At 37.7% G+C, this 72,089-nt stretch overlaps 1 protein-coding gene across 2 annotated transcripts; it reads left to right on the top strand.

Annotated features, from left to right (window-relative positions):
• Positions 1-18,795: 18,795 nt before the first annotated feature.
• TBC1d7 (TBC1 domain family member 7) lies at positions 18,796-66,580 on the top strand. Of its 2 annotated transcripts, none has more exons than XM_083117683.1 (6): positions 18,796-19,057; positions 39,765-39,949; positions 50,345-50,535; positions 53,575-53,670; positions 59,311-59,440; positions 65,773-66,580. In XM_083117683.1, exons 1-6 carry the CDS (start codon positions 18,868-18,870, stop codon positions 65,905-65,907), a joined length of 927 nt encoding a protein of 308 aa, XP_082973809.1. In that variant the 5' UTR covers positions 18,796-18,867; the 3' UTR covers positions 65,908-66,580. The 2 variants fall into 2 exon arrangements, with proteins under 2 accessions (XP_082973809.1, XP_082973807.1); XM_083117681.1 differs by having other exon boundaries at positions 18,796-19,063.
• The last annotated feature ends 5,509 nt before the right edge of the window (positions 66,581-72,089 follow it).

Below are 72,089 nucleotides of genomic sequence, written 5' to 3'. Positions count from 1 at the left end.
GTGCATAGGCACTCGAAAGTGGAATTCCTGAAGGTGTGTGTTGCAAGGAATTTTGCCATTGACAATTTTGTATAGATATTTGATGTCATTCTGCAAATGGTGCTGATAGGGAGTCTCTAAGTTTAAACACAAGAAGAGACGCAGTGTTGAAAGATTGTGTAATGAGGGAACCCTGTAACGAACTATAGCTACATAAAAGTGAATCAGTTCAAAAGGTTGTGATTACTTCCATAAGACTTTTTTTTCCACTACTACTCGGTAGAACATGATGCTGAGATGTTAACGTATCATCATTACATATTTGTAGGAAGATGCCTGACATGATCGTCATTGCACATGAAGCAAAGGTGTAACAAAAATTATTCATTCTAAGAGCACTGTTCAATGTGCTTGTCCATATATGAACAAATTAGTTTGCTTAAAAACCCTCTACAAGTAATTACAAAGTATTAATACAAAAACTCTTCCACATATGTTTGTTTTAAAACACATTTTCTTTTTTAAATTTTGTCTTCTATGAAGTGTACAAGCCCTATCATGATTAATTATTATTGATATTCTGATTTGGATATTGAACAATAATATCTCAGTGGATAGATATTTCATTACTTGATATTTGGGCAGGCTATGTTGGAAACCATAATTATTTTTGTTTACATCTTAAAACAACTGATAACATGAAATAAATAATGTTTGTGTTTGCAAACATATTATGCTATGTCATACTTAGGACAAATAATAGATATGTGTGGCCACCCCGATGGCGCAGTTGTAGCGTCGTCGCCTTGTAATCAAGGGGTCCCAGGTTCGATACCCGGTGGAGGCACAAGTGGTTCGGATCCCTCTTTAAACTGTAGGTCCAGTCCCGATTAGCCTTACTGTGCATAAAGTGGAATTCACTAAATAAACTTCATTAAATTTTATGAACATTTTTATACAAGGTTTCTATAAATATTTTGAAGTCGCCGATTTTTAAAAATGTACCATCTCACGATTTACATTGAAACTTGTAATCAATTGATTTCATTTATATTGCAGGTGTCTTGGCATGGGAATTGCAACATATTCAAATTTGCCAGAAGCAGGCATTATTCCAGTAATTTACAGTACTACTCATTGATAAAATATTCCAAGTATATTTATGTTGCTTTCTCGCAGATAGAAAAATGAAACGCAAATCAAAGGATGTACAAGAATTATTTTGCTTACAAAGCTTCACTAAGTTGGAATATTTAAAGATACATTTTACGATTTAAATGAATGGATTTTATTTTCTACTAGCTACAGTTACCTAACGTACCATCAGAATAAAAATACGCACTTTCATTAAATTTTTAGAAAATAGTGTACATTTTACAATTCTCATTAAGCTACATTTTCAACAAATACATCGTGTGGCTGCAGAATACGTGTCTTCCTTTCAAAATACCAGCAGAAGACAAGTGTTAGGTCACTTCCGCCAATTCGACCAATCAGAAGCAAGAATTGTTCCTCCTATGCTGAACTGAGTGGGATCCGCGAATATGCCAGCTGTCAGGCCCACCAGTCACACCCCCGGAAATTCATTATATACCAGGTAACCAAGAAAGTTCATGCGATTTTTACAACTGCCCGTAGTTTTCGTGGGGTAGTATGCAGTTCAGCCGCCAGGGGTACATGTATGTGTGATTGGCGGAAAGCTCATTCCTTGGCACGTCGGCAAACGTAGATAACAGGTTGCAGTCGATAGTTCGGGAGCAAGTATTCGCAGTGAACCATGGCTGTGTCGAATGCAATAATCAGGGCGTGTTTACTGTAGGAGTACAAGTTGGGCACAAAAGGAGCGGAAGCAGCAAGAAAAATATGTGCAGCGTTTGGAGAAGGTACAATTAGTGAACGGACAGCGCAAAAGTGGTTTCAGACCTTCTCGAGTGGCGATGAGACACTGGCAGACAAACCTCGATCGGGCAGACCGAAATCTCTCGATGTGGACCAACTGAAGGCAGCAATTGAAGAGGATTCAAGTCAAACGTGTCAAGAACTCGCTCAACGATTTGCGGTAAGTGCTGAAACAATTCGTGTGCACTTGCATGAGCTTGGCAAATCATGGAAACTGAGTAAGTGGGTCCCGCACGAGCTGACTGCTGCGAACCGTCTCCAACGACTGAACATTTGCGCTTCCTTGCTCACTAGGAACAACAACTGTCCAATTTTGGACCGCATTTTGACGTGTGATGAAAAGTGGGTAATGTACGATAACAAGAAACGCTCATACCATTGGCTATCGTCAAATGACACCATACCTTTAACTGCAAAACCTGCTCTTCATCAGCGGAAGGTGCTGCTGTGTGTCTGGTGGACTACGGCTGGGATCGTGCATTATGAGTTCTTGGAAAGTGGTAAAACCATCAACAAAGAGGTGCACTCCACGCAATTGCAAAGAGTGGCCGAACAGCTTGCAAAAAAAAAAACAACCAGCATTAGTGAATAGGAAGCGTGTTCTTTTCCACCAAGACAACGCTAAACCGCATACAGCAAAGATGACCCTGGAGGTGATTTCTTCTCTCGGTTGGGAACTTCTGCCACATCACCCGACATCGCTCCATCAGACTACCATCTTTTTTTGTCTATGGACAACCATATGCGCAATCGACATTTCCAAACTTGCGAGGGGGTTGACAACGCGGTGGTGCAGTTTTTTGCGGCCCTACACAAAGACTTTTTCAAACATGGCATCTACAGGCTTGTACAAAGATGGGAGAAGGTTGTAGAAGCGGATGGTGGATATTTTGCAGAATAAATATAAGGTAAACACATTTGTTTTGGACCTTTTCTTCTTTGTACTAAAACCGCATGAACTTTCTTGGTTGCCTGGTAGATAGAGGACCACATCATTCCTATCGGGAACGATGGCCCACGGCGAATTTTATTTACACCGATGGATCCAAGAGCGGAAATGAAGTGGGCTGCGCTTACTATGCAGTGGAGACGGATGACGTCCATCAATATCGATTGCCATCCGATACGTCCATATTTTCGGCGGAAAGTTATGCCATATTTCGCGCCTTGATTTACGCCCACACCAAGAGATACCCACACACTCTTATTCTGACGGACGCACTCAGCGTCCTCCAAACTCTAGCACGTACGGGAGCAGCGTCTTTCCGAATGACTGTCTTCATTTTCTTAATACTACAACAAGTCTCAAAAATCTGTTCCCAGGGCCGCAGGGTGACGTTTACATTTATCAAAGGACATAGCGACCTAAACGTCCTCCAAGAACGAGTAGACGCCTACGCGAAAAGGGCTCGAGAGGCAGAGCAAGTAATACAACTGCGATTGCCATACACCGACCTACTCCCACGCGTACGAAAAAAATCCAATCAAATTGGAATGCTTGGTCTGTTCAAGAACTAGCCCAAACCACCACCTACAAAGGGGTAGCACAACTCGGCACCAGGAACCCCTGGTTCCGTTCTCTGAACTTGCCCAGAGAAGTAATAACACTTGCACTTCGCCTACGCACAGGCCATGTACAAACTCGACAACACCTGGCGAGATTACAGTTAGCACCCAATCCTTCGTGCGGCTGCGGCGCCGATATCCAAACTATCAATCATATCTTTTTCCAGTGCCCGTTACGCGAGCAAGCACGAACCACACTTTATCAGTGCCTGGCTAGAATAGGAACACCATTCCCTTTGTCCATTTCGACTTGACTACATAACCCCAGCCCTGCAGTCCTGTGGTTTCTATACGGATTCCTACGTAAATACAACACCAGGTTGTAAACACGCATTTATTGATCAACATTGCCTACCCTCAAGGCCGAGTGAACATCGAAAAGCAAGCAGACCTCCGGAGCGTGTCCGCCGGGAGCGAATGGATACGGATCTTGGAATAAGCAGATGAGGGACTTGGAACAGATCTCTTAGTGCGGGTTGTCAGCATGGTCTGTCCAACCCTTCAGTACCGTCAAAAACCTAATCTTATTCTCTTTGAGTACCGTTGTCCAAGATCGCCCCAGTTCGCATATATGCCAATCCCACTCAGTTCAGCATAGGCGATTTGATTCTCCTCTCCGATTGGCTGATTTTGCGGATGTGACGTCACACCAACACAAAAACAATTGAATGGATAATGCGAATTGATAAACAACAAACATGCGTGTGTGCATTAAAAATATATATATTAATGTAACAACGGTGGAAATTGTGTGTAGTGTGTACAAAAAAAATCCACTTTCGTACTGTAAACAGGAGATATAACAAACTATAGTGCTATTTGAGTTAAGAGCAAATCAAAGCAAGAAGGATATCTGTATGTATTTTTAACATAATAGTTTACAATAATGACGAAAGGTGTTTGTCGATTGTTTGGAAAAATTGCAGCATATATCAGTTTAAAAAAAAATCAATACAAGCGAAAACGTAGACATTTGAAGTGAACCATGAAATTCTTTATCACCTGCTAAATTTTAGTTTCATACAGCAGAGAAATATTGTAACGGTGTAATGTGCAGAAAATAAAAACACGTTAAGTACGAAGCAGTATTCTTGATAACTTTAATTTTATCCTTTAAATATTTCTTTCTTGCTATTTTTACACTAAAATGCGTCCAAGTTTTGACTGTGTAATCATTTTAACAATTTGTATAGAAGGGTGGAAAATGCATTTAGATAGGTCGCGACTATTTTCACCAGGTGGTGAGAATAGTATATCAGGCTACTGTCACCAGGTTGTGAGGATGGCATGTGGAGCTATTTTCACCAGTTTCTGAGAATAACATATGGGACAGTGGAAAGTGCTGAATACCACAAATCACATTATGATTATGAGGTATTGGAAGTATTTACAGAAGTATTTTTAACGTTAATAACTCTAAACCTGACCTGTCTAACCTAACAACAAAAGCATTTGGGAATGTGTTAAGTACACGTTCGTACCTACGTCAAGTGACATATTAGCAGTAGCAGTGAATGTCGGAACACCTTTTGGTAATTTTTCCAAACCCATGGTGTGCAGAAGTAGAAGTACTTGTGACCCAAACGAAAATAAATGCAAACTGACGTAAGCTTGATACATGCTAACAACTAGAGAGTGCACGTATGCATATAACAGGCCAGGTTAGGTAGATTATGCACATGTGGAGTTTAGAAACCTGGTCACTTCATTTAGAATATTGGAAATGTGTGCAGAAGTAAGCTTCAAGTTTGGAAAAAGAAATTTGCTAATTTGTACAGTATATGCCTGTTTAACTGATAGGCGGTTTTGGTAAAATCTGATATTCCCCGGACACCTATAACTTCTTCGTTTTGTCAATTTTTGACATTTGTACTTACCTATCTGCTTCGCAGAACATTCTTTAAAGTGTATTAAAATTTTTCGTCCCGGAATCGGTGGGAAATTTAAACTAAAAAAAATATTTTTGTTTGAATTTTTTGAGTTCAAATTTCCCACCGATTCTGGGCTCCGCCCCTGGGGTAGTTGACCTACCGCAGCCCCGCCTCCGCTCCGGCTCCCCAGCTTTATCTAGAGTCCCTGTTAAAGGCATGTTAGACATTGGCCGGAGTCTGATTGATTGATTTAGTTTATTATACTTCGCGTTTTGTGCCTCTTGGCTAATTTGTGAAGATGGGGATGAGTGATGAAATTGATGAATGGACATTCACAAACAACCAAGCCCGACCGGGATTCGAACCCGGGACCCTTGGCGTCGCAGCGCGATGTGCTAACCACTCGGCCACAACCATTGGCCAGAGTCACCTGCCCCCAAATAAGCCCCAAAACTTTTAAATTTGAAGAAATCCGTTACATCACACAAAACACCTTCCAGATGTTAGACAATGCTACAGGAACTTATTATCATAAGTAGTTTCTTGTGTAAAAATGAAGAAATCTGTCCGGGGAATATCAGATTAGTACCGTGGTTTTAGCTTCAGTTCATGCATGCGTGTGGGGAGCTTTGTTATTTAATTCTAAGTAAAAAAAAATAAACATCAAATTTGTGTTTTGATGTGAAAAAATTGTACATGGAAAGTTCTTCTGATACACAGTGGAGCACACTATGTAGAAGTGCAATGGCTAGCCATGTGTGTGTGTTTATCTAATTTTGATGTAAGCTTGAAAATGTTCTGGGAAACCAGACGAAACATTGCAGGAAAAATAAAAACCACTAAAAAATTTCATTCTAAGTAAAAAAAAATAAAAATAAACATCACTGTTGTGTTTTGATGTGAAAACATTGTACATGGAAAGTTCTTCTGATACACAGTGTAGCACACTATGTAGAAGTGTAGAATGGCTAGCCATGTGTGTGTGTTTGTTTAATTTTTATGTAAGCTTGAAAATGTTCTGGGAAACCAGACGAAACATTGCAGGAAAAATGAAAAACCACTAAAAAATGTTGTTATATTATTATGCATAGACAATGCCTATTCATGTTGTGTGCATGTCTACAATATGAAACACCATGAAATGGTGCAAAATAAGAGTTTTAAGTTTAATGGTGCACTACCAAATCCCATTAGGAGAGTTGTTTCTTCCACTGTGGGCTGTGAAGCCAGGAATTCTTCCTTACAATTCTCAACAAATATAAGACATGATTGTTTCTTAATGTGTGTTCATTGCGTATTTCAGTATTTAACATTTATTGGTCACAGTCACAATACAGATAGGGAACATAAATGCATTGTAGTTTTATTTTTCTCATTTGATAATGATTTTCTTTCGCTTTTGGCTAATAGTGGTGATGAAGATGAAATGGTGATCACATGAAATAGATTAAGGAATACAAAGTAACTTCCATCTGCAGGCTAGATCTCGAGCAAGGGAAGTTTGGTAGCGAGGCTGTGATTTGACTGCTCACCATGCATAGCTACCTAGGTGGTAGGAAATATAAAGTACAAAGGAAAAAAAAAAGGATGAAGGTTTAAACAGCATTCCATTCATGTTACCATAGCCATTGCCAGATAAACTGCCGCAAAGGATATATTTATTAGACACATACCAGTTCTATTCGTTATCTGTTTTAACAGTGTGATATTCAGGTATTCAAGTCTGGTTTCAATTTCTAAATTAGGCATGCTCTTAATTTTGAATATTATGGTTAAATATATCATACCAAACTAACATTAGAACAAGAATGGTATTTTGTTTACAAACAATGTCATAAATTGCGCAAATAAAAAAGCAGTCATACAATTTATTTTTAGCTAGTTAAAAGATTATTATTGCCATTGGAAAAACTAATCTATTTCCAAATATATATATAAAAGAACTACATTTGACAGATCTCATTAAATCCAGTCAATATTTTTAAATTAACAAAGACAAGAACTTTGATTTTCAATAAACTTCTGATTTAAACAGCAGTGGTGAACACTCCATATACCCAGGGTTAGTGTATGATATCCTGGTGTAATGGTTTGGTGTTTAACACATTGAGTGTGAAAACAATGATAATGTGTCATGAGATGAATAGGCTTGCTCCCGGAACAGCTGGGAGTCTCTCCTGGTCTCCTTGACAAAATTTGTTATCTCTTAAAATGAGGAGATGTAGTATTTTATTTTTTATTATATATTCATTATCATCTTTTTAATTTCATTTGGTATGCATTTGTCGAGTGAAGAAATTTGCTATTGCAAACCAAACAATTACACTTCAGAATATGTGATAACAGATGTGTGTTTCCAGGAGTTTGTTTGTGTGTCATCCATATGTGTTTGTGATGATCCCTTTATCGCTTTATCTCCACCTTTGTGATTAGTCAAAGTTGCAGATAAAAGTGACGTAAAATAAACAAAGTGAAACCAAATCAAGAAATAAAGATAAACTACAGGGGGTCATGTATGCGAAGTCCAATAAACCAATTAAAGGGTTCTGTCTCATGTTCTTTGGGTGTGTTAATTAGGATGGTCATTTCTCAAGGGTAGATAAAATGTTAACATTTCAGCTGCTTTGGTGATTGTGTCTATGTGTGTTAGAATTTTAGTATAAGTGTATATCTAACTTAAAATGCTAATTTTTGTCACCTTGAAATGTCTTACGTTCGCACGTTGATAAATATAACCCAATAAAATAATTAATTCCCCATACCCCTATTACTGTAGACTGTGGCCACGGTGGCTCAGTCGGTAACGCGTCTGACTAGCATGATAAAGGTCCCGGGTTTGATCTCCGGCCGGTTCAAATCCGGGAACTTTTCTAACGATGGAAGCGGCCCCGGCGCCCACCCAGCGTCGAATAACATGGGTACCTGGGGGAAACCCTGGGGGTAAAGGCGGTCAGGGGCATGATGCTGATCACATCACCCCCACTCACGACCAGATCAAGAAAGTGTGAGGCATTACCCCCTATACGCCTTCATGGCATGGTGCTATGCACAGGGGAGCACTTTACATTTTTACCCATACCCCTATTCCAATTCACACTACTAACAAAAATAAAAAACAACCAAAAATAAGTGCAACCTGAACTTATGCATAAAATGTACATCCACATCCAGATGTCTGTCCTGATGCCTCCAATCACCCGTATGATTTCCACCTTCAGTTCCAAAAGGGTTTGGGGTTTGTTGGCGTACACCTGTGATTTCACAAACCCCCATAAGAAGAAATCACAGGATGTAAGATCACATGAAATTGCCGGCCATTCCTGGTCACCGTGCAAAGAGATCACTTGTTGCGGGAATTTTTCATGAAGTTCCATATCGTAACCACAACAAACGAGTCAAAACAATTGAGGCTACATTAATCTGCATAACAACAGATACCAACATTGGTAAGAACTGGTCAGCCAACCTCAAAACAAAACAATAGCACTCGATTTAAATTCGGCATCCTATACGGAACACCCTTTGTTACCTTCAAATTATTGTTGTATTGTTATTTAATTTCTCTTGTTGTGTCATTTTGGCTAATCATGATGAGGATAAGTGATTATTGGATGAAATTGATGAAGACACACCCACGAAGAACATCTATGAACAGGTTGGGACTCAAACCTGGGAATTTCAGTGACTCTTTTGAAATGTGATCACCTAATATATTCAGCAATCGAATCTACTATAAATTGCCGTTCATTCCCATTCATAATAATTGTAATCATAGAAACAAAGATTGATGGAAAATAAGATAGAAAATATCTTGCCACTAGTGGTCCTCCTGAGTCTCCCTATCATCAGTGCTTGAAGTGGAAATAGCTGGGCTGGTGGAATGCTTGGGGATAGGAGGGTGCTTGTATGAACCAACATGGAAACAATGCAATAGGTGGAAAGATGCCTGTGCAAATTATCCAAACTGAGGGATATGGAAATTTTTCCATGTTACCCGCCACTTTGAGCACTTGTAATAATTATAGACACAAGTGATCCTGGATTAAATACACCCATGCAACAGTCTTGTTAGGTTGTAAATGAAAATAGTGCAAATGCTCCTCTTTTGTATTGAGTTACAGAAACATGTGTTTTTCTTACTTAAGCATAATGCTTCAAATTTGAAACCAATGATGGATGCATACAAATCTAGAAAGTCCTTTACAATGCCGTGTCATGAACAGGGCTTAAAGTGAGCTGGAACTCTGTTCTGGTAAATCACTTTTGTGCCAGAACTCAGTTCCTGCCGGTCATCCATTTTATTTATTTACTACACTACAAAAGTCTGTCTATTGTTACATTATATTTTGCAAACAATAGATGAAGAGAAAGTTCTTGTACTAAATTTGTCTCTCGTCAGTAAGCAGTGTGGAAATTTTGGAAAAAATATTATAAATAGCAAGTGCTGTCTTTTATAATCCAAATGACAACTTAAATTTTCTGAAATAACAGATGTGATAGTTTGTGTTTATATTTACTTTGTATGCAATAATAATAACAATACAAATCACCATTATTATTGTCATCATTAGTAGTAGTACTCATGTTGATTCATTTGTGGTTGACATTCTGGCTATTGACTGAAACCACTTAAAGCACTGGTCATGAAGGTATGTCTACAAGCAGCACTAGAAATCAGTGCATTAAAAGAGTAAGCAATTAAACAATACATAGGTTTGTAATACCAGCAAATTGTATTTGGCATGCTGTTTCTTCTATTCTGCACTGTGAAACCAGGGATGCTGACTTTCAATCCTGGACAAGGCATGCATGTTTCTTCTGGTTTGCAGGAGATGTACAAAATAAATATAGATACTAACTTTCTGTGTGTGTGTGTGTCAACCTTGCAGGCGAGAATATTCACGACTGGGAGATGTGCTTTGAGATGGGCACTATGGGCTTTTAGGTTACTGACCTGTGGAAAAGGGCATTCAGGATGGCAAGGCATTGTTTCTTGTGATGGAAGCTACGGACGGGTATGGGGAATTTATTTCAAAAAGGTTGTACATCACATATTAACACCATAAAAACAACCAAGAGAAAGTTGGTTGGGACTTTGCATTGCTTGTTTTTTTAGGGATATTTTTTACACTGAAGCAACATGTGTCAATTGAGGATGAGACAATTCAATGGTGGCTTGTGCAGTGGATCAGTGTGAATTGTTGCTATTCATTCCAAGTGAAACATCATTTTAGTGTGAAGTCTCTCTTTAGTTTCCATATGTACCAATGTTTCAGAAACTGGTTCTGCTCCCGTTTTCTGGGTAGTGTACTGTATTTGCTTCCATCTTGTCCCATGTAAGAGTGAGACAGAACCAGTCTCTGAAACATAGGCACATACCAACACTAAAGTCAGTGGTTACATGTAGAAACAATTCAACATGCCACTCCTGACCACTTGACTGGAACGTTTGGTGGTGAGATCATGAGTCAATTTAACTTTGCTTCATGAAGAGGCTAAATTAAGTCATATGTAAATATATGAAGAATGTATAATGAAGTTTATTGGTCTGTAGAGTTTGTTATCTTTTGTTATCTCTTTTAAACTTTAGGTGGGAGTTTTTCAGTTAATGAACAAGTGTAAAAAATAAAATATAGTGAAGACAGCAGAACCACTTAAAGTATCACATTAAACTCAATTATTTTTATCCAAGATAAGAATCATTTCTAAGTTCAAATCGATGAAGCAGGATATTTGAATATTAACATTCGTTACCTTTAGCATGCTTCTTTCCATGGTATTATTTGTTCACCAAATAGATTCTGTATAAGACTCCAGATCAGTTTTTTTATTCGCAAACAAAAATTTATGAAATGCGAAGGTAATAAACCTCCAGTACTTGTGGACATTCTGAAATTATGTAGTTGCAGTTGCAAAATAGAAATCAACAGTGGCATGTCAGACACTCTGGAGAAACCATTCTCAAATCTTGGTATGCAAGGTAATGGTCACTGGTATGTTGAACAAGTAATAAAAATAAATAATTAACAAGCTATAACATGGATACATTTACAGGGTGGCTACTCTAGGAACATGATAAAATTCAATTCTAATTGCCAGTTTTCAAGACAAACTTTCAAAAAATTCAGGGGTATACAAGAAGATGTTTTCTCTATTTCAACGTTACGTATTACCGCCTCTCACCATCCACACAAATATATTAACAATACAAAGAGTCCATATGATTCAAACTTATCCAAAAAGTCTAATTCAATTAAATGGTTTATATACATTTAAAATAATTTACATTTACTATTTCACATACTCAGACTTGAAATACATCTACAAACACAAGTCACAAATGTTACAAGATATAGTAACCTACCAGAAATTGTTAGTTGTATGAGAATTTCAAACTCGAATTACCTAATAAACTTAAAGATATCTTGCAATAATCTTTCGTCTGTCACATAGGTCATTCTGCAAAGGACACTAACAAAGTAAATGGATTGAGAGAATTCTGTTCTATTTGCCATGCATATTTTTTCCCCCTTCCTCGATAAAGATAAATGGTGAAACTTGCCTCAGGGCATTTATAAATGAGTATAAATTGAATGGGATTTGGATTAATACAAATTACAATTTTTCACGTCTGCGGTGAAAAATTCAAGCAGAATTCATGCATAATTCCCGGAGAGTAGCCACCCTGATTTAATACATAAAGTGAGCTTATGTATATATATATCAAGTTCTGTCTGTAACCTCTACCACTTCTTGAACTTGCAATTTTACATATGCATAAATATATAAAGAAAAATTGAACTGTACTTTTATACCGGGACATGGTCTACTTTTAAAGGAAAAGCAGACTGAGTCCTCACATAACAATATTCAACCTAAAGAGGCAGAGATAATATTCAAGTTGTTGAAATATGACTGTTCTGTTTTAATCTATGATTTTGTGTTTTAAGTCCATTTATGCACAGTACAGCTAATTTGTACTGGACCTACAGTTTAAAGTGGGATCCGAACCACTATGTACCTCCATCAGGTATCAAACCAAGGATCCTTTGATTACAAGGCAACGACGCTACCACTGTGCCATTGTGGAGGCCCTGTTTTAATCTAGTTCAAATGTTAAATTTGTTTACAATTATGTGGGAAATGCTATTTAATACATATTTATTTATTTACTGAGAAAATTTTCGATACAGCATGGATAGCTATTTTACACTGAAATTGTCAACAATTTAAAGAGCAAAATTAAGAATATCACAAAAATGATTGACAAATTATCAAAAAATAAGTAACACTACTTGATTATTTACAAGCATGTCATGTGATGGAAGACTGAAAGGTATACCTAGTGTAGGTTTTTCTGTGTAAAATATATTTGTGATACGTCGTATGTGCATAGGCACTCGAAAGTGGAATTCCTGAAGGTGTGTGTTGCAAGGAATTTTGCCATTGACAATTTTGTATAGATATTTGATGTCATTCTGCAAATGGTGCTGATAGGGAGTCTCTAAGTTTAAACACAAGAAGAGACGCAGTGTTGAAAGATTGTGTAATGAGGGAACCCTGTAACGAACTATAGCTACATAAAAGTGAATCAGTTCAAAAGGTTGTGATTACTTCCATAAGACTTTTTTTTCCACTACTACTCGGTAGAACATGATGCTGAGATGTTAACGTATCATCATTACATATTTGTAGGAAGATGCCTGACATGATCGTCATTGCACATGAAGCAAAGGTGTAACAAAAATTATTCATTCTAAGAGCACTGTTCAATGTGCTTGTCCATATATGAACAAATTAGTTTGCTTAAAAACCCTCTACAAGTAATTACAAAGTATTAATACAAAAACTCTTCCACATATGTTTGTTTTAAAACACATTTTCTTTTTTAAATTTTGTCTTCTATGAAGTGTACAAGCCCTATCATGATTAATTATTATTGATATTCTGATTTGGATATTGAACAATAATATCTCAGTGGATAGATATTTCATTACTTGATATTTGGGCAGGCTATGTTGGAAACCATAATTATTTTTGTTTACATCTTAAAACAACTGATAACATGAAATAAATAATGTTTGTGTTTGCAAACATATTATGCTATGTCATACTTAGGACAAATAATAGATATGTGTGGCCACCCCGATGGCGCAGTTGTAGCGTCGTCGCCTTGTAATCAAGGGGTCCCAGGTTCGATACCCGGTGGAGGCACAAGTGGTTCGGATCCCTCTTTAAACTGTAGGTCCAGTCCCGATTAGCCTTACTGTGCATAAAGTGGAATTCACTAAATAAACTTCATTAAATTTTATGAACATTTTTATACAAGGTTTCTATAAATATTTTGAAGTCGCCGATTTTTAAAAATGTACCATCTCACGATTTACATTGAAACTTGTAATCAATTGATTTCATTTATATTGCAGGTGTCTTGGCATGGGAATTGCAACATATTCAAATTTGCCAGAAGCAGGCATTATTCCAGTAATTTACAGTACTACTCATTGATAAAATATTCCAAGTATATTTATGTTGCTTTCTCGCAGATAGAAAAATGAAACGCAAATCAAAGGATGTACAAGAATTATTTTGCTTACAAAGCTTCACTAAGTTGGAATATTTAAAGATACATTTTACGATTTAAATGAATGGATTTTATTTTCTACTAGCTACAGTTACCTAACGTACCATCAGAATAAAAATACGCACTTTCATTAAATTTTTAGAAAATAGTGTACATTTTACAATTCTCATTAAGCTACATTTTCAACAAATACATCGTGTGGCTGCAGAATACGTGTCTTCCTTTCAAAATACCAGCAGAAGACAAGTGTTAGGTCACTTCCGCCAATTCGACCAATCAGAAGCAAGAATTGTTCCTCCTATGCTGAACTGAGTGGGATCCGCGAATATGCCCCCAGCATAGGTGATAAGGGACATAACCAAGAAGAAGAAGAGACTGGGAAAGACGCGCGGCTTCTTGAGCCCAATGTTGCCACCCACACATACGAACAAGTATTCAGTTTTATGGTAATGTTTATTGCAAATGCTAGATACAGGTTCAGGTTTTTAACTCTGATAAAAAAGGGAGTCCACATTACGAATGCAGCCAAAGGTTATGGTTACAAAAGCTCTTAGTAAACTGTCGATTGTTTGATTTGGTTTATGTTACTTCGCATTTCTGCCACTTTTGGCTAATCGCGAGACGAGGATGAGTGATGATATGATGAAATTGATGAAGGGACAACCATACCCAGGCCGAGATTCGATCCTGAGATGGGATCCCTGATGTCATAGTGCTGTGCTAACCACTCAGCCACGGAGTTCGGTTTAGTAAACTGCTGTTGCAGACTTATACTACAGTTATACGTCGCAGTTTTATCATCTCTTAACTTAGAAATAATAGTTCAGGTTTTTATAGCATTGTTTTTTTTAAGCTATTTCTGAGCCCTTTATACTCAATCAAAACTGTGGCGGTAGAAACTCTCTTTCCCGTTTTTTATACCAGGTAATCCTCGAATGCAAAAAGCTGATTTAATTAACATTTACGTGTCTGGAGTGACTGGGGAAAAAAGTTGAAGAAAAAACCTGTGACTTGTACGATACTGGGTCTCGGGTTCGAATACCGGACTGGGCATGGGTGCTCTTTGTGAGTATCCGTTCATCAATTTAACATCTCTACGATTAGACAAATGTGGCAGTTGCGAAGTAAAATAAACCAAATCAATCAATCAATCAATCTGTCTAATACTGGTTGGTTACCTTCCGTGATTGAAAGAAAAGTTTTAATTCAAGGATATTTCGGGGATTTAGGCATGATAGCCCTTCTCCATTACCAGGAACGTAGCTAGGTTGATCAGTTTGGAGAGGGGGAGCCCAAACGTAAGATTTTTTCTATCAAACTATTATGAATTAACAAACTATTTATACACCATATAGGCCTATACTGTATACATACATTATATATGTATGTGTATATATACATACATTAACACACACACAAACACACACACACACACACACACACACACACACACACACACACACACACATATATATATATATATATATATATATATAATCAAGGGGTCCCTGGTTCGATACCCGGTGGATGCTCATAGTGGTTCGGATCCCACTTTACACTGTAGATCCAGTCCCGATTAGTAATACTGTGTATAAAGTGGACTTAAAAAACCAACTCAATCAATCAATAATTTGGAAAGGAACATCATTTTCTTCTGTAGCCCCCAACAGTCTACGGATATACTCTCGCGAAATCCACAGCCATTATTCGGGAAACTAAATGCAGAATGAACTCATTAGCTTAATGACTGATACACCAAGAACAATGTTATTAGTCTTTAGATTTGTAAATTTGCTGGAAGAGAAGTAGATAAAACCCTTTTCCGTGGTTTTAGATATAAATTGTTGGAACCAGGTTTACAAGTATTGACAACAGTGCAAATATGAAGTGTGTGCGTAATGAGTTCAAGCTAGGCATCTCGTGTATACAGTTCATACCGGAATCGAATCTGGTATCTCTTAGTTCAAGGCGATCGCGTTAAGTACTATTCTATAGGGCGGGCTCGAGTCTTCTATGGCATCTGATTGTTCACTTGGGAAATGATGACGATAAGAAATTATATGCACACGTCTAATTTCTTAAAAGTAATTTTATTTGTGTGTGGAAAACTGAATATATGATGGCACTGGATAAAACAAAGTTCCCACACGCTCAAATGATTACGCTCTCGTCTTTGGTTCGGCAGGTTCAACAAACTGCTTGGGTTCGATTCCAGATGGAGGCACATAGTTGTTCGGATCTCACTTTAAACTGTAGGTCCAGTCCCTATTAGCCTTACTGTGCATAAAGTGGAAGTTCAATTAATCAATCAATCGAAAGGTTCAAAGTTCGATCCCTGGTGGTCAGGCCGGTAGATAGAATTTGATTTTGGAAGGGGCTTATCCCTAATCAGCAGCCGCCATCTAAAGACGAAAAGGTTGGGAGAGGAGTAAATGCGCTGAAGATGAATTTCTTGGTATATTGCAACTTACCATATACAAGATGTTTAATCCTATTGATGAAGTAAATTTAATTACTACTACACATTATTAAAATCAGATATTTGTAGGATTTCGAGAAAGGACTGCAGCTCCCGAGCCCCTTCCCTGGGTATGTGCCTGCGTGTATTAGTTCCAAAATTTCTGTGCTGTTCCAACATCGTGAGGACTCGCCACACATTCACATGGGAGGTGTTTCGTTCCTGGGCTAGTGCGCGCGTACTGCTGCCTGGATGATCCATTACTGCAGTTAGCACATCTTCCACAAACCGTCGTGTTCGCACACTTCGCGGTCGTCCAAGTTCTCGACGAGGTGGCAACTCTGATCCTGTTTCCCGAAGTCGAGTGTCTACAGTTTGAAATAAGGTGTGCGATGGTAACACCCTATTTGGAAAACGTGCCCCATACAGACGCCTTGCAGCACGACTATTACCTCCAGCCTCCCCATAAATCAGATGCATGTCCGCCAGCTCTTGGGACGTGTGTGCAGCCATCCCTTAAGCCCCTATCACACGGAACTGGATTTCTAGTACGAATGCACTAGTTGGCGCTGAACTAACTTTCTAGGTAGCAATCATGGCCGCCTGGCTGACTGCTTGACTGGTTTGGAGGAATAGGATATGTTCTAATTGCTACTTGCTTTCCTCGACTGGATTCTGTGGAACAGCCAATCAGAGCAAAAGTTCGCCATGTGAAGATAATCTGTGAGTGTGCAAAGGAGCGCTTTTGTCTGTGGTTTCCTAGTGTAACTCCAGCAATGTATAACGTATACAGCATGACAGGTGCGTTGCCATCTATGCTGAGTGCACGGTGTTTACAATTGAAACAACTAAAATATTCTTCCATACGTGTACAGTAAACGTTGTAAAGTATGTATTTAAGCAGCGCCATTGTTTTTACCTAATAACGTTTTATACGAAACGTTAGTCCTCTCGGTTGAATAGTTATCGGCTTTTAAAAATGTGAAGTGATACATTGTTTACATCTCACGCGGCCGCCATTACAACTTCCCTCTTATGGGAACAAAAGTCTATCGACAAGTACGCTGATAAGTATCGTGTGAGGCGAAAACTAGCAAATTGGTAGCCAGTCCAGCGCCAAATAGGGCATACCTACTTGATATCCAGTTCCGTGTGATGCGGGCTTTACACCGGGCTACAAGTGTTTATGGCCGTTAACACTAGTACACTTCACAGAACACGATGGGCTGTGGCTAAGAATTAACACGTAATACTGCTAGGTCCAAATGTTTGCCCAACACTACTGTCCAAGAACCTCACGTCTTTCCATTCAACCGTGAATGTTTAACAACCTGCTGCTGGCACAGCACCTGAAGCACGAATGGTACAGACACGTGCGCTCCTTCATGAGGAAACCTACACTGTTGGCGCCCCTAGCGGGAAATGTGGTACTTAACGTCAGATCACACGGACACCTATCTGCCCTTCAGGGTATGCAACCTATGACAGTTCATTTTTTTTTTTTTCGTTTTTACGTCATGGTGCCCTTCGCTCAGGAAATTTTCTTTGTTTTTTGGTGCCATTAAACACATGCCAATTTTCGTCGATACCAGCTCACGCAGAACGCACACGCACCCCACTCCCGTCAACATCTTCGTTCGCGTCCTTTGGGGAATCCCTTGCGCCGACATTGAACAACATTGCCGCGTGATTTTTTGACAAGAGCGTACCCAATTTCTTAGTGGACCGCCCAACACCGACGACTTCTCTCCACCTGTTTTGCCATTATTCACTTCGGAAAATCATTTTCCCATGTTTTCAAACGTCAATAACTCGGCAACAAAGCCGTTTCCGGAATTTCGTTACATGAACTTTCCCCGTTATTTTCACTCGTACAATCACCTCCCAAGCGTTGTAAACGAACGTACGAGACACCCTGTATATCCACGCACAGTCACAACCATTTATTTTAGAATATTTGTGAATTTGTGAGATGAACAGAAAATCGAGGTCGGTTTTTTCCCAGTAATGCCACTGCTTTTTGAAATGTGTAGGTGCAGTACCGGCGATTAGGGGGGCAATCCTTGCACCTCCTCAGTTTTGCCCTCCACCCCCCGATTGTCGCCACTGGTTGGGAGAAACTGTTCCTGTACCTTATGTGGATTAAGGGGATGGGGTTATCGTAACCCTTGAAGTGCAACTTCATAATAAAATTTGTATTAACATAACAGTAATATTTATCTTTTGACATCTGAAATTAATAATTAATGTTCAATAATGATAGTGGAAAGCTTTTCCCACTCCACATCCCCCCCAGAACGTTGAAAATCCGCCATTATTAGTTCTTCTGATTTTTTAAGCATCTCTTCTGATTTTTCAGGGCACGATCTCCCAATTTTTAAAAATCTGACCTGGCAACGCTGGACTAGTAGACTGAAAAGAAAATTCTGCCAGGAAGGAGACCGGCTTTTAATCTGTGTGCACCACACATTTCTGTTCCTTGGTTTTTTGTGCAAAACTCACAGGAGAAGATGTCAGCAGACGAACGAAATTTTCGATCTTCATATTATGAAAAAGTTGGCTTTCGTAGTGTGGAAGAAAAGAAATCTTTGGAAATCCTGCTAAAAGATAAACCTCTTGACCGAGTAAAATTAATGCAGTTTTGTTTGAGGTTTACTGTGCCAGGAATGTATAGAAGTCTTGTTTGGAAAGTGCTGCTGGGTATGTGTAGGTATTTCCAGTGCTCCTATAATACATTAGTGTTTGTTACTTTGAAAAATTAATGTGTCGGAATGTACCTTCCACACTGAAATAAGTACAAGGTCTACCCGATTGTGTTAACACGGCCCAAGTTCCGATTGTTTAATTCCGAACTAATGATGTTACATGCGCATATTTTTTATTACCTATTTCCTAAGCCCCGAACACATCTCACTCGTTCATTTCGTCACTTTTTACATTGGTACTTACCTATTATGCATTGCGAAACATTCTTTTAGGTGTTATTTTGAGTAACATAGTATAAGGGAAACGGATTTCTTCAAATTTACAGGAGAAAGTACTTACGGATACTTTACTATACCGGAGACACCTATCAATGATTTATTTCGCAATTTTTTACATTGATAATATACTATTCTGCGTTGCAGAACATTTCTTTAGGTGAATGTCTATTTCTTACATACGATAGCCCCACGAATCACCACGGGGACGAGGTATGCCTACTAGGTTAGGTTAGGCCTGTTAGGTTCCATTAGCACTAGTTTCGTTCAATTTAGCATATACGGACAACATCGGAATTACAAATTCCATGGCATCTTCCACACCCGGCAACAACTTCACGACGCATCCTCGACACATCATGTTGTAGCAGCAGCAATAGCGCGTATTGTGCTCTCTGGCAGAAAGCAAATGGCGGCAACAGCAATAGCACGTCGGAAATAGATTTTCGTAGAAAACCACATGCATTCGCATTAAAATGGATCAAAACTATTGTACGGACGCAATAAGAAGCGGCGTGCAATCAGAACGGTAGAACGTGACCAAATTCTGTCTCCTCGTTGGCTGCCATGTGGCTGGGGGGTTTCTACGTTGCCACGTTCGCACAAACACATGGACAGGCTAGTCAGCTGTTGGCAAGCTCGGGAAAAAAGCGTCACACGAAATTAAGCATGTATGTATCAGTATGCTAATATATGTTATTTCCGTTGTAAAATGATAATTTAACGAATCTAGAAGTTTGAATCTGAAGTTTCCTTTGTTGTGTTTTTATTATGGTACATTGCAAGCATCAGCTACCGGCATCTTTTTACTTATGTTGTATCGTATCACAATTACCAACAAAAGAAAATGCATCCTGTGTAATGAACAACACTGTGGCAAATCATTCTCCTTTGATTTCATTCCGCCTCTGTTTGCCTTCTTTATCACGCCACGATTGTTGAAGCTTCAGAATGTACAAATGAAATGTATTTCTTGAAAATTAGGCAAATTACATATAAACAAATTACGCACAACTTCGTTTCGTTAACACGTTTTTAAATTATATTTTGAGGAATCTACAAAAATTCACCTCTAAAACAGAATTTTACACAACTGAGTTACTGTATTACGGAGAAGAATTTATCAAGAACAAATCAAATGTGTGTGAATTGATTGATTGAGTTGGTGTTTTAAAGTCCACTTTATGCACACTATGGCTAATCTGGAATGATAATTTAACGAATCTAGAAGTTTGAATCTGAAGTTTCCTTTGTTGTGTTTTTATTATGGTACATTGCAAGCATCAGCTACCGGCATCTTTTTACTTATGTTGTATCGTATCACAATTACCAACAAAAGAAAATGCATCCTGTGTAATGAACAACACTGTGGCAAATCATTCTCCTTTGATTTCATTCCGCCTCTGTTTGCCTTCTTTATCACGCCACGATTGTTGAAGCTTCAGAATGTACAAATGAAATGTATTTCTTGAAAATTAGGCAAATTACATATAAACAAATTACGCACAACTTCGTTTCGTTAACACGTTTTTAAATTATATTTTGAGGAATCTACAAAAATTCACCTCTAAAACAGAATTTTACACAACTGAGTTACTGTATTACGGAGAAGAATTTATCAAGAACAAATCAAATGTGTGTGAATTGATTGATTGAGTTGGTGTTTTAAAGTCCACTTTATGCACACTATGGCTAATCTGGAATGGGCCTACAGTTGGAAGTGGGATCCGAACCACTATGTGCCTCGACAGGGTATCAAACCCAGGACTACTTGATTACAAGGCGACAACACTTACCCTACCACTGTGCCATCGGGGAGGCACATGTGGGTGTGTGAAGTGAGATAATTCGGGAGCTATATGAGAATACAGGCTCTGGAAATACAGAGTTCAATAAATTACAACGAAACGCTTGGCAATTGCTCGATTTCCTTAACATTAATGATACATTTGGTACATGTGTTATTAATGCTTTGAGCTACCTGTATGTAAAAACATAAAAAATGAATGAAAGAAGAGAAGTAGTAGTTAAAGAATCATTTGTTTTTATTTACCGGCTACCATTGCAGTGGCGCTATCCCAAGATCATCTTCATTGTTGGTTGGTAAAGGAACATTTTCATCTGAGCTACTACTGTCACTGTTGTCTTCATGCCCAAGTGAAATTACAAAATCCTCCTTTTCCCATGCTTCGGAAATAATCTTCCTTGTGTGTTCTATAGCCGAACGCCACCTATCTGCTGTCACATCCCCGCTTGCTAGCGCGTCCCGACTGTACATTCCCGAACATCAACAACGCTACAGAAAATGATTTGCGTAAGTACTTTCTCCTGTAAATTTGAATAAATCCGTCTCCGGTATTGTAAAGTGTTACCCTTTACTATACCGGAGACACCTATCAATGATTTATTTCGCAATTTTTTACATTGCTAATGTACTATTCTGCATTGCGGAACATTTCTTTAGGTGAAATAATGAATTTCTAACGAAAATAATGTCTATTTCCTTCAATAACGAGTACTTACTGTTGTTCCTTATTTCCCACAAACCTTCCATGGGCAGCCCCAAATACCATTGACATTAGCCCAAAAGTTCACGATAGCCCCACAAACCATCATAGGTACGAGGTATGCCTACTAGGTTAGGTTAGGCCTGTTAGGTTAGGTTCCATTAGCACTCCTTTTGTTCAATTTAGCATATACGGACAATACGGGAGCGTATTGTGCTCTCGTGCAGAAAGCAAATGGCGGCAGCAGCAATAGCATGTCGGAAATAGATTTTCGTAGAAAACCACATGCTTTCGCATTAAAATGGATCAAAACTACATTCCCGAACATCAACAACGCTACAGAAAATGATTTGCGTAAGTACTTTCTCCTGTAAATTTGAAGAAATTCGTCACCGGTAAAGTGTTACCATCATTTTCTGTAGCGTTGTGGACGTTCGTGAATCTAGTTTTGATCCATTTTAATGCGAAAACATGTCATTTTCTGCTAAAATCTCTGTCCGACATGCTGTTTCTGCAGCCGCCATTTGCTTTCTGCACGAGAGTAGAATTTTCCGTGTGTTAAGATGACGCAACCCCACAGTCAGTGTTTCAGCCTCGCCTTGTTTTCACTAGAACATGACGTGTCGAGTGTTTTTAAATTTTATTTTTATTTTTTTTAACTGTGCTTGCCTAACCTAACCTAACCTTACGGAAAATGGTTTTTTGGGCTAACGTCGGTAAGGCTCTAGTTTACGTCCTTTTCCTAAGGAATATGTGTCATATATCGTTGGAGAGCTTACTTTATAAGGAATTCAGCAACGTAAATCCCAAAGAGAGGAAAAATTTCCTGGAGGGGTAAATTGAGAAAAACCGATGTTGTCCGGATATGCGTAATTGAACGTAGAGGAATTTTTTCGATGATGAAGCACATATTTAGGGGTGAAATGGGTACTAATTTAACCTAACCTAACCTCGTAGGCATACCTCGTGCCAGTGAATGGTTAGTGGGGCTATCGTGAACAGAAAGTGTAAAAAAGAAAAAGGTACTTACCCAAAGAGATCCCGGCTGCCACACCAGGAACGCGCACCGTATTGGCATAATTTCAAATCCGGGCATGAAAGTTCTGGTGAACGAGGTTGCAACACTGCATAAATCGACAAAACACTCGCACAACGTGCCCTGAACCAGTACGCTATCGCCCGCCATAATGTGTTACAGAATCGAAATAACAAGTAACTGTAAGTAAATGTAAGAAATAGACATTAACGTAGTTAGAAATGCATTATTTGACCTTAGGAAATGTTCCGCATTCTAAATAGTAAGTTAGCAATGTAAAAAATATGATTGATAGGTGTTTCCCTTATACTATAATAGTACCGCAGATAATATTGTTCTTCGTTTTTTCGCTTCCGTAACACCATATGGTCGCGCATTTGTGGACATTTGTACATACCTATCTGCTTCGCGGAACATTCTTTAACGTGTATTCACGTTTTTGTGATCAAAGTAATTGCATTTTATTTTTAAAAAAGTGTTTTTGTAACTGAAGAACGTATGTTTCCGCAAGTGGTTTGTGGGGCTATGTGTCAATGGTTCATGGGGCTATGCGAGAATGGTGTGTGGGCTATGCATATTTTTTTCGAAACCAATTTTTAACTATTGTAACCTATATGTGACCCTACCTAACCTAACCTAACCTTACCAGAAATGGTTCGTGGGGCTATGTGTCAATGGTTGAATTTCTGCTATGAAACCTTCCCACATCACACAAAACACCTTTCAGATGTTAGACAATGCTACAGGAACTTATTACCGTAAGTAGTTTCTTCTGTAAAAATGAAGAAATCTGTCCGGGGAATATCAGATTAGTACCTTTTTTTTCGAGTCCAAACAGTGCTCATTACTTTAAGGAAGGTTTAAGTTTCGTCTGACAATGATTTCCAAAATTTGTGCTAGGAGAAATCATAAAACAATCGGAACAGTTACTGGTTAGGTTAGGCAAACATAGTTAAAATTTGGGGTTATAACCGGAAAATACCCCACATGCCATTCACGAATAGCCCCAAACATCATTCCCGCATAGGCCCCCCAAACCATTTAGGGTTAGGTTTGGTTCGGTTAGGCATACATAGTTAAAAAAAAAAGGGACGTTTTTTTCTTGTAAAACAACGGCGTGGTTGGAAACAGTGACAGGAGATTACTTCATTAAACGTATGCAACATCCAGTTCTTTTAGAGAAAGCAAATGGAAGCACGGTATGACTGAAGATAACCGGAACCCTCTCCGATTTTCTTCATATTTGACATACTTACTAATTGAGGCCTGCTAATGACGAATCTGAAGTTAAAATTTGTAGGAAACGTCTAGGAATTGCAAAATAATTGCAAACCATTGACGTGTGGTTAGGTTAGGCAAACATAGTTAAAATTTGGTTGTCGTGGTAGTATCAGGAATATATATATTTGCTTGTGAAACAAAAAAGTTTGCGAAAATCGACTGTTCCCATTCCGAAAACTAACACCTTATTTTAGCTTATTTTGCAATTTCTAGACGTTTCCCGTGACTTTTAACTTCAGATTCATGATTAGGAGGTCTCATTTAGTGAGTATGCCAAATATGAAGAAAATCTGAGAGGGGTCCGGTCAGTCGTTCCGGGAGCACTGGCGATTTGGCGTCGGAGAGGTATTTCTGTTCAAAAATACATGAATTCTCGATCAAAAAGATTCAACGATGAAATAAAACACCTCCACGAACCTTCAAAATGCTACAGAAACTCATTTCGGTAAGTAGTTTCTTCTGTAAAAATGAAGAAATCCGTTCGGCGGATACAAAATAGTACCCTACCTTCTGAAACATTTTTCTGCACATAAAATGTTCTACACATATGCAGTGCAGTTGTTGAGTTTCCTGTCCGCACCCCTCATGATTGTTCGAACAACCCGGAGGTTCTTCCAATGGGTACGCCGGAACTTTGTGCAACAATGTCATGCCTGCAGCGAAGCTGGAGGGTGCCACTTTGAACAACTGTTGTGAATGTGGCAGCTCATGAAACTTGTGCAGGTAATAAAAGTATTACATCTTCATACACCGATTTTAACTTATAACTTTCGACTAAGTCGTTTCCAGACCAGGGTTCCTTATCTCAAATTGATACATGTGCCCTTCTCCATCATCCCTGAAAGTTTGTATCATCAGCCCGGAAACATCCCTAAAAACCCACTGAAATTTGAAGATAACATTTGGGAAAAACTATCCATTCAAAAAAGCAGTAATATTTGCAAACTGTTTTGTCTAGCTATGAATTCCATAGGTATCGAAAGTTGTATTTGAAATTTAGATATGTGCATTTTTTTACAGTAGAGAGATAAATTAAAGCTGTGAAACGGTAAATGCAACCAAGTAAAGTAATGTATTTTCATTACCGTGGAAAAAAATCTCATTTTTTTTCCCCAAGAAAGCAGTTTTTTTCCCGACCACTTCCAACTGTAATTAGTATGCCATATGAAGCTAACTGAACCTAACCTAACCTTCATACCTAATTAGTTAAGTTAGGTTCCTATGGCATACTAATTAGATATGAAGGCTAGGTTAGGTAAATATAGCATACTAATTGGAGGTAGTTCATATAATACTAAAGCACTGTTGGGTTTCATTGAATACTGGGTCATTCCATGCCAAACCATCCAATGGTGGTTGCATGACCATTTTAGAAAAAATTCATTTTTAGTACATACGTTTGTACATGTTTCTAGATATCAAAACCAATGTTCAAAAAAATTATTGTCTTTAGTTCTCCTGGGGCAGCCATTTTTCCAACATGGCGCATGGCTTTTTTTGCTCATGTAGCAGTATACAGAAACCTTAATATCTCAAAAACCATTAAAGCTACAGACCTGAAACAAAATTCATTTTGTAGCTAATGAAGTATACTTCCTATGATATTCAGGTGTGTTTTGCTTGAAATTGCATCGTAAGTACGAAAATTATGCTGCAAAATGAGGTAACAATAGTTAAAAAATTTCATTTTTAAGCCCGATTTTTTTAATGAAGGGGTTTAGTCTAAGGCTTGATTTTTTTTCATGTGTAGACCTACCTGCAGGGTGTCTGTGAATAAAATATCAGTGCTTAGGAATGCACCCCATTTTTACAGCATGGGATCAAACATGGCCATTCATTGAATTTTGACAGTTTTCGGGGTTAAATATCTCAGATGGGTCCCCTTTAAAAATTCTGAAATTTGGCACATAGGAAGCCTTTCATGAACCTAACTCACAGTAAAAATCTCAACTTTTATATTCAACTCCTTTTGGTCAATATGAGGTAATGTATGCCACCTAATTTATGACATTGCAAAGTAAGGTTAAACTACATTCCATACTTACAATAATGAAGTCTTTTCTTTCTCTTCTTTAAATTTGGGTTAAATAAACCCTCAGAAAATATAGTAGCATAAGGTTTTAATACTTGACTTACCAGAAATTGAAATTACAAGGTATGACAATTGAAAATCTGCGAAATTTCATTGCAAAAGGTTTGATTTATTAGGTCGTGAGTGTAGTGTGTTAAAATCGGTCAGCAATGCCACGTCGTCGAATACGGCAGCGATTCCAGCAGGTTTCCCAGTTCGATCGCGGCCGAATTGTTGCATACCGTGAATGCGGATTATCCTACCATGAGATCGGTGCCCGTGTAGGACGGAATGCATCCACAGTGATCCATGTATCGCTGTAGAGCGACGTAGAGGTTCACAATGTCCGCGTCGGATGACGGAACGAGAGGACAGACGTCTGATACGCATGGCCCTTACAGACAGAACGGCCACGTCAACGAGCATTGCGCATAAATTACGGGATGTTTTACAACGTCCATTGTCCCCACGAGAACCGTGCTTCGTCGTTTGGCGAACCGGGGAAATTTTTCCCGGCGCCCACTGTTGCGGATTCCTCTGACGCTAGAGCATAGGCGTTTGCGTCTGTGATGGTGCCAAGGCCGTCGTGCATGGATGGCGGAGTGGAATGCTGTAGTGTTCTCGGATGAATCCCACTTCTGTATACGACATCATGATGGACGTACACGCGTGTGGCCGCACCGTGGCACTAGGCTTCATGACGCCTGCATCATGCATCATCACACAGGGCCTTCATTAGGTATCATGGTATGGGGTGCCATCGCCATTGGTGTTCGTACGCATTCACACAGGTTCTCACCCCTGTTGCTGTCCCATTAATCCATGCACTGCATAATGCCACTTTTCAACAGGATAACGCGCGCCCCCATGTTGCAAGGAATGTCCTCGCATTTATGGAAGCTAACCACGTGCCCCTGCTTCCTTGGCCAGCACGTTCGCCGGATATGTCGCCAATTGAACATGTCTGGTCCATGGTGGGTCGCCGGCTGGCCTAACTCAGGTTTCCGGCACGTAATGTTGAAGACCTCTGGGACCGTGTGGAAGCCGCTTGGGACGCCATACTGCAAGCAGACATCGATAGACTCATTCTGTCCATGCCTCGCCCTGTTGCAGCAGTTATTGCTGCCCGTGGAGGCTGTACACACTACTAGCTCCTTGGGGTTATGCAACCATGTTCTACGTGTCACATGTCACACCACCGAGCTCTAACTGTAATCATTTTCTTATCTTATTATGAACTACATATTTGCCAAGTTTCGTGTTTCTATCTCATTTCCTGCTGGGGGTTGCAATTTTAATGGCGAGCAGTGTAGTATGCATAACTTAAAAACTACATTCATCCTAAAAATAATCATGATAATAAATTACTGTTACTAATTATCAATAATAATAATTCATTTTATTATTATTTAGATCCTAGCACAATTCATCAACATTTTGCATAATTTCACAGATTAAACAGCTTTTTTCTTTCGGGAGGTTGGCTTTTCTATAGAATGACTGTAAATAAATCTCTATTCCTAATGTAACTTCCTCTCTTTTATTTTATCTATTCTAATTTGATCAGTTTTTCACGAGAAATGAATGTGAATAAAATAGTCAATAATATTGAATATCTCGAAGCACGAGGCCCTGTGCAGTGGCACACGTCACACACACCTAACAGCGGCCCTGCCTTGTAGTTTTAAGTTATGCATCAATTTTTCAAGATGAGTTCAACATTGAAGCTGGACAAAGTTTGAGATGATTCATTAGTCGACTGCAAAGTGGAACATTTCTTTTATTTGTGCCCCACAACTTTCTGCCGATTCTTGCCATGAAATGTTCCTCGCGACGCGATGTAAACGGGAGAATGAATTAAAGATGAAGAGGAAAGGGTATGGTTGGTACAGCATGTAGCTAGACTGGAAATAAGATCTATATGTCATTTTATTTTTAATACTCAAAATATCGTTCTTTGAAGCTAATTTATCCCTCCCAGAGGAGCAAGTTTTATTTATATATTTAAGTTTGGGGGACCGACAGGTATTTAGCTGCCCAATTATAGGTCTCCGCTAATCACATTTGCAAGTTACAGCTACAAATATACATGTCACACACATACAAGTAAATTTGTGGTTGATTACATTATCAGAATTCGACATGCTAATCTAGAAAATGCTCAGTAGAAAAAATCACATTATATAAAAGTAGAGCAGAGAATTATTGGTATGTACAAAGAAAAGGAATGAAATAGAAATTTGCAAATTGTTAGATTTTCCCATTATGCAATCACAGACGGCTAGGTTTAGCATTATTATGCTAGGGTTGGCACCGCTGCCCTGCTTCAAAACAACTTTGAGCTAAATTTATGGCGTGGGTCCGTGTCCTCTTTTTTCAGTGCCCGAGGCGAAGGGGGACTGAGTCCGACTCTTCAGGTGTCAAGGGGAGCTTCGGATGCATACCCACCATCAGAAGCTCCTTCCAGGAAATTTACCTGTCCCATTTAACCCTGTGGTTTCTTGATGCAAACGATACCGAGGTAGGGTTCACAGCCGATGTTATCGGTGTGTGTGCAAACGTGCTTACTGTGCACAAAGTAGACTTAAAACACCAACTTAATCAATCAATCAAATCAGTGAATGACCACAAACATTTTTAGTAATAATAATAATAATGTTTCCTGGACAAAGAAATTTGAAAAAGTTACTTTTTTTTTTTTTTAGCATTTCAGGTGTTATATAGTAAACACCATAAAACCTTTCAGACAGGATATTTGTGTAGCTTGAATACACCCCTTGATGTCTCAATGGCTGTACCAAATTTGATCAGCTTTGTTAGACCATTTGTCAGCTTCACTTTTATTTCAGATTCATCCTCAAATCTATTACGAATCACTATTCGTGGAAAATATTCACCATCATAACACACTATAACGTAATCACCAACATTGTGCATAATGCAATTTTCACTGCTTCACTCTTGTTTTGCACAACAGATAATGACAACTCATGTATATCTCCTTCAGATTCTGATGCCAAGGACATCTGATCTGTATTGGTCTCACTATCTTCTTCACATGGATAATTTCTTTTTAACGTCCACTTTCACTTGTTGCTGTTTTCTCCCTCGTTATTTAAGTTCATGATTTTATTTCCATTTCTTTGATGTTATTGCAAATGGTAATCTTTCAGATCTTCTTTTGTTGGCTGTTCATGTTATTGTCGTTTACTTTAGGCCAATGCAAGTGAGTAGCCCACTCTTCCTCTGGAGTTTTTGGTTGTTGACACTCAACCACAGGAGACGATTCTTTCCTTTTACTGTCAGTTTACCAAGAACTGGCCTGCATTAGATGTATTTTTTGGAGACTGAGGTATTGATGTACATATCAGAGTTGAAATTTCAGTTTGACTTCTTTGAAGTCCACTTCCTTCATGTAGCAATGAGCAGGACATATATCAGTATTTACTTCCTCATCAAAATGAAAATCACAAGGCTCATTTCCAGAAGCTTTCTCTTTAATGTTTTTCCAAAGATCAAAGAGGTAGTTGGTCACATGTCAGCGTTGCAGATGATTGTAAGGCATTAACACTTTCATCTGGATCTTCCTTTCTTTTCTGACTGCAGTGGTCATTTACTAGAGATGATGTCAAATTGGTATCTAGTGCATGACCTCCACCACTGCTTTCTTGCAATTAAATGCACAACAGAGAATATGTGATTTTTGAATAGTCTATTATTCTGATTTGAAAATGTAACCATCACATAAGCTCAAATCTCACACATCTTGAATGTTTCTTGTACACATGATTACAATGTAGTAATCCTTACCTTATTAGCAATATCAGGTTCTTTGTCTCGTCTGCTGAACTCAAACAAATGTGCTCTTGAACTCCCTACCTTGTGGCTTGAGCAAACCAATCACAACCTACATAAGGTAATATCGATTGTAGATGAATGAAAGGCTATTTCTTATTGGCTCAGTTTCTTCCAAGCCTTATTTTGCTTTGTAGTATTTGGGAATGGTCATTTACTGGTGCACTCACCTTAAATGTTTTTTAATGTTTGCGTGTTTTCTGTATCACCTGTATCATTAAATCTGAATAATAAACTTGCCATTATAAATTATTGCACACTTGCTAGCTGAATTTTAAAATCTGCAGTGATATGGTAGAGTCAGCCATGAAGGCTGTTATTATAGTTATTCATGTTACCAGTTGTGCCTTCTGTTGGTGTGTGAATTAATTATTTTTAATCCAATCTTGTATTTATTAATAAATTAAATGTTTTAAGATTGCATTGTAGCTTATCTTAGTTGGATTCATGGCTTTCTTAGTCCATATTTGGAAAAAAAATGCTGTCTCCTGATAAAAAGGGAACATGAATTATTTTTAGTTTTGTCTATCCCTGATCATGACTATCATGGTCAAGGGTGGGCAACCTTGTTTTTTGTGGAAGGAGAGTTGAACACCACAAGCACTGACTTGCAGTGACATCCCGCAGTCTCCATGGTTCAACTGACATCACTGTGTGCAATGATGCCACATTCCCCGTATATCTTTACTCCGTTGAATAACAATGTGTATAAAATCAGTTTCGCAATGTGAATTGTCATTGATAATGGATTTTAAAAACAGAAAGAGCTTCAAAACAAGGCAAACGTTGTATTTGTAGGACTACCCAATACTAAGAAAAAGTTGTTTTGCAAAATTGATAAGAACTGTTTTTGACCAATTTTAAAAATCTGAAAATTAAGAATTGTGTTTAAAACCTTTCTACCTGCTCTGTACAAAAATGTCATCATGATCGGACAACCCGTTTTTATATTTATAGAATTTCAAAGAGAGCGATTGTTTGCAAAATTTTAAAAAAGCGGTGCTTTTTTGTTCCCATGACGATACAAAATAGAAGCCATACTCAGAAAATTTTTTGGTTAGCATAGATTAACACATAATTGAATGAGCTAAATTTTGATGTAACTCATATTTATGTAGGTCTACTAGTTAATTTTTAATTGAGAGTCCAAACTCGAATATCTATAATTTATAATCCGACAGTAGGCAAGACTATAGAAATTCTGGTGTACCATTCTCAAACATCCTCCACACTCACTGGACCTTGCACCCCCTGATTACATATTATTTGAGCATGTAGACACAAATTCACCAATGTTGAGTCCTTACAGGAGGCTGCTCACTCCTCGTGTCATATAACCTCAAAGACTGGTTCCGTTGGGCACTTATGAAGGTTCCAGACAAATGGCATCAGTGTATTGAGACAGGTGATGGCCTAATAATCTCAAGTTACTGATGTGGGAACTTCTCGTCCAAATAATAGGCCTTGAGCCAGGCAAGTTATCGGTACCACTCGGGGGGGATGGCTTCTAATATGATTTTTTTGGTAAGGTTAGGATGCCTGGAGATGGAAAATATGTGATAGCATGTCATGACTCTTTGCCTTCTGTGTGTTATCACTCCAATCCCCAGATACCTTGATGTAAGTGGAAAGTTTTTAATATATTTTAATATTGTGACTTTTACTATTAGAAATAACAATTACAGTAATTCTTACATAAATTAATAATATATATGATAAAATTATTATTATGTTAATTACACCCATTAAAATATATCAATATTTTAATCATTTAATTAATAAGTTGGATGAGATTTCACACCATTACAGGATTCCATTGTCTATTTTCCCATCATTAATGCCGATATACCTGAGTTGAGAAATGAAGTGGGCAGCTGTGAGAATGACAGTAGCAGTCGGAAGACAGTGTAAGAATTCATGGAGGAATGTTGGCAAGTGGTACAATGGCTTAACATTGGAAATTTACCAGAATCAATATCGTAGAGAGCCATAGCGAGAGATAGCTGCAGCCCATTGAGTCTCAAAGAGTCATTTCCCACCTGTAGATTCAGCTCCAAATGACGGGAAATAAGTTACGAGGCAAGGTCAAAGCCATCTTCGAGCAACAATAGCAAGATGACCGGTATCTATTGTTAACAACCTGATGGCAGAATACAACGGAACTACAAGATTCCTTTCTCACAGCAACAGGACACAGTGCCATCTCAAACTGTCTTCAGTCGCCTACGCAAGTAGCCCCATGGTGTCTGTTCCATTAACCACACAACACTGTAAGGCTTTCAGCCCATAGAATCTTGGCTGAGTAACATCGCAATTGGGGTCTCACTGAATAGAGTTGAGTCCGATAAGTCATGGTTCAGTCTTCAGCCTGACAATAGACGTGCACTAATCTGGAGAGGAAGTGGAACACACAATAACTCTACTTTTGTGCAGGTAACATTCCAAAATGGAGGTGGTTGGAATCAAAATTGTGGGACGTACTCACCTTCAGGTCACCCAAAATGGCAGTTTGACATTCCTTCGATAGAGGGATGACATCCTCAGACCTCTTGTCGTGTCATGCGCAGATGCAATTGGTGATTGTTTCCTTTCATCAAGGATAATGTTCATCCTCACAGAGTTCTGTTAGTGCACAACATGCCAGAAGATGAGGTAATCATGGACAGCATGCTCACTGGACTTAAATCCTATTGAGAATGTCTGGGATGCGCTTGGCAGACACATTGCAGATAGGCCATCAACTCCCTCAACTCTCCCAGAGAGCCGAAGATTGCCCTAAGTGAGGAGTGGTGACGAATCCCCCAAGCTCTCATCGAGCCCATGCCACACAGATGTGCAGTGGTATTGGCCATTCGAGGATATTACAAACCATGATAGAGGCAAATTACTTCTGTGAGCATGTCTGTTTCTGAGCTATTCTATTGCTACACACATTGCTCTGTAGTGACAGACATCATGCAAAGATGAGTCAAGCAACTGTAGGGTTACATGTTAGATGTTAGTACTGTTACCTCTACTACTAATCCATACTCTACTGTATCTGCTATCTGATGAACTTTCAGTTGCATAAACATCCATTGGTCGTACATGATTTTCGTCTAGTTCTTTCTGTTCCTCTCTAGATTCCCCAATTGTTTTGAGCAGCATACTTTAAAATTGAGAGACTTGTGAACAGGGCTCGAAAAAGCCAGGTCACCCTGGCGACTAAAAATTTCAGCCTGACGACTGTGATCTTTTGCTGTAATATTGTCGTTTTTTTTAAATTTGCATGTACGAAATTTTGAAGGTTTAAGTTCAAATTGCAGTACAGCGTGAGTTAGCAAATGATTTTCTTTATCAATGTTGTGAACATTTCATAGAATCAGTAACTATTACTTACTCCTTTTCCCCCAACCTCTAATATTCTGCTTTCTCACATGATTTAGCGATGTTTTTTGAATATGGTAATGCTCAACTTCTTACAGTATGCACAATTGCCAGTAGGTGGTCTCCTGGCACCTGAATTTCAGAGCTAGCACCTAGCTCTGAAGAAGATTTTTCGAGCACTGCTTGTGAATAATCCACCCATTAAGAAGTTTCATGGCCCAGTGAAAATGAACAATAACCTGTGTCTAATATATCCAAGATGAAGGCAGTGGACCGCAATGGCAGGTCAATTATCAGACAAAGCACTATTTGGTCGAATTATCATGACAGCACAGAATTGGAATCTTCAAATGGACCTTCTCTTAGAACCTTTATCATGGGCTTTAGCAACGCCAGAAGTATTATGAAAGACAAATAAAGCTACTTTAGCAACATGCTTGCAGAAAAATGTTATCCCTCCTGAGGAAATACCTTGAAATTCAGCCATGGCGATTGATGATATGCCTCTTATTCAGAGAGTAAAAGAAGAGGAGCCAAACTTTGGTGACGTGGTTATATCTGCTTTGCCCCTGGGTTTGTGGGAAGGAATTAGGAGACCAAGAATTGATGTTGTGTTTGATACTTATAATAAGATGACTATAAAGAACAGGGAAAGGACAATCAGAGGGGAAGAACTTGGAAGCCACAGAGCATCTCATCTTTCCAGATTGTCAGAAAGTTAATGAAATTCCTAAGTCACATAATGAATACAACAACTCTCATTGTATTTGTTGTTAAGAATGTAGGAAACCAGACCATTTCATAAAATCTTTGAATAAAACACCGTTAGCAAACTGTGGAGATAAATGATGCTAAATCACATCGGAAGGGAGTCCTGAAGTACCTGACCTCAACAGTGCACATAAAGAAGTAGATGGTAATTTGTTAGTGTATACTGCACCCACCGCTAATGAGTGTTATAAAGTGGTAATGAGAGGTTCAGATGACACAGATGAGATTCCGTGAAAGAATCATGGCTAAATTGTTTATGAAATATAGTATTAAAATACCCATGTGGGTCCTTGACATTAGGAAAATAGCTTCAATTCTTAGTGAAAATGTTTGTCGAGATATAATAGGTCTCCATATGCATTTGCAGACATACACAGGAAATATTTTTGCAGCCACGGAGATGAATGGGATCTCAATGAAGAACTAATGGACAAGTTGTAGTTCTCGTCCCTGCTGTATGCACCAAAATCTTTGGTACATTATGTGAATGACTTTGGATGTCACCTATTCTGTGCAAGGAAGGGCAAGTTACCTTGGAGTAACTGTCTCAAGAAATGTCTTCTGAATGATTCACGCACACCTAGTCCAGGGTGGAGATTGAAAGAACGCAATGAAGCAAAGCCAGCTGGTAGTGGATTTGATGGAGTAAAAATATTTTTCGAGATATAATAAGTATTTGCAGGAAATGGAAAGTAAGTGCATTGGAAAATCGTTTCTTCTACCAGACATATATAGCTCAAACTGTGTTAGAGCTACTAGCTTCCAACTTCGTTAGGAACTTCAAGCTCCAAATGTGTGTATTTTGTCTCAATAACATCTAGTGCACTGACATGCTCAGACTTCCCTAGTTTAATCAAAGTGATGACACCTATTCGGAAGAACAAGATGATGATGGCGAATGTAAATAATAAAAGTTTCTTTATGTTCAATCATATATAGGTGGGTTTCATGTGACATCAGGATTCACATCATTGCCATGTTTGCAGCAAAGTTGTTTGTCGTCTGCAAGGAAATACCCACCATGCAGCATTTGTTACACCTGCACCAAGTGCACGTTTGTTGTTATTACTGTGTAAAATGTCAGTAACATTGCATAAAAATGCAATGAAAAGGCCAACTCTAGATCACCTGTGTTTATGTACTTGAACCAGCTAATTGGGATCAGTTCGCTTTCATATTTATTAGTGGTTCAGATCAGGGTTGGCCCGGGTGGGCCAAGCCCAGTTTTCCCCACGTGTTTTATTATTTTTTTCAGAAAATGTTGTAAATTATTGCTTTTAGTACTTGTGAGGTTCTATGATTGTCAAAATTTTTTGGAAAACTTGTAAAGAAAAGGGCTTATCAGAGCTTATAATACTAAAAATAGTGAATGTAGACAAGTCATAGTGTTTTTTTTCAGGCTGTTTTCCTCAAATCATGCTAGAAATGAACATCGCCGGACCCTGTGGCCAAGTTGTTAGCACATCGCGCTGCGATGCCAAGGGTCCCAGGTATGAATCCCGCTCGGGCTTGGTTGTTTGTGAATGTCCATTCATCAATTTCATCACTCATCCCCATCTTCGCAAATTAGCCAAGAGGCACAAAACGTGAAGTAAAATAAACTAAATCAATCAACAAATAAAAAGATCATATATCCAAGAAACAAAAAAGATAAAGTATCAGAAATTTTTAGATGAATTGTTTGCATTTATTGATGCATCATTCTTGACCAAAGCTTATAATTTTGAAATGTGGGAGCACTTTGGTTATCAGTCAGTTCCATAGGCGCTGACTCCATGGGGCTTGGGGGGGCTCGAGCCCCCCCAATGTTAACAAAGTGAGGGCAGAGCCCCCCAAATAATTTGCTTAAGAGGATCTAATGTATTACTCTGCTTCTCTTGTAAAGTTTACTCTGAATTGTGCCACATGAACTTAACTTTACATAGACATTTGAAATGGGTTAGACCATCAATGCTTGGGGGCTGAGACCGCTAAACCATAAACTTTGGGGGTGGGGGGTATGACCAGAGACAGCAAAACACACGACTTATTACTATATACTAATGTAAGTATATAATTATGAGTATTGTTAACATTTTTACTAAAGAGTTTCAAAAGAGGATGTGCATGAACTAGGGGAGTGGAAGGGACGTTCGGGCTACAAATGGGTCTCACATGACATTCAGAATGAGGTCGTTGATATATTAGGGAGATCTGTTTTGCGCTCTGTGGTAGCAGATATTAAAAGTCGGGAATGTGAACAATTGACATTCTGCATTCGAACTGTGAATGGAAATTTTGATATTTTTGAGGAATTCATGGGCTTTTACGAGATTCCGAACACCGATGCCAAAACTTAAAAAAAGGGAGGGAGTGGGTCATTCATGAATTTATTTCAGTGATCAGAGCCCCCCCAATAATTTTGACAAGTCGGCGCCCCTGTTCAGTTCCTTATGTGGGGGAATCCATAGTGGCACATCATAGTTTCAACTGTGATGATCAATTGATACAAGAAATTTTTGCATGCTTAAACATTACAATAGAGAATTGAGAACATTTTATTGAAATGTCGTTAATTGTGACATGATTAAATTGGAACACTCTTTATATGATGTTCGTCATTTCTCATCCTAATGGGATGTTTGCCTATGCAGTAAAATGTTATTTTATATCTGGTTAGGAGCTCTGTAGCCATGCAAGTCATGCATTTTCATAATTACTACAATGTCAGTTTTGTGCACATATTGCTGGTGGCTCTATTCTGGATTCTGAGCATGCAAAAATCTGATTACTACACATACCTCGCAGTCGGTGGGAGACTGTATGAGATCTTTAACATAGAACTGTCCTAAAACTGCTGTGTTTTACTGCACCAGATTACAGCCACATGACACTTCTTCCTGCCTGAATATACATGTTGTGCTCCGACCACTAACGCCGTGTACAGGTGCCATTGGAACTTTTTTCCTGGATGCCCCTCGTACATAAACTTCCGTAAGCTGTTATCAACAGCGTGTTTCTGTTTTAATATTTGATTAGCTAAATCAGGCACCTTTACAATGCAGTAGATTCCCCTTCCATAAATTGCATGCGTTTAATTTCTAATACATATATACCCTTTTTGCCTGTAATAATGGTATAAACTAACTGCATGTTGGCAGTTTCACTGTACCTCACTTGGATATACTGTGAATGTTTGTACTGAAGGAGATGTCCCATTGATAATGTAAGGAAATATGACACTTTGTTCTGTATGATTCAATTGTTTCACTTGTGTGCAAGAGTTAATAAGTTGTTTGCTTTACATACGAAAGAGAAGTAGGTTTGTACATTGAAAATGAGTCTGCACTCATGCTTCTTGCAAGCAGATGGTTCCAAACCTCAGTGGAAATATCACCATACGAGGGCTAGTCAAAAAAGAACGAGAATGAATTTTTTTACTCACGAAATACATTAGGCAGGCTCCAAGTTGATATGGTCTTTTTCGAAGTAGTCCCCATCGAGTTGTATTCACTTGGCCCAATGTGTCTGCCAGTCCTGGAAGACGTGCTGGAACCCATCTTTTGACATTGTCTTCAGAACCTCCTCTGCCTTTGATGAGTCGAAACGCTTGCCCCGCAGCTCCGATTTCAGATGAGGGAACAAAAAATAAGTAACACGGAGCAAGATCCTGGCTGTATGGAGGGTGTGGGACACATTCAATGTTTTGATGGAATTCAGGTAGGCCTCGCCATGCTCCGCTACCAGATGTTGAAGCTCTCGACACACCTCCACTCTCACCTGCTTCTGTTCAGGCGTTAGCAATCTTGGCACCCATCTTCCACATATGCGTCTCATGTGCGAGTGATCATGGTGAATGCACTACCATGCAAAACGTGTAACACGTCCGCCAGTTTATCTATTGTTATTCGGTGATCTTTCTGAACAATGACGGCAGCTGTGTTAACCATGATCTTGTTCACTGCGGTGTCCGGAGCACCTGGACCACCCTGCTTTGTGGTCGAGACACGGCCCTCCTTGAACTGCTGAACCACCGAAATGCGGTTGATTGTGGAAGGTCATCTTCGCCGCATGCCTGCTGCAACATTTCGTATGCTTCCGTGGTGGATTTCTGCATCCGCGTACTGCTCCTCATGAACAGACTCCATTTTCAGTATGCAACTTCTGACCATTTGTGTTTTGTTTGTGCAGTGTTGCCAGATGCATGCACATACACCCTTGCAATTTTATCTACAGATTCCACGAGACACGTTCTTCTCGTGCAAATTTGTTTCACCGCTGCATGTCCACTGTGTGATAAAAGAAAAATTCATTCTCACTCTTTTTTGACTAGCCCTCGTAAAATAACTAGAAAGTCTAAAGAGATTGAGAAATTACAAAATTCCTTTTTGCATCAATCGCTTCACTCTAATCTCATTTAGCCATAACTTTAAAAATCATCAAATATTTTATTCAAAGACTGGCTTCATATGAAAAAAATCCAATTTTCTAAATTCACTATTTTGCAGTTTGAATGCAAATCAGAGAGAAATGAAGTCAATTTCGTGGAAGCTAATATAGGTACCTAATATATCTGGATCTGTATGACATTCTTATTTTCATTTGCAAAAACATGAATTTGGTTTCTAATTGTCAGGGAAAAATTTAAATTTTGTCCTGGAAAAGTCAGGGAATTTCATTTCTGCTTGTCTGTAGCCACCCTGCACAATGCAACAGTTTGTGACGTAGGTGAAACACACCTATACATGCCTATGTAAGATTTAACAATTATTATCACTGAAAATTGAAAGTAATAGTTATGCATTTAATTTATGTCAGTATATAAGAAATACAATGAAGTTTTATTATTATTATAAGGATTATATTAATATTATTGCACTAATAATTAAAATATTAAAAAAAACATTATTTTTCAGCTATTATTGATAATCCCATAATATAAGACAGAAGGCAAGTAGTTATGACATTTTCCAGCTCTAGGCATCCTTACCTTGCTAAAAATCATATGAGACCCCCCCCCCCTCAAGTGGAACCGATCACCTAAATTTGAGGTCCTGGCTCATAGACTATAAGGTGTCTCATTCTTTTCTGACCAACCCAAATATATGCCTTAAATCTCAAATGAACCAACAGAAAAATACATGTTCTATGAGACAAGAAACCTAACTTAACAAGTAGTTCAAGATTATGAATTAACTAAAGAGATTAATTGAAAGAAATCTATGATGAATAGTTGAAAAACATGTATAGAATTTAATTTGTATAGTAATTGCATGTGTACAATGCTGATATGAGAATTATATATTTGGAACTTAAGAATTCGCCTGTAAAACGTACTCAAATAAATTCATTAAAATTATGAATATGAATATTCTGCACAATAGATTATTTAGTTTGCATGATCTGTTAGATATTGTGTTGTTGTTATTAGATCTGTCCCAGTATTAAGTTCTGACACACTCAGCATAACTTCATTCATTCACGGCAAAATAAATTTATTCATTGTAGCAGGCTTACACTCATATGAATTGATTTAAACTGTAACCTTTTGAAATTTCAGGTGTTGTTCCAGTTCATTTAGAAAGTCATAAGTTTGTTATGAAGCAGCGTGAAGAGCAGTTCAATGATCTTTTGAAGGCTTTAAAAGTGATGAAGATAATAACAGCAGATAAGCCAAAGTCACCCTTGTTTGTTGCCATGTGGTTATTGGAGACTAGAAAATTGAAATTTGATTGGGATAGCCAGGTATTATAACTAAATGTTTAATTTTCTTTTTCCTTTTTATGCTGTTGTTGCTATTTTTTTAAGTCTAGATTTTTATCTGCAGCACCAAAGTTAGAGGCATTAATTTTATTGTTTTTGCATGTTGTACAAATTTTTAAATAATGCATGAAATGTAAAGGAAATTAGACAAGGAAGTAGACATTATTGATTTTTTATGTAGTGATCAGAGAACAGTCATAAAATACATGTCAGTAAATGAAAATGTCAATGTTTGTTATTGCTATTGGGTCATTCCATGTGAAATCAACCAATGAAAAGGCACTTCTCAACCTCACATATTTTGATTCATTTGAAATTTGGCACACTGAAAGGGCCACCTAAGGTAGGAGCCATATTCTGAAATGACAGGGGTACAAAATGTGCGATTTTGACCAATTTTTTTCACCATCTTGTTAATTTTAAATTGCAATATTTCAGTAATCAGGGCACATATAAATGTGATTCAGATGCCATTCGAAAGGTCTTGAGTCCCGGGTTCGATACCCGGTGGAGGCACATAGTGGTTCGGATCCCACTTTAAACTGTAGGTCCACTCCCGATTAGCCTTACTGTGCATAAAGTGGACTTAAAACACCAAATCAATAAATCAATCACGTGAGATATTACATTCCTATGTCGGGGGGAAGTTTGTGAAGGTGGTGTAATCAAAATTTGGATAGCCATTTTCTCAAAAATGGGTCTTTTAATTATTTCTTTTTCAAAAAATTATATGCTGTGTATACACCCAAGGTGTAAGGGGTGAGGCACCCAAAAGTCAACCTCACTTCCCCGCAGTACACTCAGTAACTGCTTCATACAGGCCACCAAGGCTCTGGTGACTGGATCTACATCTAGAATAATCATGTGTGGAGTTGTGTTAGTACTTATGTGTGTTGAGTGCTTAGGAAGTTTTTAATGGGCCTATTTTATTTTCTTGTTAAAAGCCTGTCCTCAATTTTGTCTTTGTTAAGGGACTTGTGATGAGCAAAATAGTCTGTGTACTTAAATGCCCATAATGTAAAAATCAATCAGTCAAAGCCCTGTATACAATCATTACTCAACACCAGTAAAAAATATGAAAATGGGATGCTAATGTGGCTCAGTTAGGGTTTGTAATGCATGATAACCTCTTTTGATAGATAAATTTGTGACATTGATATTCACATATGCAGTTCTTAGAAAGATATTGCCACTTAACTACAAGTTGATTAACCCTACAATACAAAACCTTGTGTTAGAAACGGAAACACAACCTTCGTAAATTTTATGACTCAATTTTATATTTAAAATAAATCTTAATTATTAACTTTTTATAATTTTTATCTTTGGTTTATATTCTTATCATTTTAAGGACATATTTTTTGATACATGTTTTAGGGCCATTATTTCTTTTTAAGAATATATATTTTCTTATGAGTTTTGGAGAAAAAGTAAATTTTTATTTATTTTTTTAAAAATAAACAAGAAACTTTTTAATTTGTTTCTTTCCTATTTAAAGGTTTAATAATGTATATACTATCTTGTGATACTAATCCACAACTAATTTTACAAATATAAATTAGTTAAGTACAAACTTGAATATTGCAGTTTTAAAATTTAGAATTTGGAAAACGCTATGCTTCTAGGTAGAGAAGGGTCCTTTGCAGGGCTCAAATGTATATTAAGTATGATTCTTCTACTCATTTTCTAATCATAGCATTTTGTTGTTCTTCATCTTGGTCTGTTCCAGGGTCGATACCGAATGGAGACACATAGTGGTTAGGATCCCACTTTAAACTGTAGGTCCAGACCCGATTAGCTTTTCTGCGCAAAAAGTGGACTTAAGAAACAAACTCATCTTTATCTGCCACAATTTTCTGTTATCTTTCTTTCAGCACACACATAAAAATGTTATTTAAATCAAAAATATACAAAAAACGTAAGTTCGTAAAATGTAATCACGAAAAAAACTTACATTGTCACAAAACCCTCATAAAAATTATGACACACCCTCCCATGCAGATGCACATGAACAGCATAGACTCTGTGAACCTCGTTTTAGGAAGCTAGGAAAGTTATAAGATGGGGGATGTGTGAGCTAGCACAGTTTACTCTGAACAACTACATCTTCCGTGTAAATTCGAAAAATTTACGAAAGTTTTGTGTTCTAGGGTTAATAATAGTCATAATATACGTCTACATATGGCCATGTGACACTTGCTCAAACATGTATTAATTTTTTTCCTATCAATAAACAAACTTCATGTTAATGGCATTTGAATAAGAGTACCAAACATACCTGTAACTAGTTGTAACTAGAATGAATATATACATAGTAGTCACATGGCAGCATGTATACACGTAGGTATATTACAATTTTACGTGTTTTGTTATAACATACTGGTAATGTGCGAATTACTCACAATTAAATACAAACTTTAGGCTAAAAGACTAAAAATCGGCAACTTACGTGTGTGAGTATGAGATTTTTCGTACTACGTTTCGGAGGTTGCACTACCTCCTTCTTCAGGTTGAAACGATGTTATTCAGACACCTGACATGGTGCCTCGTCGTGAAAGTGAAGGTTAAGGATTTAGGTTAAAAAGTTGCTTGAAGGACACTTTCTAAAAAAGAATATAAATTACACATCTAAAACCGCGCAATACAATAAAAAAAAGAACATCCAAGGCTGAAGTTGGCGAACTGCTGACCAATGCTCAGGGTAGGCGAATGCACGGTGTCAGCCCGTACCTGGGGAAAGAGAACTTCCCCTCCTCAATTCTTCCAAACTGGGGCTCGGGAGTCACCAATCCAAGGAGAAGTCGACCTCCACCTCGGCGGCTTTCCTGACCTCAGGAGTAACATGGAAGCCCATCTCGTCCCTAAACACTGCGGCCTTATCCCATTTTTTAAAGAAATTAACCCAGCCGTCTTCTAAATTCCCATCGTCCCTATTAAGTTTATTCCAATTTTTCGCGCATATATAGGCAGCTTCATATACGTTTCTGTCCAATTTATTGTTAACCTCCCTAATAACTTCCCTTTTAGCGGTCTTGTGGCCAACATCTTCATGCACTACGTCGAAAAAGCCGCTATAGAGCACGCAGGGGGGAGGGGGGTGGTACAATATTATGGAAGATATGTAGATGACATCCTCATCATAGGGAATGAAATCAAACTTGACAGCATTTTCGACCAATTGGGGAAGCAGGACCCCAGGATTGGGTTCACTAGGGAAGATATGGCCAACGGAAAGATCCACTTTCTTGACTTGTGCCTTACTAAAACCGGACAACGGATCGTAACCGGGGTCTTCCATAAACCGTTAGCTGGAGAGATGTACCTCCATAAGAGATCCCAACATTCGAATAGGACTAAATTAAATGTTTTTCTTAACTTTTTCATTCGCGCCGAAAGACTGTGCAATGACGAGAAAGAGAAAGAGAAAGAAGGGGAATGGATAAGGAAGGTGGGGGTAAAGAATGGGTACACTATCCGCGACCTGGAAAAAGTGGCTAGGAAAGCCAAAAGGATTGTTAGGCAAGAAAAATCGCAAAATGACAAAGAGGATAAAAAAACTGAGATAGGAAACGGTGAAAAAAACACATATTTTGTCGGGATCCCATATTTTAAGGGGGTCTCAGAGAAAATTGAAAAGTCCGTGAGGGGTTACGGAATAAAATGTGGGGTAAGAGCGCCCCGGAGTATTGAAAAGCACTTTACATCCTATAAGAAAGGGAGGGGGGATAAGCGCAATAACCCTGAAGAGCGGAAGGGAGTATACAGGATAGTGTGTGAATGCGGAAAGGAATATGTGGGACAAACCGGGAGAAGTATGCAAGTTAGGTGGGGAGAGCATGATAAAGACGTAAAGGAGGGCATACCCAAAACTGGATTAGCAAGATTGCTAAAAGGGAAGTTATTAGGGAGGTTAACAATAAATTGGACAGAAACGTATATGAAGCTGCCTATATATGCGCGAAAAATTGGAATAAACTTAATAGGGACGATGGGAATTTAGAAGACGGCTGGGTTAATTTCTTTAAAAAATGGGATAAGGCCGCAGTGTTTAGGGACGAGATGGGCTTCCATGTTACTCCTGAGGTCAGGAAAGCCGCCGAGGTGGAGGTCGACTTCTCCTTGGATTGGTGACTCCCGAGCCCCAGTTTGGAAGAATTGAGGAGGGGAAGTTCTCTTTCCCCAGGTACGGGCTGACACCGTGCATTCGCCTACCCTGAGCATTGGTCAGCAGTTCGCCAACTTCAGCCTTGGATGTTCTTTTTTTTTTTATTGTATTGCGCGGTTTTAGATGTGTAATTTATATTCTTTTTTAGAAAGTGTCCTTCAAGCAACTTTTTAACCTAAATCCTTAACCTTCACTTTCACGACGAGGCACCATGTCAGGTGTCTGAATAACATCGTTTCAACCTGAAGAAGGAGGTAGTGCAACCTCCGAAACGTAGTACGAAAAATCTCATACTCACACACGTAAGTTGCCGATTTTTAGTCTTTTAGCCTAAAGTTTGTATAACGTGTTTTGTTGTTATGCCTGCAGTTTAGTGGCAATATATTTCCAAGAACTGCAATTGTAAATATCAGCTTCATGTACATTAATTCCAACAATATTTTTGTTTACATTACAGTATGCCAAATTTCAAATGAATCAAAAAACGTAAGGTTGAGGACTTTTTTCATTTGATATAGAATGACCCTATCGCATCATTGTGACAAACATGTTTGTACTTTTTCAGTGTAGGCGCTAGATTCTTTTGTTCCAGAGTAGATGTAGATTTGTTTTAAAGAGGGAGGTGCAATTTCCTTCACGGAGCTCAAGTAGCTGAACAAGAAGAAGATCTACCATGCCTGGTGTTGGATGGAAGCCATAATTTTTTTTGGAAAGTATTACTTTTCTATTTATTCTAGGAGCATGCTTCTTATTAAACTACATAAAGTGCATGAATGGAAATGAGAAAGGTCGAAGAAATTAACGTCTGATCGGAAATGCCAAAATGTGACTTTCAGTAATGAAAATGTTACGTTAAAGAGAGAAAGTTTCATTCTCCATAATACACGGGAGTCTAAACATATTTTCAGATGCTATATTTAATAGCCAATATCTATCTTAATAATCAACATGAAGAGATGTTTCTATCGTCTACATGGGGAGAAATACATACTCACTACGCAACACATCAGAAGCCAAAACAATGCCAAACCAAAATAAAAAAAAAAAAACATGCACCTTGTGCAAATCTGGAAAAATTACTTTGGCAGGATACCACATTACATGTGGACATAGCGTGAAGTTGAAAGTGTAAGAGACTGTCAAGTTCAAACATTACTGGATATACTTGCTGGAACTTGCGAGTCGTTCATTTCAACATTGTGCAGTGGGACTATAATGACACAAAGTTCAAGTGTGGAATGGGTTCTATAGTCTGTAATTTTTATATTGGGCATTGAATTCTAGAAATTATATAGGAATTATTGGATCTGAGAATTATGGGTAAAATATCTTCACAAACAGCACCTAGTAACCCAAATTTTATGCAACAAAGGGATGTTACCATTCAGCACTGTTTCTGGATTAACAGCAGGCAGTTTCTATAAAAAGTCATAACTACATGAATGCATCTATACAGGCAGTATTTCCGAATTGCATATATATAGCATGGTTCGGAAACATGGGACACAGAACAAGTGAGAAAAAGCAATTGGAAGCTCTAGAAATGCGACTATTGAGATGAATGGAACGGATGAAATGGAAAGAAAAAGTTAGAAATGCAACAGTGCTAGAAATAGTTGGGGAAAAGAGATCAATGCTGGATATAATCTTGAAGGGAAAAGAAATTGGTTGGGTCAATGGATGAGAAGAAACTGTATCCTAAGGGATAGTCAATGGGAAGAAAATCTGGGGAAGAAGAAGATACCAAATGATTGATGACATCATAATAAATGGGTCCTACGATGCTACAAAGCGAAAGGCTCAAGATCGAACAGCATGGAGGTTGCAAGGAAAGACCTGTCCCTGGGCAAAAAACAATGAATGAATGAGCCTAATTTGCAAAAAATTATGAACCTGTTTAATGTAAAATGTACTTTTGCATTTATAATGGACAAATCAATACAAATAGCAATGTTTTGAACTTCCCCGAACATTCATTAGTGTAATTTTTTATTAGGTGCACAAGAAACCTGATATAAATATTTAATGTAAAATTATAATACAATTTAATTATTATTATCGCAATTGATACTATTTTTAGCCTTGAATTCTAAGAAATTTTGGCTTAAAAACCTGCAACTATACTTAAATTTTAACTTAGAGTAACCACCACCTTGTAAAATAACTTATGTGATGAATTCATGATGAATGCGGTAAACGTGGTTTAGAATTACTTACGTGAAATTTTTGAAATTTCATATTTCCGCGTTGCACAATTTAATGGTTATATCCTATTAATTTCGAAGACTCTCTGTCTTCATTCACTAAGCTCTGCTCCAGATGTCGTACCCTTAGCGAATGGAGACAAGAGAGAGTGTGAAATTAATAGGATATAACCATTAAATTGTGCAACGCAGAAATACGAAAATTCAAAATTTCACTTAAGTAATATGTGTTGAAGTTTTTGTAATGAAACTATAACTCCCCCTTGTCAGTATGATATACTATTTTGTGTTGCCATTCGAGTCAACATCAAAAGGGGTTGTATCAGGTCCCACAAAATGTCCTTTTATCTTTTTTTTTTTATAACTAAACTTTCACACAGATCTGTGTTACTGGGAACAATCCTATTGAATAAAACTGGGTCTACTCTGATGGAGTTATCTTTGACCATGACCACAGCACATAGGGCTGCTATCAGTTGCTCATCAAATGTGTGTCAGTGAATGCTGAGCGTGGTATCTACCAAAGTGAAAATTTGATGTTCTCCTGTGTGAGTTCAACAATCCGGTCACATGACCAGCCTGGGAACCAGGTCACTTTTAGTTTAATGTTCGTGTTCTGGAAGTTGTGGTTTATGTGGCCATCCAGAGCAAAATTGATGTAAGTATCGCTAAAGAGCATGTAAATTTGTAAACAATGAATTTTTGATAGCACATTCAAAACTACAAGGGGTGTTCCATAAGTAGTGAGTCAGATAGGGTTCCCATAGTTCTATCTAAACATAATTTGGGGATTTGAAGTAGCAATTCTTTGTAAGTGCATATGCAAAGTGGTGTCCAGTTCTAACCATCCTATTCGTCTATGCAGGAGCTAGAAGTGTACTAAGTGCGTAACGTCAGAAAAATGAAGACAGAAGAGATACGAGCAGTGATCAAGTATCTGTTGAAAAAGAGGTTGAATCCCAAGGAAATCCATGAGGATATGGTGACAACATTAGGAGAGGATGCTCCATCCTCTGCCACAGTGAAGAGATGGGTAGGCATCAAAACAGTGGAAACACCCGGCTTCCCCACCCCAAAGAAGGCAAAGTCCAGTCTCTCTGCTGGGAAAGTGATGACGACAGACTTCTGGGACTCTAAGGGTGTTTTGTTGGTTGATCATCTTCGAAAGGGAAACTCCATGACTGGAGAGCATTATGCTTCCCTTGTGAGGCAATTACGGGGTGTTTTGAACACTAGGCGATGGGAAAGCTCTCTAAAGGGGTGATTGATTTTGCATCAGGACAATGCACGTGTGCACACATTGCTTGTTGCGATCCACGATTGTGGGTTCGAATTGTTGGAACATCCCCCTTATTCACCCGATCTTGCTCCATCAGACTTTCATCTCTTCCCTAACCTGAAAAAAGCTTTGGGCGGTGTGCATTATCAGTGTGATGATGACATACATCATCAGTGCTGTGGGTGACTATTTGCAAGCCTTGAGGAAAGCTTTTATGAGACCGGGATAAAAGCACTGTAGAAGCTTTGGCAAAAGTGTGTGGACCTGCAGGGAGACTACGTAGAAAAATTGGTTGCTATTGTGGTCCCATCCTGTTCCCTTCTAGGTTAAGCTTGCTACTTACACCCCTCATATTGTGCAACAACACAGAACAAAACATTCATATTTTGTTCGGATAAGGTTTGCTGTCAGATCACGAGGCCAAGTTTTTCTTTGTCACGTTCTGTAACAGAGATGACACCTTGGAAGACAAATGCTGTTCAGGAGAAATGCTAGAGGTGGACGACAACCACTTTCGAATGTTGGTTGAGTCAGATTTGCATCAAATGTGGCTTGAGATATAAGAATCCGATGACGGACTTCATCCTCACAAGATTGGAAAGGTGAGGTAACTGGACAAATTAGTTCCTTACCAACTGTTTTGGTATCTCCATTGATCATGAGATAAGAGACACACTGGATTGCAAAATCACTTGTGATGAGAAATGCCTTTTGCACAACAGTTCATGATCATATCAATGACTGCCTCCAGAGAACCACCAAGTGAAGTACCAAAGAGCGATCTTACTATGGTTTGGACACATGCAGAATAGTGCACTACAGAAAGGTGAGGCAGGGTGAAATGATCAATATAGATGTGCTCTGTGGGCAGCTGACAATTCACTGTGCAAAAGGCCTCCCCGATGGCCCAGTGGTAGCGTCCTCGCCTTGTAATCAAGGGGTCCCGGGTTCGATACCCGGTGGAGGCACATAGTGGTTCGGATCCCACTTTAAGCTGTAGGTCCAGTCCCAATTAGCCTTACTGTGCATAAAGTGGACTTAAAACACCAAATCACTGTGCAAAAGAGGAACCTGCTGATGTCACTTAAGGACAATGCAAAACCCCATTCCACAAAAAGGATATATGACGACTTTACACATTGGGTAGGTTTTGTCCCACCCTCCTTGTTCCTAAGACCATTTTCCCTGCCATCGTTTTTGGTCCTTGGACAGCCATATACAAGAGAAAAGTTCCAAAACAGACATACTGCGGAAACTGCACCTATATCTTTTGAGCTGCCCAAAAAATAGCATTCTTGACAAAAAGCATAAATGACCTTGTGGGACATTGGCAGAAGAAAATTGTGCTGGAGAATATTTTGTGGACTAAAGATAAGGGATCTTTCATTATTCTATAAAAAAGAGAAGACACGTTTTTTTGCAGAACATGATAGCTTAACACATTCGGGTCTGGCCTCATAATACAGCATTGTTACCTCTGGTCTGCGGTTTTTGGTTGTTTTTCAAAAAATCATAGAAAAAATATTTTTAATTTGTTTTTATTTACCACATATTTCTTAAATCTACAAAACTTCCTCTTTTCAATGAACAAAAATTTCTTAAATTTTATTTTCATTTTCAGATGTTTTTTAATATTTTTTTCAGCAATGTTTTGTGAAGAAGGAAAAAGTACAACATTGTAACAAATGTTAATATGGAGATATTTTAAGTTCGTAATCTGGAAATTTCAAAAATTAACTACATAAACTATCAATACATCTTTTGAATCTTGTATAAGAATACTTCTTATGTGCACATAACGAAAAATAATTACAAATAATTATCTTTTGTATGAAAAAGTGGCTGCAGGACAGGACCAGACGATGTATCAGTTGGTTCTGCATCATCTGTAAAAATTAAACAAATAAATAAATAAACTAAATAAAAATAATAAATTTTCATTTCACATACACTATACAAAATAATAAATGGAAAAGCTAAAAATACATCAGTGCATGTAGGAGAATCAAGCAAGAGGCAAGATGAATAGACCCAAAAAAATTACCTCTTCTCACTTCATTCATAAAATACTAGAGTTTGCAACACTGTTTATAATGTCGACAATAATTATTACGAATATAACCTACCCTCCAAATCTTCAAATTCATCTGCATCATCAAAATCGTTGCTAACTTCAAACTCTGGGGCGGAATCCTCTATGCAGTCTGGATCTAACGACGCCATTCTAAACAATGCACAGTACATCAACCCGACAACAAACAGTCACAGGTGCGAGATAAAAATAGCACATGAGTCACCTAGCGGTCGGAATTTCAACAGAGGGGCTTGAATGAACACGCACATGAGACGAAGTACGTGCATAGCCCGTTGTTCAATCGGCAAAGCGATTGCATACCGCAGGACAGGCTATGCCCGTCGTTCGTCCACATTGACTTTAAGTGCACTGTGGGCTATGCCCATCGTGATACCCCAATGTGTTAACAAATAAGAACAAATGATAGAAGGCACATTGTTAAAGACAACCAAAAATGGCATGGAGCCATGGCTGATATGTGTGTGAAATCATCAAATGGAACAATTGTGATTTCTAAATATAAAAGCTTGTGGTTTCTTGGATTGAACTACCAAAGGTTAATATGAAACCCTGTAGACAGGGATTTGAATTTTCAGTGTCTAACTAATTTGATATAGCAAAATACCTAGAGAATAATTTATACTGTTTTTTCCAGGTGGATGACATAAACACACGACATCTAATATTCTTAACTGATGCCCTGTTCAATATATTTGATGATGATGTTGATGTTTATTGGATATCTAAAGGGTTTTACAGTTGTGTAGAAAAGTTTAAGGGTGGTTTGTCAAAATTGGTTGACTTCACACGAATTGCCCTTGAAAGGGAGGATTCTGCACTGTACAGGTATGTGGCGAAGAGTAAATATAATTTTAATGTGTTCTTTTTGTTGTTTGTCTTGTCTATTCAATTCAATATCACATTATGATCTTTCGAATAGAGGGGTAGAATGATTTTGTTGGCATGTTCTGTGTTGCAAACCATTTTGAACCATATGATGTTCTGTGTATCAGTGGCAAATGTATGCAAAATGCCACTAGACAATTTGAACACTTTCCAGAAGTTCAAATATCCTCAGAATTGTGTAAAATTGCACATTCACCAGGTACTCTTAACCGACTGTACCCCTCAAGAATTATGTTGAATTCTTTTTTAGTTGAGATTTTAACTTTTATTTAATATAAAATGCGTTTCAGGGTGCGGAAATCACAATTGACTGAGATTATATAATGTACAGTGTGTCCGTAAAATAATGGTGGGGTTTTAAACAGTCATAGTTTTGGAACAAAGCATGGTAGAGAGAAGAACGATACGACAAAGCAAAGAGAAACTGCCCTGACACCTACAGGGGCGAAGGGTAGTGCATGCACATTATGTTTCAATGACGCACAAGCTGCACGATCTTGTTAGTCATTCTTGCTACTGAGTCGTCATGTTTGCGGTGCAGAGGAAGGCTCAATGTGTTTTGTGGCTTGCTAAGTTTGAGTCACAAGGGTTTTCCTGTCAAGTTCGAAATCTGGACCATTTAAAAGCAAGGATCACTGAAGCTGTTTCGTCTCTCATGCCAGATGTTCTCTGCCGTGTATGGGAAGAGACTGAGTATTGTCTTGATATCTGCAGGGCAACTACGGGTTCACACATCGAAGTCTACTGAACAGGAACTTGGAGGAGTCTCTCTTTGCTTTGACGTATCGTTCATCTCTCTACCATGCTTTGTTCCAATACTATTACTGTTTAACCTTTACTGGCCCGATGATACCATATGGTATCATCAAAAGTAAGGTCGTACTGGCCCGATGGTGCTGATTACGAAATGGATGTGCTTTTTGGACCTTTATACTCTTATGTTGGGTGGAAACTCTGACACAGGTCTGGAGCAAGCCTGGGAAATTCACATTGATGACCCCCTCTCCGCAACATATCCATGCCACATTTCCAAACAGAGTTTCACATTTTGGCTCATTATTCAACTTGTATGGCACCCAGGAACATGAAACATCTTTCATTCTCTTTGGAAACGTTCATTTTTTGAAGAGAATACTAAGGTTTGCACCTTCTCCCCAAAATAGTGGGAGAAGAGGGGGCAAACTCCAGATTTTTATGGTTTTTTCCATTGATATTTGGTGGTCGTGCTTCCCAAACTCCTCCTTCCTCGGTTTGGCATTCTGAATTGTACACGGTTGCATGCTCTGATGTTTTAGCTGAAAAACGAAACTTATCCGAAGTACAATGCTCCCATAGTGCCAGAGTTATAACAATTTTCTGAGCAATATGCAAATTACCTATTTTTCGTAAAAAACAGAGTTTCACATTTTGGCTTATTATTCAACTTGTATGGCACCCAGGAACATGAAACATGTTTCATACTCTTTGGAAACGTCCATTCTTTGAAACTACTAAAGTTTGCACCATCTCCCCAAAATATCAAGAGAAGAGGGGACAAACTCCAGATTTTTATGTTTTTTCCCATTGAAATTTGAGGGTCGTGCCCCCCTTCCTCGTTCTGGCATTCTGAATTGCACACGGTTTGATGTTTTAACTGCAAAACAAAAGTTATCCAAAGTAGATTTCTCCCATAGTGCCAGAGTTATAATAATTATCCTCCAAAGAGTGTTCGAATTTAAAATTCTCGCTGAGAAGCCTGGGCGAGAAGGGGGTTACTTTCGTAAACCTGCTCAGTCATCTAAAGGTTAAAACCCCACCATTATTTTACGGACACACTGTATAATAATAACTTGATCCCAACATACATGTAAATGTAAACCTCCCATCTCTGAGTACTTCCCCATTTTTTATTCATAAAAGCCATTTGTAAGTATACTCAAATTGAATATCTAATACTGTCCGTTTTACCAAAGCATCATCTAGATAACTGCCATAGTTACATTTTATGGCTTGTTGCTTCAATCTGATGAAGTAATCAGAAGCTGTTTTTTCTTCCTCTTGTGCACAACGTCGGAATTTAAAACATTCAACAAACTTGTTACTTACAGATTTGTAGTGTGATAATATTTTAAATGAGAAAGTGAAATATTATGCACAAGATCTGGTGCAACATCTGTCAAGACTTTAAAAGCCCTTGCACCTATGAAACTATGAGTATAGGAAGTCTCTGTTCATCAGTGAACTTTTGAACAATGCAGAAATGTTCAAAACACATCAAGTAATCTTCGATGTCTTCTTAATCTTCATCAAAAACAGTAAATGTCATGATTGTAAACATATTTACAGCAGTATAAAAATTGGAACATAATACGTAAAGAAAGTAAGTTTTCAGCTCCTAATTACATTTGTCTGATCTGTACTAGATCAAAATTTATTCATGAACATAACAAAGCAGTTGTGTGTTCTATGACCATAACTTGCTTCCATGTAAAAAAAATCTTGATATTTATGTGTACACCACACTATTTTGTAACATGAAAGAAAGTTGATTGTTAATCCTTGCCATTTTATAGCAAATTGTGTTAAGCCAGCATGTTTATGATCATTACAACAGCCCTTTGTGCAATAGAGGTAGTCAGTCTGACTTGAATAATCTTACAGATCATCATGTGAGAACCAGATGGACATAACTCCAATTTATTAAATTCACAGGTAAGAAAAAATAATGTATTCTTGGAAATATATCAGACTAAAAAAGAAATCAGCACATTGGAGATAGGTAACTTTACATCTACGGAGAAGAGATATAGAGCTCTTCAGAAGGGACACATTAAACAAAACCGAAAACTGTATTTTTGGAGTTACATTCCCCTGGTTCTCACACAATGAGCTATGTACGATTCTTGCAAATCCTGCAATCAGTGGTGCAAGGAGTTTTTTTGTATTGACTGCACCATAATGTATGACATTACTGAGATAAACTGCATTTATTTATTTCAGACACCTGGTGAACGTGAGAGCAATAGATGATATACCCCTAGATACCTGGTTCTGTCGATGTTTTTCAGGAGTTATTCAAGAGTCAGCATTAGAAAGGTTAGTGTGCTTTAACTTGATAATTTACATCTATTAGTGGGACTTGAATGTAAATTCCAATTTTTAATTGTGTATGTTTGGTATATTGATTGATTGATAGTAATTATCTTGCAACTTTAATCTAATCAGCTTTAGAAACAATGTTCCTCACTGAGAAGTAGAGTTGCAAAAAGGCAGTTTTTTTATGAATGGGATTTTTTCTCCAATAAAAAACCAGCTTTCTTGGGGGGGGGGAAACCTGAAATTTTTGCCTTTTTACTAATTGTGGCTAACCTATTTCACTTGTAGTGCGAGTTAAGGGTTTAGAGGTTCAAAATGTCATGTTTTGGAACTAGCTAGATAATTTTGCATGATGCAGCAGCTAGAAGACATATTAGCCATTTCTTCTGCAGGTGGTTCAAAAAGTCATGCAACCAAGACTTAGAACATACATAACTTTTATACAAAAGGCGATAGAGACTTGAACCTTACATTGGATATTAACTTTGTTTATGTGGATATTTTTAAAACATTAAAAAAGAAAATGATTCTCTGCATGAACATTCAGTATGGAGAAAAAGTTAATAAGGTGTAAATAAAAAAGTATTTGTATGAAGCAAAGAAAAACATAGATGAAAGACAGATATGGAGTTGCTGGCAAACATTTTTGATGTGTGTGGATGCTCTCTTTGGGTATTTATGCATTACAGATGGTTTATGGCATATTCAAAAAAGTATGTTTTTTCTTCTTTTTTTTTGAAATTACAAAGTGTACTGGCAACATTGGTCATGTCAGAGGGCAGTGCCAGGTTTGCTTGACATCTGGCTATGTTATGTCCAGATAAAATAAAATTATCGCAGTAAGTTTGAAAAGCATGTGCATGAAAATATCCCATCTGGATAGGCTAACATGCAGGAGAAGCTCCCATTCGATCAAGCATTGGATGATATGCTTGCTTTACTTTGCTCTTCTTGTTCGAATGTTAAGCCACATTTATTTCAGACTTGTATTAATATGTAGCCATTATTTCATGTTTATTTTAGTAAGAAGTTAACTTGAAGAGTGCAAGTGTGAAACTTGGTACATGCATAATAACTGTTATATTCTGAAAATTCAGGATTCATTGATTTGCACAATTATGAATAATTTAGATGTATTTACTGTGATTACTGCTAAAATATAGTATAGTAAGATGCCCATCATTATGGCTAACTATGAATGATAGCCATATGCAGGAAAATGTATTAAGCTTACCTGCGAATGCTGAAACAGTATAGTTTAATGAGATGAAATTTTACTACACTGCAACACAACTTTTCAAAAGTTACTAATAATGCACATGGATATTGTAATTTATAGTTAGCAAGATCAATGATCATTAGTCTTTCCTGGATCTCACTGCAGTATACTCTTTTCCTCATTCACAGATAAAACTAGTACTTCCATTGCACATGGATATCATTAATAGTTATAGAGAGAATGATAATTTTCAGTTTTTGCCCATCTTACCACGTTATACTTTTTAGCATCCTTGTGTAAGCCAGGTACTGTTTACAGTGCATATTTATCATTCATAACTAGAACGGACATTGGGTTTTCCATGGAACGACATTGTAACATTAATTTCAACAGTCAAATGGGCCTTGTTGTTGTCCAACAAAGCATACCTCAATCATATCCTGGAGCATGTGGTGGCTGTTGCATATGGTGTGATTTCTTAATTCCTCCTCATGCACAACAATACCTAGTTGTATGTTGCACCTCTGTTCCTGTGCAATCATCAAATTCAAGTCATAGAATGGCCAGAATTGGTACTCATTTATACAATGCTGGGTGGGCCTTAGAGCTGCGCAGAAACCAGGAAATGACTGGAAAATTTCCTGGTCTAGATAATCTGCCCTGGGATTCGAACCTGGGTCTTCCATGTGGTATTCAGATGCTCTACCAACTGAGCTACGACAGCTCATTCAAGACGTTAGTACGAAGAAATGGAACAGATACCTCAGTGTAACCTCCAGAGGCTTGTGTGAAGCATTCCACTTAGTAGTTCAGGATGCCATTTTTCCCATGTAGGGCACACATGGTATTAGACCCACATAACCCTGATGTCTATGGACTGAATAAATATATAAGCAACATCTTTTTGTTTTTTTGTAGTTCTGTTACATTTGACTTTCGTAGGGAAAAAAAGAATTGCAAAAAGCATCAAGATTTGTGTTTGTATTCTGCAAATACATAATTAAAGTTACATCTAGCAATTTTTAATTTTACATTTGCTCTCTAACTTCTCAAGCTAGGATTTCAGTATCTTATCTGTCATACCCAAGCAGTATTTGCATTGCTGAGTTCTTTGTGTTTTCTTGTTTTATCAAGACATTACTACATTTTAAAAACTATAGAATGGAATCAAATTAACCTTTAGCATACTGGGGCTTTCCTTGTGTAAGCCTCTATGGATGGGAACATTTCAAGCATGTGGTTTTCAAACTTGCCACAAAGTACAAAAAAATCATAGCTCGAGAACTGATTGTCGTATAGAGATGAAATCAGTTTTGTTTTCTTTCTTAAAGACTGGGCTTTTAGCGAAGGTAACATTGATACATTGTTCCTCCCAATTATGAGTGCTAAAGGAAGAAGAAAATGGAAAGTTTTTCAAATAATTTGCCCCTGTGGCCCCCACAATAAACTGAAGGGAATGGAGAAATTTAGTATGCAGCAGTGGTACATTTCTGCAACCACACAAAGTTTAGTTGAAAACAGGCTGATAGTTATTGTGGAAAAATAATAAGAATGTATAAGAGTGGCAGCTTTGCCAGCTTACAGAAACAGTTTCCAGAATTTTATTAGTAACAATGGATATATTTTTTTGTAATTTGCATGTATATTAATCAACTAAAAAGACAGAACTCAAATATCATGTCTAGTTTTCAAGAAACAGCATGTGGTCTGACCAAATTTCAATTTTGGATCTTTGCCCCCCCTCCCTCCCCTGGACCCTTAATTGTCACATGTTGAAGTGTTGCTTTTTACTCATTGTTACATGTGTAATTGAAATTTTCCAGAAAAAAGGGTGGTTTAGGAGTTATAGCCATTTTTATAAATCTATCTCATAAAGTTTTGAGGGGTTCAACTGTTTTGTTTTCTTGATTACATTTTTTTCTAATTTAGACATGACATTTTACTGTTGCTTTGAATGTATTAACCTGAGTCGGCTTGCGAGCTCTGGGTTTATAGTAACAGACCGACCAGTCACTCGCATGTCTTTGGTTAGTTAAGTAGTGAACAATTAACAAGATTGACAAAGAAGGAAATGAGCTGCAAATAACAACTATTTTTTTTATCTTATATTTGAAAAATTAATCTTCGTATCCAATATCACTACATCACTATAGGTTTTACAGTATAATTGATGGTCTTTTCACTAACCAATATCTACTTTTCTTCTTACACTGCGCTGTTTTCTTCTTTGTGTCTTGGAGAGTATGGTGTGGTATTATAGCAGTAGAAATCACTTTGAATAACCATTATTCGCAAGTGTACTTTTACTTGCGATTTACGCTACCGTCTAACGTATTCAAAAGTAATTACACGATGCCCGGATAATCTTTGGTAAACCACGAGAATCTCGCAACACGACATCTGATGGCACTACAGCCAACCGAGGAAGTCATAGCTAACTGAGGAAGTCAATGTTAAGCTTTCTGTGTCCCGCACTGAACTGTCCTCGTCCTTTTTTCACCACTCACCCCATTACAACTCCACGACTGTGATTGGTATTAACACAATCATGCCATGCTATGTTCTCCAATGGCATTCAGGCTCCTACCTGCCTGTCTACAGCTCCTATTTTGACACTGTGCAATCTATTGTCCTAGTTGTATTGCTTTGCTATGATCATGGCTCAGCACATGTAACTAAACACGTTCACTGAAATCAAACTCTTCCTACGCACAATTTCTGTTCCTCGATATCAAATTCTTATCGACACAAACATCCTTTCGTCGTATGTGCAACTTGTTATAAGTGACCCACAGTAATCTGTCAAAGGGGTAACATAGAACTTTCTTAATCTCTGGCTGTTAATAATCTGGCTAAATATGTTGTTTTGTAATTCAAATATGTCATACTGTTATATGTGTACTAATAAACAAATGATATAGAACTGAAATATCATGTGTAGTTTTTAAGAAATGGCATATTAATTGCTACCCGATAGTTATGTAGATATATATCTGCTGCTTGTCCGTAGTGCAATACTCTCAACCATATACGTGTGTGTGTGTGTGTGTGTGTGTGTGTATATATATATATATATAATTACCTGTCAGGCGCATAGAGGTTAAATTTTCAGTCACCCCCCCCCCCCTCTCCCCCCACAGTGTCCTCTTGTCTTCGACTGGTGTGAATATTGAATATTACATTTTGCATGTCACTCTTAATGTTTCATCAAGACAGCCATTGTTCATGTTTGATGCACAGAACCATTAATGAACAAATACAGTGAAACCCCAATTTTACGTTACCATATTTTACATTTTCCTGCATTATACATTCAATCTTTATGGTCCAAATACATGCAAAATGTTATAAAATTTCCCTCATTTTAAGTTTTTTGAGTTAGGTCCCCTGAAAAACGTAAAATTGAGGTTTCACTGTAGTTTTTTCTTTCCCTGTAGATGGCAGTAAAGGTAAAGGCTCTTATGGTCAACTGGTTACAAGAGAAGCCTCTCCAATGGCATAGTGCTGACATTGTTGTCTCATAATCAAGGTGTCCCAGGTTTGATACCCAGTGGAGGCACATAGTGGTTCAGATCCCACTTTAAACTGTAGGTCCAGTACCAATTAGCCTATCGCTGTGTAAAAACAGTCAAACTGGTTCCAACAGTTTCTCTCTTCCATCAACTAATGACATCTGACCAGTTTTGTGTGAACTGTGGATTGCACATATGCGTGTACATTGAGCTGCCATAAACAAGATTCCATGTGTATGTCATCCCAGCTCTCTGGTATAAAATAGCTTAGCTTGTCTTTATGTGCCTTGCAAGAACATGTTTCCTAAATTTGAAATATTACATGGCCAGAAACATAATAAGCTATGCTAACATTTGTTGGGAATTTATCAATAAAGAAATCAGAAAATAACATTGGGAAGGAAAAGCACTTGGAGAATGGTATTGAGGCAGAGGGAAGTTTTGCAATGAGGAATACCAAATTCGAAACAAAAAGGGGATATTTTCACATTTCTTCTCAACATAAGTTGATGTTCCTCAAGGTCACTTCCACCACATTTTCTGCATATATATTCGCCTTCTTTCATCTTGCAGACAGTATTTTGTCAAATAAGATTTATTTATGAGTGTATGATGCCACAGGTCCCAGGTTCGAATCCTAGCCTGGGTATGGGTGTTCTTTGTGAATGCCCCTTCATCAATTTCATCATATCATCACTCATCCTCGGGATTAGCCAAAAATGGCAGAATATATTTATGAGCATATGCTCACATTTTCTTCTCCCTCCTTCCCTCTGCAGGTATTTGTAATAAATGTGTAAATCTTGTGTAACAGTTTTTTTAGTATGAGAAATGCACATTATTATATATTATAATGTTATACAGACATGTAAAACAACAAATGTTCTTAATCTATTATTACCTTTTCAGAATATGGGACAAACTGATTGGAGGTTCATGCATGATTCTTGCATTTGTAGCAATTGTTTTGTTGACAACATTAAGGAGACTGCTATTAGCTTGCAGTTCCACAACAAATGTTCTGAAGTGCCTCAATAATGTAAGTATTTTCTTTAATTGTTATCCTGCAAGTATAAATAATATATATTATGTATATTTACAAATATTTTGTCACTTATAGATCAGGTAAAACTGATTAAAGCATGGCTTATTGCACGTGCCAACATTGCCATATTAAAAAAAGGTACACTTGCCGTTGCAAGTTGAATGGTTATATTCCAATATTTCACCAAGGTAACTTGACTTCTTCAGAGATAATAAAGCAGTAGCCTGTGGAGGGAGTGGAGTTAAAAATATATAAATACAGATATCAATAGGAAGTTAAATGGTTGTAGTATTACATCTAAAAGGATTAAGGATGAAAACATGATGATTCCCATGCGAGGGAATCATGTACTTGTAACAACCTGCATCCTTTTCACTAAAACCTTTCAAATTGCTATGGCTACCTGTTTTTGTACTTTTTAACTCTTGCCACCTCCACATAAAAGTACTCCTGTTTTCAAGATCCCTTTAGGAAACAAGTGACCTTGGTGAAATATTGGTATGTAACTATTTAACGTGCCAAGGTGTTCATCTTTAACCCTCTGTTTGGCACAAGGGGTATGGGTGTCCCATTGATATTCATTGCAAGATTGCAACACTGTGAACTGTACTGCACATGGGTGCTTTTTGTGTAGCTGAACATTTTTTCTTTATCTTTGTTCTAAGCTCAACTGTGTTGTTCTGTTGCACTTCTAAGTAACTTTATGAAGTTAACTTAAGTTGCATCTACAGTTTTCATCCTCATCACCGTAATTAGCCAAAAGTATCAGATAAGTGGTAAAAACTATGGTAAATACAAATATACTTTGCCACAACTTGCAACGTTGGTTGTAACCACATATGATGGAATTTAAAATTGAAATAATTACTGAAATATTTATCATAGACTCATTCTTGATGTTCAGTAAAAATCTGTTTTCTCAAAACCTGTGTAATCGGGGTCCCAGATTGGAATCCTGGCCTGGGAATGAGTGTCACTTCATCAATTTCATCATATCATCACTCACTCTCATCTTCAAGATTAGCCAAAAGTGGCAGAAAAGCAAAGTAAAGTAAGAAACCAAATCAATCAATACATATGAGGTGTGTTCAAAAAAAGACCGAACTTTTGCTGTTCTTGATTTATTGCTCATGATACACACTTTCAACCACTATCTCCTTCAAAGTACTCCCTCCCAGCATCAATACACCGTTACCATCGTTTCTTCCAATTTTGGAACACCTGCTGGAATGCACTTTCTTCAATGGCGCGCAGTACTCTCGTCTCATTTTCCTGAATTTCCTCGATGGTCTCAAATGCCATCCTTTCAAAGTGGTTTTCAGTTTGGAAAAGAGAAAAAAGTCTGCAGGGGCCAAGTCCGGAGAATAGGGTGTGTGGGGCACAATAGAACTGCGATTTTTTACCAGATAACTTGTGACAAGGAGCGATGTGTGAGGTGGAGCATTGTCATGATGCAACATCCACGACTGATTCCCCCACAGTTCAGGCCTCTTCCTACGCACAGCATCTCTCAATCATGTTAGAATTCTCTGGTAGACTTCCTTGTTTACCGTCTGACCAGGTGGTACAAATTCATGGCGCACAATGCCTTTCCAAACAAAAAACACAACCATCACCACCTTGAATTTTGACTGACTCATCCATGCTTTCTTTGATCGAAAACACCCTTTCCCCACCCATTGTGAAGACTGCCTCTTCATTTCCACATCGTATCTCCTGTATCATCTCCTGTTACAATGTTCTTGACAAAGTTTTCATCAGCATTTGCATTTGCAAGCAGTTCCTGACAGATGTGAACTCGATTCTGCTTCTGGTCATCTGTCAACAAACGCGGAACGAATTTTGCACTGTCGCGATGCATGTCATTTTTCAGTCAGGATTTTATGGTAGGATCCTACACTTATGCCAACTTCTTCAGCAACCTCACGGACAGCTGAACGACGATTTTCACGAATCACAGCGCGAACAATCTCAACATTTTGGTCGTCTGTTGATGTGGAGTTTGTCTAGCCCTTGGATCTTCAGGAATCAAACTTTTGCCCTTCTTAAAGCACTTAAACCAATCATAGAACTTCGTTTGGCTCATGCAATCATCCCAGTATGCTTGGTTAAGCATTTGGAATGTTTCCGTAAAAGTTTTCCCAAGTTTTACGCAACATTCCACACACACGCATTGTTCCCCCAACTTTTTCATTGTTGCTTTGTCACTAATCCGACAAGCCACTTGTGCATGACCTCACTCAATCGGCTGCTACTCGACAACTACTACTACGGTTTATATCGGAACCCAGTAAAAGGTGATCTCTTACCAAGATATGCCGCTAGGTGCGCACGGTAGCTGGATCACACCATCTGCAACCATTGGCGGGCTATTAAAAAAGTTTGGTCATTTTTTTAACAAACCTCATATAGAATATCCAATTTCAATTTTTTGCATTTGACCCCTTAAGTGTGGATGGTGTATATATACGCCCTTTGCATTGCATTATGCTGCTGTTAGCCCAGTCAATAAAGGTTTCATGTCGGGAATAATTCTGTAAAAGCTGAATTTTGGTCAGTTGTTAGAACAGCACTAGTAGTGCAAAATCCCCTCCCCCTCCTCACGGTGCTTCCCCCCAGCACCCCCCCCCAAACATAAATTTTGCAGACTCTCAGTTATTGAACTATATCTTCGTAACCAATCATTGTAGGCAGGTAATATTTCTTTAGTCTTAATTCTCATTAGATGTGCTACAAAAAAGATTCTTTTTAATTTTTTGATAATGTCTGTGGTTTTGCCGTAATTTTAAAAATAATCTTCAAAAAGTGAAATTTTTCTATCACTTTTTAAAGTTTTTGCTTATTTTATAAGCTTTAAAACAATATAAGTTTTAAATGAAGGGTACACCATAAAATGTGTCTCGAAATGGAGAATAGTACCAAAAAGTCGTCTCTTTATCACAATTCGGTGGTTAAGTCCGGAATCATTGACTTTTTAATAAAAAAGAGACTTTGTAGAATTAATTGTTGTACCACCTATGATATGTTCAGTCGAATAGCCAATTGCCATCTGCGTTCTGATGGCCGCCATCTTGAAAAAAGTCCGCCATATTGGATATTTTTGATTTGATATATCGAGAACTGTGACACCTATCAACTTCCGTTTTCTTTTCAGAAATGTTCCAAATAGTGCTAACTTCAATAATATATTAATAAATCTAGTTTTGAAAAATAAAAAGAAATAGAAAAACTCACTATTTATATATACCTTATGTGAATAACGGCAAGTCAAAAGTGTTAATAATTCTCGAACTAAACAATAGTATTTTATATCTTGTAAGGTTACGAGATGTTCGTTTGAAGACTTTTGGCAAACTGAACCCTTAATATACGATTTTTTATATTCATAAATTTACCGTAAATAATATTTTATAGGAAATACAATTTATATACAACCTAATTTGACGTATATTTTGTCCAATTTTTCTTAACGAATAACCTCTAAGGGCCAATTTATAATAGCATCCTTCAGATCGGAACTAAGTTCCTTCACCTTGCCCATTTCGAACACGCTAATAGATAGACGATAGGCCTACAACAATACCTACGCCAGCATTCTGCTTGATGGGGAGTGCACCTGCGTGTTCAAACTTGTTATGAAGTTGTAAACTGCATGAAATCGCGCGAATAGCAGTGGTGCTGTATGCAAGGAAGATTGAAACTCTTGCCTGTACGAATAACAATGTTGCATGAAACAGTGTGTTTTTCTCTTTTCACACAAATTATATGCTCTGTTTATACAGTTTGAACATACAATTTTATTGACATTTGTTGGTGAAATCTTCATTAGCATTAATTTCCAGGTACATATGATAATGATTATATTTACTAGTAGATATGACATTTTTTCCTCGGAAATTCTATGTGTACGAATAACAATGTTACATACTGTATATAGAATTCTATGCTGCATATCAAAATAACTGCTTGTGGCAAAAGACTGCCGGAATAGTTTCAAGAAGTTAGGGGTTTCCTCAATCTAATGCTGTCAAAAGGTTAACAGACTTGTTTCTTCAATTTAGGGCATGCATTGTTTATCCCATATACAGAGGTTGTTTCCGATCTATGGTGACGATTTCAAACTGCTCCTACCTTAAGAGAAACCATGTCACCACCATCGAGAGTGCTCTATTTGGTGGCCCTGCATCTTGGCAATTGCCCGACAGTGAAGTTTCCACTGTAGGAGACTGGCACATAGTGTAGTCATGTCCAGCCTCAACCACTCCTCCTGACAGGCTTTCCATAGCCCTTCAATGGTACGGGGTCTTCTCTGAGACAAGGCTCGTTTCAGTAGGCCGAAGGTGCAAAAGTTCATCGGTGAGGCATCAGGTGACTTCACTGGAATGTCTGTGAAAGGAATGACCCGAATTCTAGTTTCTTCTGCCATTTGTTGGAGGAAGAGGCAGGTTGAGCGAGATGTGTGACTTGATGCCTTGTCTTGATGCACCCACACACGATTCTGATCCCTCCCATAGAGATGGGGAATGTCATGGCGATAAACTGGTGTCAGGATGTTAGCCTGATAATAATCGGAATTAACCTTCGTATTTTTGGCAACACAATGTATGGTCAGTTTGCCATTGTACGAGTATCCAGCAATGATCATGAAACCTGTGCCAAAACTTTCCTTACATTCAGTGAACTATCTTTGAAAGTCCCTCGAACCTGTTGATCGATAAAAAATTGCACATCTCTTGTCACAGTCATCAAGATAAACATATGCCTCGTCCAATGTAACAAGGAACTTCCATTTTTCACCTGACAGGTGCCGCTCATAAAGCTTTCGACAGTTGGTGCGATGTTCCTGGATGTGTTTTGGCAAGAGCTTATGAACACGCCCCTTGCGTTGCTTTTCCAAACCCAAATCGTGTTCAATGATGGTGTGCACTCTTCAGTGATGTTTGTAGGCTGTTTGCGATACTTCTCTGTGTGGCTGGTGTGCGGCTAGTAGCAGGCCAGGAGTTGGCCTGTTTCTACCCCATAGGAATCATCCCACGCCTCATCTTACCTGCCCCTTTCAACACCTGTGATATGCCATTTCTGGACAGAGTGAATCCACACTCCTTGCACAGTTTTATAATGGCACTATAACTGTAGTTTACATCGGAAAGTGCAGTTATGTAACCCTCCCAATATGCACTGATTTTCGGCGGCATTCTTCCCGATACGCAATGACCACACATGTCACGCACAGTCAACGGTCTAACGTGCCCACACAACTGGCAGCTTCATTCTCTTCAGGCTTGGTGGTGCTGCAAAAGATGTGCAATTTCGTCACCATAGATTGGAAACAACCTCTGTATTGGGTAATTTCCCAAGTATGCATTCTTATTTCACCATTATTGCACATGTGCCTCTCTGAACCTGCAAGTATTCTAATAAGATTGTCTGTCATTTGTTTGACAAAGTAGACAACCATCAAATGTTCAATAATGGCCGGGAGGAAAGGGGATATGTGTGGTTGTTATTTACTTGTACTCAAACATCAAGTGGAATGGGATATTGAACACAATACTATCAGTTGCCATGTTTGTTTAGAGCTTAATGATAATGACAGTATTTGCAGTTTAATATGATTAATATTTTGTGTATTATTCAACACAAAATATGGTCTCCCCGATGGCGCTGTGGTAGCGTCATTGCCTTGTAATGAAGGAGTCCCGGGTTCGATACCCAGTGGAGGCATGTAGTGGTTTGGATCCCACTTTAAAATGTAGGTCCAGTCCCGATTGGCCTTAATGTGCATAAAGTGGACTTAAAACACCAACTCGATCAATTAATCAATCTACCCAAAATATTTGCTATTTTTGCCTACGAAAATTATCGAGTTTTAAAGGAACAGAAATTTAGTGTGTTTACAGTTTGTATATTACATTATCCTTTTGTATGAGCTTCACCCCATCCATTCATATATTTTGTTCCCATGCCTTTCCTTTGAAAATGTTAGAGTATCTGAAAGCATAATAAACACCACTGAATGTTTATGAATGTACCTTCACCAAAAATGATTCTGATTCTACAAATTACGTGAGTGCATTATTCCATAAATTATTTCCTTAGTTTTTTTAATTATTTTTTTTAAAAAAATCACACGATTTAAGTCATTATTTAAATAAAAACAACCTTGCATTGGCACTAGTTAACAATAACTTGTGAAAGGTAAAACTTTTTGTTGTTTAACTGAGAAGACAACTGCTTGATGTTGATGAATAAATTGCTTGTAAAATTTAGTTTCCTTAATGAACCTACCAAAAGGAAAATTTACATTAGATGATATTTCTCTCTAGATCACTGAAGAAACAGCAGATGTAATAGCTACCAAAGCAATAGAACTGTGGCAGCACTATGGGAGCCCACTTGTACCTGGCACAGGACCAGACTCTATGAAATGTCCATCTCGTACAAAGCTGTCAATGCACTGAAAGTTTTTGTGGATGAAATTTCTTGAGATTCCTGTAGAAATTGGCAATTTGGTTTCTGGCACAGAAGATGGAGAAATCTATGGTGTGAGTTAGAATACAGCAGTTATTGGTTTTATTGTTCATATAAGCCAGGAATCCTCAAGTAATTTAAGCATAATTTTGTGCACACTATAAAATAAGTTGTGCATACCAGTACCTGAACTCTCCTAATATGTCAGTCTCAATATATATATATTTTTTTTGAAAAGTTAACTTTTGGTAAGTACAAAATACATTTAAGTGATATCTCTTAAAGCAGTGAATTTGATTGGTAAGCCATGAAGAATTAATATTTTTATCAACATGGCCATTGTTATGAGAAACAAATGAAAAGTGAGAACTAATATTTGTATAGCAATTTAAATTTGTATGTGCACGTGTTAACTAAATATGTGTGATTGCTGTATCTTATTCTGTAGATACGACTTGCTATGGAATTCAACAGTTTCTCATTAAGAAGTTGAATCTAATCACCTCACTGCAACTTCAGATATTCTTGGATGTAATTTTCTGTTCTATTGATATTAATGTTTGATGTGTACTTTTTTCTTTAATTCTGTTTGTTTTTTATTATTGTTTCTTAAGAGAGTTGCTATGATGTGCATTTCTTCCACAGATATGGTACGTAACCTTCAGTTCACTTCCTATCAGTATCTGTCTAAATACAAAGTGCCCAGCATCAAGTTAGGAAAATAAAAAAAGCTTATGAAATTAGTTTGAAAATTTATGACTAGGGTAAAGTTGATATAGCGTAATCTCATTAAAATGCTCATAACCAGTTTTTATTTGCTTCATTTTTCCAGTGATTGACTAGCTTCATTTTGTTTTTGTTTTATGTTTGACAATGGAAGCTTTCTTTAATAATTGACAATGGAAGTTTTTTTTTGACAATAACTGACTAATTTAATTTTGTTTTTTATGACATGGAACTTCTTTGTTTAGTTCTGAAAACATGTTTTTTTTCTTCTTTTGTTATATACAAAACCTCTCTTAGAGTTCATGAAATTCTACTACAGTCCAGTTATAATGTTGCCAAACATTTAAAATATAATATAAACAGGTATTTACACATTATATATATATGCTACAAATTATGATCACATAATGTAGTCATAATGTAAGCAAGCAAAACTTAAAATACAAGCATTCAATTGAAGTACCACTAAGGCACTTTAAGTCACAATTGGAAGTGCCACTAATACACAGAATGTTTCCCTCTGAAATGTGGTGAGGTTACCATACTTTCTGATTCGATTCATTTTTTTAACGCCAGGTGCATTAGTTTTGTGGTAGTATTACAAAATAGAAAAGTGAGTTATGTATGAGCAGCACACTTTGAAATGTGTGTGTATCATACTTGAAAAGAAGCAAAAGTTATAACCCAGTGTGTATTTCTGCAGTTGTTGCTCTAATTTGAGCCATCGTTAAAAATTAATATAAGGACTTTTTGTACTAAATTAAATGTTCATTCTTTGTTTATGAAACAAAATATATTCTTTTTTGTTGTATGATGTTACAGTTACTATGTAAATTTATAAAAATAAATGGTTGCAAAAACATTAATACAAATTGGTTTAATTTTGCTGTAAATGTTCAATTTTTTGTTAGCATTTAAGAGTGTATCAAGTGATATGCAATATTTAATGTTTATGTGTGCATAATTGACTGAGTAATGAAGCAAAATTGTATCATGCTGTATCTACCAAATGGATTTATAACATTTACTTGAAGACATACACAGTTCACTCTTGGGTGGGAAAGAGGAAAGAAGTAAAATGCAGAATAATGGTCATTCTATCATTGACATTGGTAAAAATATTATGGGTGTTCACTTTACTTTGCCCAGTTCCCATAAACAGCGAGTACAAGAAATGTTATAGGTCTTTTTCATGATGATGGTTCCCCACAACATAGTAACAGTGGAAAACACTGATATAATTATGTAATGTTATTGTGGCATACTAGTAGAGAGGTATGAAACTTAGAGAGGCACAGTGGCAGTGGTGCAGTATAGAAAACTTTTCAGAAGTTTTAGAATTGATACAGAATAGTGGACTCTTTGCAACACCTTATTTGTCCACCCTGAATTTCTAAATTTGGCAACATAGTACTTCAGAGTCAAAATATACAGTAGTAGCCAACTTTGCAAAAGATTTTCTTTCTAAATGAAAATGCTCTTGTGATTTTTTTTTCATTCTCACACATTCCATGCCAAGGTACTAACACACACTAGCCAGCTATTTCCAAGAAAAATTGCTTCAAAGTTTTGAAGCTTTCCAAGTTTATCTCAAGAGGTAAATATATTGTCCAATTACCAAGTGATCTGATGGCATGGTGGTAACATATCAGTTTCACACACTGAATGTTCCGGGTTTGATTCCTGTTTGATTGTGTGTACTTTTTTATTAACTTTAGCAACTATTTATTACTTTTATTTCACAATTTATTGAAATAATTTTTTTTTAAATATATTTGAGGGAAAATACTAGTTTTTAATGTTTTTTCACGATAAGTTTTTTTTTCTCATCATTTTACAAACATTTGCACATTAAATTATCACATGTTGTATTTGACAAAATATTATGTATAGCAAAGGATAAGTATACATTTTCTTTTTTGAATGATCAAGAAGCAAAACACAAGAATAATACTTACAATTAAGGCTTATATTTACATTTTTCTGCACTATCCAAAGAGGTAATTATTGTAAAACAGGATAACAAAATATTTCTCGACAATTCGCACAACAAATAAAAGACAAAATTTTGCAATAAATAAAATACAATAAATAGTTTCTCAAGTTAAATGAACAAAAAAGTAGATGCAAACAAACGGAAATGGAACCCAGAACCTTTGGGGTGTGAAACGGCATTACCACCATGCCATCAGACCACTTACGTCGGAATAAATCTTTACCTCTTGAGGCACCCTTGGAAAGCTTCGAGATTTTAAAGTGTTTTTTCTCTGAAATAGTATCTTGGCATATCAATACCCAAGCTGTGCCCTCTACTTGTTAGTTGGGATTTGTGAACTGTGAATTAGAACAGCCTAAAATGTCAACATTTATGAAAGTGCCATGCAGGCGCGATGCGTCCATGTAAGCCGGGCTTACACTTTATTAGTTCTAGTAAAATGTATGTATATAAAATGGCAAAATTCGTAAAATCTTCAAAGTTCAACTCGGCCGATACCAGTCTTCCGAGATCCTGTTTGTTAGATTGCAACACTTCAGCACCAGGGGGCAAATGGGAACTCCCGCCTTCTGCTTGCGCCGTCTGAATGTTGCCTTACAAATTTCTGACCACGAAGGAAGCAGTGCCTACTGTATCTGGAAGGAGAAGAGCAAGGAATATAGGGAGAAGAGTGGGCCAAACACTAGGTTTGTAAACCTACGGCCACAGGCTTACAGCAGCGTTGCAAACCTCATGTTTAGAAAAAGTGTTGTTCATGGACGTCCGCAGTATTTCTTTCCACCAGGGAGGATTAAGCAAAGTATTTTTTTTTTCAGGGGTTGGGGTAAACTAGGTATATTTCTCTTCTCAAAATATCTGCAACACCCTTACAATAATTAACAATTTGATGTGACTGAAATGAAATTGTATGTGTGAAAATGGTTGACATTCATTTTTCAGGAAGTGTCTCCTTGCCTTGCTCCTGCTGGACATCCATGGTGTTGTTTAAACTCCAAAATTATGCTACATACTACTAAATTGTTCTGTGATTTTCATATTATTGATATTAATTTATAACAAAAACAAATATAAATTCGAATGGTTCAACCAACAGCATGGGTTTGACGTTATACGTGAAAAGTTTTAGAAAATTCAACCACAACGAAAAGTGGCCCTCTTGTTTTATTTATATCCCCAACTTACAAACGACTTTTTAAACTTGTGCGAGATTTAGCACCATTATGCTTGGGTTGGCTTCACTGAATACGCGCCAGCGAGACACAGGTCCTGCAAGAGGAGGGGCTCCAGCGTTGTCGGGTATGAATGGTTGACTGCAAAGGAAATTTGAGCCGGTGGTGCTTCAAGTTTTCTTTTTTCCAGGAACAGGGAATTCTGAAGCAAAAATCTAACAGGAAGGGGAAAAAGGAGAAACTTAAAAATGAGCGGGATACGGGAAAACTAGATACACATTGATGTGCTAAATTCTTGTTTCTGTTGTTAGCTTGTAGGAGAGCATAAACATCAGAAATATTAGGATCTCTGTTTTCTGTTTATGTATAAACTCAGCTGGTAATAATTGAGCTAAAAAGTGCAAAAATAAATAAATGTTAATGAAAGCTGAAGATTAAACCAATTTTACAAATCTCATGTCAAATATGAACCAAATATTATTAATTACGTAGTCTGTGATTCAAACACACTCCGAACAGCGTTCGAAAGCATGTTTATGATCTTTTAGCTAGATTTGCTTTTACAGTATCCTAAGAAAGCACTTACATGTCCTTTGATAGAAATTTCTGGATATGTCCCTACAATTAGTGAGCATTTCCCTTATAATTAATATTGTATTATTTTTTTTTACTAAATATAGGGAATTTTAAGGCAAGAGAGGGAATTTATTTATATCCGAGAGGGATATTCCCCTCACAGTACGAAAGATCACTGCTTTCAGCAGTGACCAATTTTGGATCTGGTTTCTTTTTGTTTCCCCGTTCTTGTTGTCGAGGTATTGCTTTTGCGAATTCCATCTATTGAAAGCGGACTGTCGGCCCTGTGCTGTGGTGTGATAGTGAAGTGCATTATGGAATAAAATAAGTATGATTGTGCGGTGGGATGGATGACTTGTTGAAGACGCCGTTATCCAGCAAGGATTTTGCTGCCAAGAAGAAACTTGTGGATGTAGGTAGGCCCACCCCTTCCTTCTCTAACAGGCATAGTAACAGAAACGAAAAATAAAGTGCGCCGATTTTGTGATTCAGGGTATGAAGCTGACTTGGTTATGCGGTTGTAAAAAGTATTCAGCATTTTTCTGTTTCCTTCTATTTTCGTTTCTTTATTATTATTATTATTATTATTATTATTATTATTATTATTATTATTATTCATTTTATCTAACTTTGCATATTTTTTATCGTTTCGTTAGCCATTGTGATAGGAATAAGACTGACTAAATTATCAGTTGAAATGTAGGAGATACACAGCCTAGCAAAGAAAACACAGGGATTTATCCAGAATTTTTAATTTGGTGAAAAATTCTAGGGAAGTTTTCTGAAAAAATGGGGGGGGGGGATCGATGTTTGTGGATAAATCACTAACCATGTCAGCCCAAAAATAAGCACAACGGGAAATAACTTTCATCATGATAGGCTTACACTGTTGGAAAGGTCACGCTTCGCCACTGGTGCCATGTCCACACATTCTATGTCTATGTGTGGTACAAACAGGGAGCGATGAATCCAGTGGCTGGCTTGGTAGCTTAGTCTGCAGAGCAATGGCACTGTATGCCAGGAATGAGGACAAGTCCTGGTTGAGCCTGCATTTTAAACTTAAATTTATATCTGTCTGCATTTGTATCACGGTTGGCCAAGTTACAAAAGCAGATACGGTACACCCATGATTCACTTGGAGTTGGTGTTTTCACTGAAACAACAATGAGGATACATGATAGGAATATGCTCAATGTGGATGCTACCCAGATCTGATACAGTTCTTTCCCTGCCAGCAAGTGACAGGAAGGAGAGGAGGTGGTGGTTAGCCACTTGGTTTTTCATGTTGCTTTATGCCTGCTGCTGCCATGCGATCATATTCTTTTTCAAGGGATAAAGAAAAATGTAGCTGACAGCAACAAACTGTACAGAGTCCCATGGGTTGGGGGAACTACAAGACAATTACGTATGTGAAGTTTTCGTATTTTCGCATTGCAGAATTGCATAGTTTTTTATCCTGATTGATTTCCAAGAACAAACAAAAAAGTGACACGGTACCATCTCCACTCCAGCTGCCAAACCCTTAGTGAATGAAGCCTTCAAAATTAATTGAAAAAAACAAACAAAAACAACCTATCCAATTCTGCAACATGAAAACACAAAACTTCACTTAGTAATACTTAAACAGTGTTTACCACATTCACCATGAATACAAGACAATTGTTTTGAACACACTCTCTCATTTGTGGAATGGTTGAAATACCAT

This window comes from Lepisma saccharinum, chromosome 2 (genome assembly GCF_977018435.1).
Source record: "Lepisma saccharinum chromosome 2, izLepSacc3.1, whole genome shotgun sequence".
NCBI lineage: Eukaryota > Metazoa > Arthropoda > Insecta > Zygentoma > Lepismatidae > Lepisma > Lepisma saccharinum.
The sequence above is the reverse complement of the archived record's forward strand: the minus strand, read 5'-3'. Positions and strand labels throughout refer to the sequence as shown.

Excerpts from the sequence above, each read along its gene's own strand:
- TBC1d7 (XM_083117681.1), top strand. The coding sequence starts at position 18,868 with ATGTCAGCAGACGAACGAAATTTTCGATCTTCATATTATGAAAAAGTT. Across the intron at positions 19,064-39,764 it reads GAAAGTGCTGCTGGGTATGT|GTGTTGTTCCAGTTCATTTA; the intron begins GTAGGTATTTCC and ends TTGAAATTTCAG. Across the intron at positions 53,671-59,310 it reads CAAGAGTCAGCATTAGAAAG|AATATGGGACAAACTGATTG; the intron begins GTTAGTGTGCTT and ends TTACCTTTTCAG.